At 44.9% G+C, this 72,089-nt stretch overlaps 1 protein-coding gene across 2 annotated transcripts; it reads left to right on the top strand.

Annotated features, from left to right (window-relative positions):
- Positions 1-22,632: 22,632 nt before the first annotated feature.
- On the top strand, positions 22,633-49,858 carry kbtbd8 (kelch repeat and BTB (POZ) domain containing 8). Of its 2 annotated transcripts, XM_086001476.1 has the most exons (4): positions 22,633-22,701; positions 39,878-40,085; positions 40,991-42,108; positions 44,641-49,858. In XM_086001476.1, the coding sequence occupies exons 1-4, from the start codon at positions 22,686-22,688 to the stop codon at positions 45,102-45,104; spliced, it is 1,806 nt and encodes a 601-aa protein (XP_085857602.1). In that variant the 5' UTR covers positions 22,633-22,685; the 3' UTR covers positions 45,105-49,858. The 2 variants fall into 2 exon arrangements, with proteins under 2 accessions (XP_085857602.1, XP_085857604.1); XM_086001478.1 differs by lacking the exon at positions 22,633-22,701 and having other exon boundaries at positions 39,891-39,979.
- The last annotated feature ends 22,231 nt before the right edge of the window (positions 49,859-72,089 follow it).

Genomic DNA, 72,089 nt, shown 5'->3' with positions numbered 1-72,089 from the left:
TTTATATAGTGCCTTTAATGTAATAAAATGTCCCAAGGCACTTCACAGGAGCGTTATCAGACAAAATTTGACACAAGCCACATAAGGAGATATTAGGACAAGTGACCAAAAGCTTTGTCAAAGGGGTAGGTTTTAAGAAGTGTCTTAAATGAGAGAGAGGTGGAGAGGCTTAGGGAGGGAATTCCAGAGTTTAGAGCCTAGACAACTGAAGGCACGACTACCAATGGACCGACGAAGGACATTGGGGATGCACAAGAGGCCAGAATTGGAGAAACACAAGAGTTCTCAGAGGGTTGAAGAGCTGGAGGAGGTTACAGGAATAAGGAGGGGGCAAGGCCATGGAAGGATTTGAACACAAGGATGAGAATCTTAAATGTGAGGCATTGCCGGTCCGGGAGCCAATGTAGGCCAGTGAGCACAGGGGTGATGGATGAATGAAACTTGGAGCAGCGCTTTGGATGAGCTGAAGTTTATGGAGGGTGGAAGATAGGAGGCTAGGATGGAGAGCATTGCAATAGTCGAGTCTAGAGGTAACAAAAGCATGGAAAGACCACCTACTCCCAGCTCTGTAACATTGTCCGTCTCTGCCCCTACCTCCGTACAGTACGTCTGCTGCTGAAACCCTCGTCCGTGTCTTCATTACCTCCAGACGCAATTATTCCAGCTTTCCTGGCAAGTCTCCCAATCTTCATCTTCCATAAACTTCAGCTCATCCAAAACTCTGTATCTTCTCCCGCACCACATCCTCCCTGTGCTCACTGACCTATATTGGTTCTCTGTCCCTGAACACCTCAACTTTAAAATTCTCATCCTTGTATGCACAGCCCCTCATTGCCTTATGCTTCTTTATTTCTGTAAACTTCTCCAACCCTACAACTCTGTTTTCCTCCAAGTCTAGCCTTATGTGTACCCCCCACTCCCTTCATCCCACCGTTGGCGATCTTCCCTTCAGCCGTCTAGACTATAAACTCTGGAATTCCTTCCCTAAACCACTATGCTTCTCCACCTCACTTTCTTCCTTTGACCCTGTTTAAAATCCACCTTTGACTAAGCATTTAGTCATCCCTCCTAATATCTCCTTCAATTTAGTCTGATTATGCTACTGTGAATCTTCGGAAATATCTTCTACATTAAAGGCGCTATATAAATGCACCTGTTGTTGTTGGCATCTTCTTGACTATCAGCTAGCAAGATACCCTCTAGAATATAAACTTCCAAGGTCCATCTTTTGATATCTCCTAATGTGCTCTTCTATGGGAATGTAATATCTGATGGGGTGCATCCTCTTAAACGCTGCTTGACTCTGCTTTGTTCTAACCTGTGCTGCTTTTCTACCTAGTTCATGGTAGTACCACATGCCCATATGCCCATATGCCCATATCATACCCGCTCCTGAGAAACCTTCACTGGGGGTAGGGGGTGAAAATCTGCCAATGGTCTCACTCTGTCAGAAGCAGCGAGAAGCCTGTATTGATAGAATGGCCAATAAATTGCTAGTGAAATTCTCCACACTCTCCAGTCTCAGAAACTATTCACTTTCACCTGTCTTAGCTGATTCCGGCAGCAGCTCCATTTTATAATTGTTGGTCTAGGTTACCCTGAGTGTTATAGCAGGAAATTTGGAGCTGCAGAGTCAACGGCCCTCATTATAATATATTTCATGTATTTAAATGAGGGCACTTGCGCCTCAGCGGGTGGATTGTGGGAAAGGCCAAAAAGCACAAGAGAATTCAGGGGGAGCGATGTTATGGTGGAAAACCAGCACAAACTGCTGCCGGACCATTTTTTTGCCACAAAAAAGTTACTTCTTCAATTTATGCACCGGAAATACACTGAAAACACCGAGAAATTCACCCCCAGAGAATATACGGTTCCAGTGTATAGTGAACATATTTCATTATAAAAAACTGAGAATGAATACCTGATCAAATGTCACTGTAACCCTGTTAGTGGTCATACAAGATAAAGAGGAATGGACAGTTCTGTGGTCTGTGAGTAGGAGAAATTGTGACAGGAGTCTTAATAAATAACTGCTGCAACAGCTTTGAATCATTTGGTCTATTCGCAACTCTTCTTAATGTCGATGGTCATGTCTCTGCTGAATACCTCATACCTGAGATTCTAGTGAAAACAGCTCGGAGGGAAACAACAACAACAGTGAATTGTGACTGAAACCCTTTGCAGTTCTCTAGAAAGACAGAATAGTTGTAGGAACCACTCAGGAATATCGGCAAAACATTTAAAAAAATGAGATTTAGAAGAGAAACCATGAAGAGAGTACAAGGAAAAAAGGGGCAAGATTGCCTGTTTAGGCGTGCGGGGGTGGGGGAATCAATAAAATGATTTTGCCACAATTAAGCCAGAGATGCATGGAAAAGTAATGGCTGAAGAAAGGGAAATTGACCTAACTGAGTATAACTAAGATTTTAGTAAACTGACATTTGTTTAAAATAAAGTGTTTTACACTAGATATATCACTGACCACTCCCGTAAACAGATCTCACATCCTCTACAATTCAGTATGTGCATTTACCTACCCAGTAAAACAATAGCAAGACCCAGGGATAAGAAAGAGAACCCTTGTGACTTACTGGTATTTTTTTTAACTTGTTCATGGAATGTGGGCATTGCTGACAAAATCAGCATTTATTGCCGATCTCTAATTGACCTTGAGTAAGTGGTGGTGAGCTGCCTTCTTGAACTACTGCAGTCCATGTGGTGAAGGTACTCCCACAGTGCAGTTAGGGAGGGAGTTCCAGGATTTTGACCCAGCGACGATGAAGGAACGGCGATATATTTCTTCCTAGGTGATAGAAGTTGCAGGTTTGGGAGGTGCTGTTGACGAAGCCTTGGTGAGTTGCTGCCGTGCATCTTGTAGATGGTACACACTGCAGCCACGGTACACCGGAGGGAAGAAATGTTTAAGGTGGTGGATGGGGTGCCAATCAAGCAGGCTGCTTTGTCCTGGATGGTGTCGAGCTTCTTGAGTGTTGTTGGAGCTGCACTCATCCAGGCAACTGGAGAGTATTCCCTCACACTCCTGACTTGTGCCTTGTAGATGGTGGAAAGGCTTTGGGGAGTCAGGAGGTGAGACACTCACCACAGAATATCTAGCCTCTGACCTGCTCTTGTAGCCACTATAGTAATCTGGGATGTAATGTTTAAGTTATCCACCAGATGGAGCCAAATATTAAGGGTTCACATTCACCAGTATTTAAGGTAATGAAGAATGTATTCAATGTCCTGGTACACCAGTTAACACGGTAATGTGGCATTGCATTATGGGTATGACTCAGAGGTTCATCCTCCATCTTGGCTCGTGCAGTAAGAATTGTGTGCCTGGCTTCCAGCTGGTAAGAGCTATGTCTCTCTGCTACACTGTGTAAATAAACAGTTGGGTTTTGTTCCTAAGATCTCGCTTCTCTCAGTTTCTGACCTTACCACTCGGATATCACATATTGGTGACGAGGATCAACAGATCACATCTTGACGAAGAAAAAAAAAGAAAAGGAAAACTGAATAACGATTTTGCTCACTTCCGTGGGAAGTCAGACGCATAGTTTAATGAGAAACTTATGCAGTCCTGCAAAGCCTGGAGATAGATCATTTGCTGACTTAGTGGCTTTGCTAAAGGACCATTTCAATCCCAGACCGAGTGAGATTGTACAGCGTTTCAAATTTAATTCACGGAACAGAAAACCGGGAGAGACTGTATTGGATTATGTAGCGGTATTGAGGAAATTGGTGCACGATTGCAATTACGGCAACAACCTGAAAGACATGCTGAGAGATAAGCTAGTTTGCGGGATAATGGATGATCGAATGCAGCGGAGATTATTGTCCGAGACTGGGCTTACGTATGAAAAAGCGTTGGAACTTGCTCAAGCCTTAGAGACAGTGAACCGAGATGTAAAAGAAATACAAGGTTCAGACTGGGCTACTACAAAGCAAGTTGGAGGTCAGGTTATTGTACACAAGTTAAATATGCGTCAGAAACCACAACGTGAGCATGTGAAGGCATGTTATAGATGCAATGGCAATCACCTGACGAGGGAATGCAGGTTTCTGGAGGAAAAGTGCCACAAGTGTGGGAAAAAAGGACACATAAAATGTGCATGCAGGGCAAAAGCAACTGTGGAGGAATACAAACCAAAAGGGGGAGGAAAGCAAAACCTAGGAAGAGAAGTGAAAAAACAGGGAGCACATCACATCAGCGGAGAAGCTGAGAAAGAAGACGACATGTTCATAATGCATAGTATGGTAGAGAACATTCCAAAAGTGGATCCTATCACTTTGCAACTGACAGTAAATGACTCTAAGGTCAACTTTGAAGTGGATACAGGATGCGGGGTAACCATAATGAACAGGGAGGAGTACTCAAAATTGTGGAACCGTGCAAAAGTTCCAGAGTTAAAGTTTTGCTCTATGCAGCTTTAAACATATACCGGTGAACGAGTGGTGACATTGGGTACAGCTACTGTAACTGTGCAACACAGGGACACAGTGGAACAGCTACCTGTAGTTGTAGTATCGGGTTCCGGACCAAACCTGTTAGGTCGGGGCTGGATACAAGAACTTAAATTAGATTGGTGTGGAGATGCCAGAGTTGGACTGGGGTGGACAAATGTAAAAAGTCACACAACACCAGGTTATAGTCCAACAGCTTTATTTGAAATCACAAGCTTTCGGAGCGCTGCTCCTTCTTCAGGTGAAGTGGAGAAATGCATAAAGACACAGCTTATATAGTCAGAGAATCATGTCAGATGTTTACAGGTAACCTTTCCAACTGCCATTAATCACACCTCGGCAGAGAGATAATCACAGCAGTCAAAGGTGTGAATTGTGTCCAAACAGGTCAGTCAGGGAAACATTACATCAAAGAACAATGAGTTGGGGTCACAAGGGGTCAAATATTGCAGATGCTGGGGTCTGTATGAAAAACAAAAAAACAGACAAAAAACATTTTTTTTTTTTTTTTTGGCTGGAAATCACAGCAGGTCCGGCCGCATCCGTGTAGAGAGAACAGGCCAATGTCGACTCGAGTCTGGATGACCCTGCATCAGGTGGGGTTACATGTAGCGTGACATGAACCCAAGATCTCTGTTGAGGCCGTCCTCATGGGTGCGGAACTTGGCTATCAGTTTCTGCTCGACGATTTTGCGTTGTCGTGTGTCTCGAAGGCCACCTTGGAGAATGCTTACCCGAAGATCGGAGGCTGAATGTCCTTGACTGCTGAAGTGTTCCCCGACTGGGAGGGAACACTCCTGCCTGGTGATTGTTGCGCGGTGTCCGTTCATCCGTTGTCGCAGTGTCTGCATGGTCTCGCCGATGTACCATGCTCCGGGGCATCCTTTCCTGCAACGTATGAGGTAGACAACGTTGGCCGAGTCACATGAGTATGTACCATGTACCTGGTGGGTGGTGTCCTCACGTGTGATGATGGTATCTGTGTTGATGATCTGGCATGTCTTGCAGAGGTTGCTGTGGCAGGGTTGTGTGGTGTCGTGGTCGCTGTTCTCCTGAAAGCTGGGTAATTTGCTGCGAACGATGGTCTGTTTGAGGTTAGGCGGCTGTTTGAAAGCGAGTAGTGGAGGCGTGGGGATGGCCTTAGCGAGGTGTTCGTCGTCATCGATGACATGTTGAAGACTGCGAAGAACATGGCGTAGTTTCTCCGCTCCGGGGAAGTACTGGACGACGAAGGGTACTCTGTTGGTTGTGTCCCGTGTTTGTCTTCTGAGGAGGCCTATGCGATTTTTCGCTGTGGCCCGTCGGAACTGTCGATCGACGAGTCGAGCGTCATATCCCGTTCTTACAAGGGCGTCTTTCAGTGTCTGTAGGTGTCCATCGCGTTCCTCCTCGTCTGAGCAGATCCTGTGTATTCGCAGGGCTTGTCCATAGGGGATGGCTTCTTTAACGTGGTTAGGGTGGAAGCTGGAGCAGTGAAGCATCGTGAGGTTGTCCGTGGGCTTGCGGTAGAGTGAAGTGCTGAGGTGTCCGTCTTTGATGGAGATTCGTGTGTCCAGGAATGAGACTGATTCTGAGGAGTAGTCCATGGTGAGTTTGATGGTGGGATGGAACTTGTTGATGTTATCGTGTAGTCTTTTCAGTGATTCTTCGCCGTGGGTCCATAGGAAGAAAATGTCATCGATGTATCTGGTGTATAGCGTTGGTTGGAGATCCTGTGCAGCGAAGAAGTCTTGCTCGAACTTGTGCATGAAGATGTTTGCGTATTGGGGTGCGAATTTGGTCCCCATGGCTGTTCCGTGTGTTTGGGTAAAGAACTGGTTGTCGAAGGTGAAGACATTGTGGTCAAGGATGAAGCGGATGAGTTGTAGGATGGCGTCTGGAGATTGGCTGTTGTTGGTGTTGAGTACTGAGGCTGTCGCAGCGATGCCGTCATCGTGGGGGATACTGGTGTAGAGTGCCGAGACGTCCATCGTGGCGAGGAGTGTTCCTGGTTCAACTGGTCCATGGGTGCTGAGCTTCTGTAAGAAGTCTGTAGTGTCGCGACAGAAGCTGGGGGTTCCCTGTATGATGGGTTTCAGGATGCCCTCGACATATCCAGAGAGGTTCTCACACAGGGTTCCGTTGCCTGATGCGATAGGACGTCCAGGTGTGTTGGCTTTGTGTATCTTTGGGAGGCAGTAGAAGTCTCCCACGCGGGGAGTATGTGGGATGAGGGCATGTAGGATGCTTTGAAGGTCTGGATCGAAGGTTTTGATCAGTCTGTTGAGTTGGCGGGTGTGTTCTTTGGTCGGATCTGCGGGTAACTGTCTGTAGTGTTCCTGGTTGCCCTGGTTTTCATACAGACCCCAGCATCTGCAATATTTGACCCCTTGTGACCCCACCTCATTGTTCTTTGATGTAATGTTTCCCTGACTGACCTGTTTGGACACCATTCACACCTTTGACTGCTGTGATTATCTCTCTGCCGAGGTGTGATTAATGGCAGTTGGAAAGGTTACCTGTAAACATCTGACATGATTCTCTGACTATATAAGCTGTGTCTTTATGCATTTCTCCACTTCACCTGAAGAAGGAGCAGCGCTCCGAAAGCTTGTGATTTCAAATAAAGCTGTTGGACTATAACCTGGTGTTGTGTGACTTTTTACATTAAATTAGATTGGGGAGCAATAAATCAAATAGAGGGAGGCAAACAGTTGTCTTTGCAAGAAGTGTTGATTGAACATGAGAACGTGTTCAAGGAAGAACTTGGCACATTTAATGGCCCCCCAGCTAAGATTTATGTAGACAAGGAGGCACTGCCAAGGTTTTTTAAACAACGACCTGTGCCGTATGCCATGAAACCGAAGGTAGAGGCTGAGCTTGACCGACTTTTGAGAGAGAACATACTGGAACCCGTGAAATGTTCAGAATGGGCAGCTCCCATTGTACCTGTTTTAAAACTGGACAATTTGGTAAGACTCTGTGGAGATTATAAATTGACAGTAAATAGGGTGTCCAAACTAGAACAGCATCCTATTCCCAAAACAGAGGATGTCCTTGCGAACCTGGCTGGAGGGAAGAAATTTATGAAGCTGGATATGAGTCATGCATACTTGCAGATTACACTAGATGAGGAATCCAAGAAGTATGTAACCATAAATACACACAAGGGTTTGTTTACCTATAACCGCTTACCATTCGGTGTCTCATCTAGTCCAGCTATTTTCCAGAGGACTATCGAGGGTGTACTGCAAGGGATCCCACATGTTTCAATCTATCTGGATGACATTCTGGTGACGGGAAGAACCGACCAGGAGCATCTGAGCACTCTGAGAGAGGTACTACAATGATTGGATAAGGCTGGGTTACGGCTCAAGAGGAGTAAGTGCACTTTCCTGGGGAATGAGGCCATGTTCCTGGGACACACAGTGGATGCCACCGGGCTCCATCCAATCAAGGAGAAGGTACAAGCACTGCAGGAGGCCCCAGCTCCTACCAATGTGACTGAGTTAAATGCTTACCTGGGACTGCTAAACTATTATAACAGATTTTTACCAAACTTGGCAACAGTGTTAGCACCTCTTCACAAACTTCTGTGCAAGGAGACACAGTGGCAGTGGGAAGAGAAACAGAGGGTTTCATTTGAACAGTCCAAGAAACTGATGCTGCCCTCGGATGTGTTGGTTCACTACAATGCAGAGAAAGCCATCATTCTCTCTTGTGATGCTTCACCTTACGGGGTGGGGGCGGTTCTTTCACACAGCTTGAAAGATGGAACAGAAAGACCAATAGGGTTTATGTCTCGAACTCTGACACCGGCGGAAAAAAACTATTCCCAGTTAATTAAAGAGGGGTTAGCAGTAATGTTTGGGTTACGGAGGTTTCACAAGTACATATATGGCAGGAAATTCACCATATGCACCGATCATAAACCTTCTCTATCTCTTTTTAATGAAATGAAAGCAGTACCACAGATGGTGTCACCCCGGATCCAGAGGTGGGCAGTGACGTTGAGGGCATATGAGTATGTCATCGTTTACAAGGTGGGCAAGTACCATGGGAACACAGATGCCTTGAGCCGTCTTCCACTGCCAGGTACTCCTATCCGTGCAGCTCCAGAGGACAGAGTTTTGATGTTGGAGGACACGGACACGGCAATTGTGACCGCTGAACAAGTAAGGACATGGACCGGTAAAGATCCAGTACTGTCTAGAGTCCGAGAATATGTGATGAGGGGTTGGCCACAGCATCTAGAAGGGACTGATTTCACACCTTACAGTGTCAGGAAAACAGAGCTGGGTGTGCAGGATGGTTGCGTGTTGTGGGGAGCATGAGTGATTATTCCACAGCCAGCACGACAGTCTATCCTAGGGCAACTACATCAGTGTCATCCTGGAGTTTCGTGTATGAGAGCATTGGCAAGGAGTTACTTGTGGTGGCCAAAGCTAGATGAGGAGATAGAAAATCTAGTCAAGACATGCAGCACTTGTCAAGTACACAGGAAGGCACCAGCAGCGCTCCTCTCCACCCCTGGGAGTGGCCGGATAAACCATGGAGAAGATTACATGTAGATTATGCGGGTCCATTCATGGGAGAGATGTTCCTCATAATCATTGATGCCATTCCAAATGGATGGATGTTTATCTTGTAAATTCTGCTTCACCTACTGTTACTATAGACTGCCTGCGTAGGAGTTTTAGTAATCAAGGGCTACTGGAGATCGTAGTAAGTGACAATGCCACGTGTTTTGTGAGTACAGAAACAAAAGAGTTCATGAGAAACAATGGCATAGTGAACGTGACCTCAGCTCCATATCATCCGTCTTCAAATGGACTTGCGGAGAGAGCCGTACAAACATTTAAGGAGATGATGAAAAAAAGTGCGGAAGGGAGTTTGGCAGCCAAGGTGTCATGAGTTCTGCTTAGCTACAGAATAACACCTCAATCTACCACAGGACTCTCTCCTGCTGAGCTGTTGTTAGGACGTCGACTACACTCCACTCTTGACCTGGTTCACCCAGATCTAAAAAGGAAGGTGGAAAACCAACAAATCAAACAAAAGGAGAACCATGACAGAAGGACAAAGAGCCGCAGTTTTGGAGAAGGAGATGTGGTCCTTACCAGGAATTTCAGTTATGGTCCAAAATGGATTCCTGGCGTCATAGACTCAATGACTGGTCCAGTATCATATACGGTCATGGTGGGAACTGGTCAGGTAGTACGCAGACATGTAGATCAGATACTGACCAGACAAGGGGAAATTGAAATGGAGGTTCCAGAGGAGATGTCGGAGGACAAGTTGGCCCCCAGTTATCCAAATGCATCGGTGGTACCACCACCACGAACAGAGCCAGTTCCACCTGGACCCCTTCATCAAGAGGGAGCCATCGTAGCAGAGTCAGATACTCTGAGTACTGCTCAGGAGCAGCAGGTGGCTCTACCACAACCAAACAGGGACTTGACTGTAAGACGTTCACCAAGGCCTCACAAGCCGCCAGAGAGATTGATAACGACCTGCTAGATTCGTTCAGTATGGACTATCGTTAAAGGAGTTTCCTTATGGGACTTTTTAAGAATGTTGTTAAGAAATTAATGTTCAACTTAAGAGGGGAGGGATATAGTAATCTGGGATGTAATGTTTAAGTTATCCACCAGATGGAGCAAAATATTAGGGGTTCACATTCACCGGTATTTAAGGTAATGGGTCATGTATTCAATGTCCTGGTACACCAGTTAACACGGTAATGTGGCATTGCATTATGGGTATGACTCAGAGGTTCATCCTCCATCTTGGCTCGTGCAGTAAGAATTGTGTGCCTGGCTTCCAGCTGGTAAGAGCTATGACTCTCTGCTACACCATGTAAATAAACAGTTGGGTTTTGTTCTTAAGATCTTGCTTCTCTCAGTTTCTGACCTTACCACTCGGATATCACAGCCACAGTATTTATTTGGCTGATCCAGTTAAGTTTCTGGTCAATGGTGACCCCAAGGATGTTGATGGTGGGGGATTTGGTGATGATAATGCCATTGATTCTCAAGGGGCGGTGGTTAGACTCACTCTTGTTGGAGATAGTCATTGCCTAGCACTTGTGTGGCGCGAATGTTACTTGCGACTTATCAGCCCAAGCTTGAATGTCATCTAGGTCTTGCTGCATGTGGGCACAGACTGCTTCATTATCTGAGGAGTTGCGAATGGAACTGACCACAATGTTCAGTTCCATATGTAACATATGTCGTCAGATATCTCTCTTCAGCTTCAGTAGGAGGATTGAATATACATTTTATTAGAGCAAAACTCATGCTATAAATCAATAGACTACAGGGATGAAATTCCTCTAGAGGGCCATTTGGGGCGCTAACTGCAAAAAGTTTGGAAAGTTAGGGCCCGGCACTAATGATTCTGAGCCTCAGCTAAATTCCCTGACATCACCCTCGGAAGGGAGAGGGGTGCTAAATCAAGCGCTAATGTCCTCAGTGGGGCACTACAGGGGCACTAATACCAGAGAGCTGCTGAATTTCAGGTGAGTTCTAAACAGATTTGATCACTCACACTCCTTCTTTCCAGCTCTTAAAGGAGAGGTTCGATCATTCACCAGATGCTCATTTGCAGCTTTGCTTGTTTCGAGGAGAACAGACACAGACGGCGGACCCTTTTCATTGCTCTGAGAAGAACTGCCTAATAACCAACACCATCTAAGACTCAAGCCACAGATATAGAGAGAGCTACTCATTTTACCAACGTTGCGATGGAAACGTTGGTTGCTGGCATCCAATCTCAGACTGTCCTCATGCACTCTCAGCTGGATACCACGCAAGCTCTGACTGCTGCCATCATAACTGGGTCCACCACAGTCCACCCGGCATCTCACAATGTTGCAGCAGCCCACCAATCAGTGCTCCAGCGGATTGGTGGAGATCCTGAGCTGCTGCCCCGGAAGAATGCCAGTGGGTCAGTGGAGCAGGAAGCTGCTGTCCTCTCTCAGGATGTCAACATTCTTGATCCCACCACTGCCACTCTGCCATTGCACGTGGCGATGCCTGTCATCCAGCCAGCCCTGACTGCCGCCACCCAGCCTGAGCTTTCCATGCTCACAGCTGGTGTAGGACATCCAGCACGGCCATCTGTAGTATCTGCCACCAACACTCACCAGCCATTCTGCAGCCATGGGGGAGACACTATGTAGGATACTAGACTAGTTAAAGGGACTGTAAAGAGGGGAGGTAAGGGTTTGCACAAGGGTCAGTGGTGAGGATGTATGTATGTGTAGATGGGATTATGATAAATTTGTTATTGTATTGCATTGTGGTGCAGTTTCTCATTTCAGTTTTGGGGTCAGCAATGGATTGGCAAATTGCTGGCATGATGGCAACGTGCTCAGCAACCGGCAAGATGACAAAATCACTGGAAGCGATCTCCAATAAGTCGGTCACGGACCTCCCTTCCAGATGGAGGATGGAGTACGTGTCTCCTCCATCCACACTGCTGCTCCTCCTGGTCCTCCTCTCCCTCTTCCTCCTCCTGAGTGGCAAGGCCTGCGTCCTCATGATCGCCAGGTTGTTCAGCATGCAGCAGACGACGACGAAAAGTGACACCCGCTCAGTTGAGTACTGGAGGGCTCCTCCCGAGTGGTCAAGGCACCGGAACCGTTGCTTCAGCACTCCGATGGTCTGCTCAATGATGTTCCTGGTGGCAGCATGGCTCTCATTATATGAGTGCTGGGCAGGAGTGTTGGAATGTGGGTGCAGTCAATGGCACCCTGTACCATAGGGAAGCCCGCTATCCTGGCAAAGCCACATGCATGCTCCAGCTGTTTCTCTCTGCTCATGGGGAACGATATGTATTCCCTTCTCCTTCTGTATAGGGCATCTGTTACCTGGCGGATGAAGCAATGGATGGCAAACTGAGATGTTGGCGATGTCGCCTGTGGAAGACTGGAATGATCCACTGGCGTAGAAGTTTAGCTCTCTGGTGACCTTCACTGCCACTGAGAGAGCCATGCTGACACTGCTGTGAGGCTGGAGGTCTGGCTGCAGGAGGTTGCAGATCTCTGTGACCACGTTCTTACTGAAGCGCAGCCTTCTAAGACACTGCTCCTCACTGAAGTTCAAGTGTTAGAATTGCTGCCGGTACACTCTGGGTTGGTAAGGCCTCCTGATGACAGCCCTGTTGGCCCTCCTAACTCTGGCCACATTTTGTACTCTCTCTGTGCCTCAGATGCCTCCTACGGTGATGCCGGAGGGCAAGGTCCAGAGCCAGTACAGCCCCCTTCAAAATGATTGAAATATATAAATCTCAAATCACATTGGAGGCGCAAACTAGGGGAATTTTGCCCTCTACATATTTAACAAAGGACATGTAAATGAACAATACTCAGAGCAAAAACAGAAAATGCTGGAAATACTCAGCAGGTCAGGCAGCATCTGTAGAGAGAGAAACAGAGTTAATGTTTTAGGTCGATCACCCTTCATCAGAACTGGAAATGAAGATTCCTTATTCAGTAACAAACTCTGAAATCTTTTTTCCAGTTCTGATGAAGGGTCATCGACCTGAAACGTTACGGGCCAGAAATTCGGGTTGGAGGCTTCCCGTGGATGCAAGCCCCCGACCTGCACTTACCTAGCGCACCTGCCGTTGTGTTGTGGGCCCGCGTGGGATTCCGATCCTGGGCCTCCTCCAGCTGCCGGCGTGCAGTGCTTGCGTATCCCAGGGGCACAGTTAGTTCGAAGCATCCCCTGGGATCACGTGGGTCATGGAGAGCCAACCGTAGCAGGGAATCTCCATTCATAAATTTGACAGGAAGACCTGTCAAATCTATGAATAGAGATCGGCCCCAAAACCTAACTAAAACTTCAAATATTTTTTTTTTTAAATCACATTTTTAAAATAACTATAAATTACATAAATTAACTACTTTAAACAAAAATTTAAATTTTTGAAAAAATTTATTAAAGTTTTTAACGGGGCTAAAAATAAACTTATGTTCCTTTAAAGTATTTTAAAATGATAAACCTGTGGAAAAAAGTTTTAATTTTACTTAATTAACCTCTTACCTTGTTAAAAGCAGGCCTTGCAACTGCTTTTTTAATGCGCAGCTGCTAGGGCTTACCCGCACGGAGAAACCTGTAAAAAAATCGGAAGTTCCAGGTGTACGCGCTGCCTCTCTGGCGCACGAGTTTGACCTCCGAACTCCTTCCTTCAAGGGAACGGAAGTTCCGGTTTCCAGCGCATGCGCAGTACGTGCACGAAACCGGCACTTTCGTTGGCCCTACACGTGAGTACACAGCGCATACTCACCCGTGGGGACCTGAATTTCTGGCCCGTTAACTCTGTTTCTCTCTCTACAGATGCTGCCTGACCTGCTGAGTATTTCCAGCATTTTCTGTTTTTATTTCAGATTTCCAGCATCCACAGTATTTTGCTTTTGTCATACTCAGAACAAAATGTGTTTACAGTATTTTAAAAAAATGGCTTCTTTAATTACACAGGTTGGCTGTCACTTCACATTATTCAAATGTCGACAATGCTGTGGAGCACAGCCAGAGCTCTCTTGAGATAGTCAATTCAAAATGTATGATTTGGGCCATTTGAATAATTAACATATTAAACTTATCCATCAGGAACCAGCTATAGCATTATTAATTTACACCTGATAGCCCACTGATGCCTATACATCTAATTTGTCTAGGTGACGGTGTTGTACATTGAAACTGCCTAATCAGTTTCTGTGTAAGTGTTAAACTCCCTTGTGATGTTACTAGTAAAATAAAATATTCAACTCCATAATCTAATGCACAAATGCTTCATTTTTTGTCAGAGACTTCATATAAATGTAAATTGTTTATTGAGGTCATAAAAGGTTCTTCCTTATTGTAAAATTTTCAGACAACCACTTGGAGAAATTTAATTTTTACTAGGTTTTAAGTAAAGCGTAATGAAAGGAAAAGAAGTCTTGCATTTATATAGCACCTTTCATGACCTCAGGACTTCTCAAAGCACTTTACAGTACTGTTGAAGTGTAGACACTGTTGTAATGTAGGAAACAGTTGATAAATGGTTGATAACAGAAACTAGATTATTCGAAAATTGAACTGTCCATCCATTGGCCTAGAAATTTGTTCGCATCTGCCTCAATGTGTACACCTGAGGTGCAGCTGATATTGGGCCTCGTTTAAATGAGATTGGTGAGCTATGGACACCTGTTGGCCATCCCCAGGCAGCTTACAGGCGAGGAGACTTGGGCCGTGATTTCGTCAACTGGGGTCGGTGTCACTGTCCCAGCCTGCAGCCTGCTCCAGCCTGCTCTCTCCAAGTGATTTTATATTGATTGGGCTTGATAAGCCTGCCCAGCAAGTTTCCCAGCCAATTAAAATGAAGTGGGTCTGATGACATAATTTGATGACGTGTCATCAGCCAGTTTCCTTAAAGGGGCCATGTCCAAATAGATTTTGACAGTTCTGCTATCGGTGTTCTACAGCATTGAGGTGCTGCAAACACTGAGAAGCACTGCACAAAGGTGCACGGCTGCACCCAGGCTCTCCCATTACTCCCTCCATATGCTTATGGAAGGAGTCACAGCACGCAGGGAGGTTCTCTTCCCTTCCCATGGGCAGAAGAGACCTCCCCAGGAGACCAACGCAGCCTGATTGCACATTGCACAGGAGGACACAAGCAGGGATGTCATAAGGAGGACCAAGCTGCAGTGGCGCAAACCTTTCAATGATCTCAGTAGATCACGAAATGTTACTGCAAAGCCACACTCAACCTCATCCTGCTGTGCTACTCATCACATCCCCATCACTCTGCCTTCCATACCCTACTCCTGCACATCTTTACTCACACCAACTTACCTTACACCTCCACCCAACCCTCTCTATCTACATTATCACTTCCCCATCTCACTAGCCACCCCTCACACTCACCCTCATCCTACTGCAAGCATACCAACTAACAACACACAAGAGTAGGCACTTGGGTGGTTTAACCAATGTTAATGTGAAGTTTCTGGTAATGTGCTGTCAAATATTGAAACCTTTATTTTCAACACTTTGCATTCTTGGACAGATTTGTGTGCACCTTTGGAAGTGACTTAGTGAGTTGCAGTGAATGGTGAGACATAAGGGTACCCCTCCCCCCCCCTGCAATTGTGATGAGTGTGAAAGGAATGGCTTGGACATTGTAGGGATGCTTTATGGTGTTGGTGTGGGGTGGGGCCAACCTGGCGCATCATGTGGCAGCCAGGGTGTACAGCGTCAAGTGAAGTAAATCTGGCCATGGTGAGGCCATCCCTGGCCTCCTGGGCAGCAATGTGCTGAGGTGCTGATGCCCTGTGTCCTGTGCAGCATCAGGTGATTGCGGAGAAGGTTGGTGTTGATGTTGGTGCTGCTGGTTTGCCTGGTGCTGCTGGTGTTGGGGCTGATCATGGTGGGATTTTGAGGACCAAGGTGAGATTTTTTCAAGGGCAACGATGCTGATGGAATAGATGGCATGTGAGGTTGAGATGACAGAAGCGATCTGGCAATGGTGAGAGAGGTTGTTCCAATGAGGTGACACTGGATAGAGAGTTTGCTCCAAACACTTGCTAGCTGCATAAAACTCAATCTGTCTTCCAAATGTAGTAAGCAACAGCTTCTAACCTTGGAAAGTAAAGACCTATGAAATGGGAGCTTTTATAGACCATTGACAGCTGTCCAGTTAGTAAATCATCCCATGCTGACACAACATCCGACCTCCTTACCTAACGTGATTCCCGAGCAGTGGGGAAGCCATTGGCAAACTCTAATAATCTAAAGGTAAGCTTAAAATAAGACTTAATTGCCTCGTAACAATGCATTTAATGATCTAAATTGTCTCCCCTGCCACTTGGTGTCTGGTCTGTTCAGCGCTGACAGACCCAACACCTGGGAGAATCGCGTGGAGGCGGCTTGACAGCGGGTTCTCAGCCCGCTGTCAATCTTTTCTATTTTGATAGCTGACCCACCTCCGATCCTGCCCTCTCAGCGCCGGTAAAACTCTGGCCTTGGAATGTCAGGCATTCAGGTAAGTGCTTAAAGGGGTAAGGGAAGCGATTGGAAGGAGGAGTGATTGGAAAGAAGGTGATTGGGAAGGCAGGCAATCGGGAGGGGAGCAATCGGGAATGAAGGCAATCGAGGGGGGAGGGGGCGTGACCAGAGAACCGCCAATGGTCTGAGGGCCTGCAGTGGAGTTGGGAGAAGCGCTCCTACACCTTCCAGATTCAGATAAGTATTTTTATCAAACTTGATGGGGGTCTCCAGTGGTCCCTTTAAGAACCGCAGGTTAGGTTGAATGTAGACCAGGTTTTCCTGAATGCAACCGGCTCATGTTGGTTGCATTCAGAGCAACCCAATTTTGCACAGGGAGCCTCAAACAGGTATAAGACCCCTTATTTGCATCTGCAAAGGGTCTATTGCCCTTTTCAGCCACAGATCCTTAACCCTATATTTTTGCCTATATTCGTAATCAGTGTGCGTTTCCCGCCTACCATATTAGAGGTTTAGGTTTAGCACCTGAAGCTAGCCCACAGAAGCTGAGCCCAATTTTGCGCGGTCAGCTCAGTATTGGCCTTGCACTGGCAGTTAGTTTAACGGAGGAATATGCAAATTTTGGCCAACAGCTCAAATGTGTAGGCCAGACCAGAAAGGAATGCCAGGTTCATAAGGGAACCAGTTGGGTTTTTAACAACAATCTAGCAGCTTTCCTAATCAGTTTCTGGCACCACCGGAGGTTTATGCTGGTATTCAGTGCAGTCTCCAAAAAGATGACTTGTTTCTTCACCACAAAATATGGCCTTCTGTAAATTGGTGTTGGGGAATTCCAGGCACTGACACAACGATGATGAAGGAATAACGATATAATTCAAAGTTAGGATACTGCGTGCCATGGAGGGGAATTTAGAGGTGAAAATGTTCTAATGACGTTGCAGCTCTTTTCCTTCTTAGTTGTAGAGGTCACAAGGAAGGGAGATGCTATTGAAGTAATTATGGTGAGTTGCTGCAATGCATTGTGTAGATCAGAAATATTGCAGCCACAGTACGCTGGTGATGGAGGAAATGGATATTGAGTCCCGCGGCAGTGATCAAGCAAAGTGCTCTGTCCTAGATGGTGTCAAGCTTCTTGATAATTGTTATGGCAAGTGATGAATATTCCATCACAATCCTGACAAGCCGTGAAGAAACTTTGAGTTCAGGAGGTGAGCCATTCCACAGATCACCCCAGCCTCTGCTGTAAGACGTTTAAATTCTGCGTACGTCAAAATGGTCTAGGTAGCACGCAAAATTCGTGTTCAGTCCTCATTAACATGATTATCGTCATTATCTCAGCGCTAAAACCGCTGCTCATTGGCTTACCGCTCAACGGGTGGGCCAATATCGGGTCCAGTCTAATTCCCAGTCATGATTGGCACAGGCTTTATTCAGTATTTAAAGGGGCGGTGCATTGATGCTACAGCACCTCATTGTCAAGCCTGTTCCAAATTTACTTGGAAGCAGACGGCAGTGGAATCAGATGGCTGAGCCACAGCACAGGGAGAGAGTCTGCAGATTTTTAGATGCAGCTCTTGAGGCACTGGTGGTGGCCATGGTGAGGAGGTGGGCTGTCCTATACCTGCAGACTGGTAGAAAGCCCTTGCCACATACATCTTGAAGGCTCTGGCAGGAAATAGCCGCCTATGTGACAGCCAGTACTGTGGTCCCCAGGTCAACGATCCAGTGCCGCAAGAAGATTAATGACCTCACACGGCAGGTCAAGGTGCGTGAAGGCTTCAGCAAATGCCATATCCCACCATCTGCACCACAAGCCTCCCACACTGCTCAATGCGCCACACCACCAGCACTCACCTACCAACAATCTCTACCTATCACCACTCAGACCTCACAATCATAGCTTCACTTCATCTTCACAACCTTACCACTGCTGCGACACTCACACCTCACACCTTGCACACACTGATTGCTATTCAACTATGGCAAGCACATCACCTAAACACATTGCACCACACTTACTCACAAACTTCACTTTCTCTTACAGGCCAAGGTTGCGCATAACAGGAGGGAGCAGTGGCAGACAGGCAGGGGGTAAGCTGAAATCCAGGACCTCAGCCAACTGGTGGAGCAAGTGTGGAGATCATTAGGCGGCAGATCATGGAGGCCGTGGCAACCGGCGAGGTTGAAGCCCTTGGAGACAACAATGGTACGCTCATTCCTAATCTTTCTTCTCATATCCCATTTCCTCCTCATTCCACAATCTCTTCTCACTTTCAAGCTGCTGTATGCATGCATATCTTGCTTTCCCCACCTAACCTCACTATAAATCGACTCTTGTGCTTTTCTGCTTTCAGCTAATCTAGAACAAGCACCAGACCAGCCTGTCCCCGAGGCGATGCAGGTGAGCGAGGGGGGAGAAGAGGAAGAAGACACTGTGACACTGCATCTATCACTCGCAGACACCAGCTCAGAAACTGGCATTGTTTACTTTAGAGGCTAGTGTAGATGTGGGATCTGCACAGGGTGAGGCACCGGGCACGAGTGGGCTGCAGCAAGGCAGGGGAAAAGGGTAGCTCGGGGGCCAGCTCCCTGGAGGGCAGGTTCGGGCGCGAGTTCTGTTGCACAGGACACAGATGAGGACCTCGATGGGGAGGACTTCAGAAGAAGGGTCATGGGCATGCACACCGAATTGCTAGGTGCAATGCCAAGCCCGCCAGAGAGCCTCTTGGCAATGTCAAGGGACATGTAGGAGGCTGCCTCCAACATTACACAGGGTTTTGCGCAGGGCTTGGAGCCCAGGATTTCCAGGCTGGAAATAATGGGAAACTCCCGAAGAGACCGTGTCGACCCAGACCTGATGCTGCGTGTGATGGGCGATGTCGCGGCTGCCATTGCAGCACAGGCGGAAGCGACCCAACATCTTAGTGTGGCAGCGGAAGCACAGACCGCTCTCAAGCAATCTCAGCTTGCTGCCATCCACGCTCAGACTGCTGCCATCGTGGCTGGGTTTACCAGTGCCAACCAGGGCTTGCAGGGTCTCACAGCAGCCCAGCAATCTGTGCTGCAATAGATTGCTAGGAATGCTGAGATGCCACCCCGGGGAATGGCAGTGGCTCAATGGAACAGGACCCTGCTGTCCTTTGACAGCATTTTTGTTCCCACCACTGCCACTCCGCCATTGCCCTTGCCTCTGCCTTTCAGCTAGCCAGCCCAGACTGCTTCCACCCATGCCAAGGTAGTGTAGTCTAGGACCCGTCTAGGTCTAGAGCTGCTCGAGGTCATCCTGCAAGGCCATCTGAGATCTCCCCCATGAAAACTCAGCAGCCTTCCACCAGCCATGCTGCAGCCATTGGGGGAACACTTCGTAGGAGCACTAGATCGGGAAAAGAAACCCGAACGACAGGCATTAAGGGATTGCACAAGGGTGATTAGTTCATATCGTATGTGTAAATTAATTTTTGATAAATTTATTAATTTTGTTTGGAATCTTGTTTGGCATCTGATGAGGCGTTCATGGACAGCCCATCCGGAAGGGGGATTGGTTGCCTGCCTCCTCGTCCTCTTGCTCATCTTCCTCTTCTTCCTCCTCCTCCTCTCCCTCATCCTTCTCCTGAGGTGGTCCCACAATCCATGGTGGCAAGGGCTGCGCCATCATGATGGCCAAGTTGTAAAGCATGCAGCAGAGCACCATGAAATGGGACACCCGTTCCTACGAGTACTGGAAGACTCCTCCCGAGCATTCAAGGTAGTGGAACCGTTGCTTCAATAGCCCGATGGTCTGCTCGATGATGTTCCTGGTGGAAGCATGGCTCTCATTATATGAGTGTTGAGTATGAGTGGTGGGGTTGCGGAGGGGAATCATGAGCAGAGCGGATGGCCCTTGTCTCCGAGCAGCCACCCTCAAGTTTGCTGTGGTGGCTGGAAGATTGCCGGCACACCGGACTGACGCAGGATGAAGGCATCATGACTGCTGCCAGGATAGCAGGCATTGACCCTCAGGAATCACTGGGCATGGTCGCACACCAACTGTTAAGTGAGTGGTAGCCTTTGTGGTTACAGAAGATCTCAGGACTGTTATGCGGTGCTCACAAAGCCACATGGGTGCAGTCGATTGTGCCTTCCAACATGGGGAAGCCACATATGCACTTGGCTGGCTTCTCACTGCTCAGAGAGAAGAAAACATAGTCCTTTCTCCTGGTGTAGAGAGCCTCAGTTACCTCCCGAATGCAGCGATGGACGGCGAACTGTGAGATGTTAGCTATGTCTCCTGCTGCAGACTGGAAGGATTCGCTGTCGATGAAATTGGGGGCCACGATTACCTTGCCTGCCACTGGGAGAGCCGTGGTCGCACTGCTCTCAGGCTGCAGGTTTAGTTGCAGGAGGTGGCAGAGTTCTGTGACCACCGCCTGGGTGAAGCGGAGCCTCCTAATACACTGCTCCTCGCTTAAGTGTATATAAGAGAAGTGCTCTCGGAAGACTCTAGGTGGGTAAGGCCTCCTGTTGAGAGCCCTCCTCCTACTTCCTCTGCGCGCATCTTCTCTCTTCTTCGTTGCCTCTGCTCCCTCTCCCTAAGATACTCGAGTATGAGGGGGACTGCCAGTGGAGTCCCCATGAGTGTGAGCAAATGCTGTGAGCAAAAGTCTTTAAATTAGAATGAAGGCGTTTTCCACTTGCAACAACATTCCCTGTTACCGCAGAACCTTGAAGACATTAATAAAGCTGCTGGAGTTGCAGAAAGTTGCACAAACTGTAGAAACATGTCAGGTGCAAGTTGCTGCTGATGAGCCCTTTAAATACTGCTGCTGGTGCCTTCTTAATGCTTGCTCAGCTCGTTGCACTTAAAGCATGCCAGTAAGTGAAGCGGCGAAGTCGAAACTCACAGATCGGGCGTCCAGTGCACGGTGCACACTCACTGATGTCATGATCTGCACCATCTACATAATTTTAGTAACAAGTTTATTATGTGGTACTTTATCAACCACCTTTTGAAAGTCCATATACACATCAACCGCAGTACCCTCATCAACTCTCTTGGTTACTTCATCAAATAGCTCAATCTAGTTAGTAAACACGATTTTTCTTTAACAAATGCATTTGGCTTTCATTTATTAACCTATATTTTTCCAAGTGGCAATTACTTTAGTCCCAGTTTGTCTCCAAAAGTTTCTCCATCACCACTGCCAGGCTGACTGGCCTGTAGTTGCCGGGTTTATCCCTCTCCCCTGTTTTGAACAGGGGTGCAATATTTGCAATCCTCCAGTCCTTTGGCACCACTCCCATATCTAAGGAGGATTAGAAGATTGTGGCCAGAACCTCTTACAATTTCCACCCTTACTTCCCTCAGCAACCTAGAATGCATCCCACCCAGACTGGGTGACTTTTCTACTTTGAACGCTGCCAACCTTTTAAGTACCTCTTCTTTATCGATTTTTATCCTATCCAAATTTTCTACCTCCTCGTTTACTGTGACATTGGCAGCATCCTCTTCTTTAGTGAAGACAGATGCAAAGTATTCATTTAGTACCTCAACCATGCCCTCTGCCTCCACAAGAAGATCTCTGTCTTGCATGCACTTCATGTCAACTTTTTCAGTTATAAATTCTTATATCCACATTTATAATGGAAACTATCATGCTGTAATTACATCCTTCCCTGCAGTAGAGGCACTGCAGTACCACCACTGGTGGGAGGGTGTGATTACAGTGTAACAAGTTTACATAGGAAGTTTCAGTTATAAACATGGGCATAGGAATTAAAGTGGAAAACTAATAGTAATGACTGAATGTAGGAACTAAATGATCCTCCACCCGCTAACCCCACTTCATCTGAAGACTACACTTGGTCTTGACTGCCCTTGTGCAACGTCACCTAGCTGTTGACAGTGCTGGCTATTGACAGTTTCACTTCTCCTTTTTCGGCACAAAAAGGACAGCTGAGATGCTAAACTGTCAGCTTTTAAATTTACCCTAAAGTGAGCAGGGATGTTGCGCTGAGCCACCGCTGCTGGGTTTCCCAGGCGACCACAAGACTCTGGCACCGGGCGAAGTGTCCCACCAACCGCGGGACGGAGTGGTCAATCCCAGAACGCACCGCACGGGCGGGGGCAGAGGCGGAGTCGGGGGTCGCGCACGCAGACGCGCGCGTGCACGCGGGACGGCCACCTGCGATTGGCTGTTGCCCCAGCAGGCAGCGCTGCAAAGGGTGAAGGGGTGGTCGTTTCCCGTCATTCGACGCGGTAGAATGGCTGCAGCAGCGGGTCAGTACTGGCGCTCTGACACTTATTGTTTAAGATGCACAGAAGGGAACAATGGCCGGTGCCGGCAATACTGTGCCCTTATATTCCGGGCTAGTGGCCGCCGTGAGCTGGTGCCGGAATGCAGTCTTGTATGTGTTTGGAGCTGCCCTGGAAACAATGGGGCGGGTTAGGCAGGGGAGTAGTTTAGGGTTAGGGTGGGTATTTTAATGGGCCCCGTGCCTGGAGAACTGGCTTGTGCTGATGTGGCTTCTGAGCAACTTCTGCTTTTTATACTCTCTCTCTCTCTCTCTTTTGAGGAAAGTAGCGTTTATATGTTTTGCTTTCTGTTCCTTCACCTCTTTCCAACCCCCCTCCCCTCGAGGTTTAGGTGCGGGTTTCTTTTGTTATGGTCTAAACAATTGGTGATTGGGTTTTAAAAGTCGAGCATTTATTTAATTCCTGAAAAATTTCTTACTGGACCACAATAGCATTACACTGTTTTGTTATGCCTTTTGAGATGGGGAGGTATATGTTAATTTAATTGAGACTGCTTGGGTTCCTATATGAATAAGAACAAAGGCTTTGGTATGGGTATTGTGATAATCAGATGTGCTTTACTACCTCGAGGTAAATTGAGTACTTTAAATGGAATGGTAGCCCCTTTTACTTACACCCCCCCCCCCCCCCCCCAAAACCTGATTTTCTTAGTTCCTGCACTCTACATCTCTAAATGTTGTTTAGATGTGAAGTTAAACATTGAGAAAAAACTTCATTGAATATTAATTACATGCACATTGGATACTTTGGAAGACCATGGAGTAATTTGAAAGGATCATTTGTAAGAAATTTGGGTAGTTGGTTGTAGCTTTACAGAAGACTGGATTATTGGCTTTTGAGATCCATTTTAACTGATTTTGGAAGAGCTGACTGAATTTAGGATGTGTACTGTAGCTCCAAGATCTGAGTTGGCTAGATGAGAGATGAGCATTTCATCAGCTTTTTCTCTTTAAAAATATTTGCCCATCTTTGCCTTTTTATCAGTTATGTGTTGGATAGCAGTGTGTGGGGTATCCCTGCCTGCCTTTAATTTGTTGGAGGACTTGTCTGCAGCTCTAGTGCTTTCTATTTGCTGTCATCAATAATTGGCTAACTAGTGGGAATTACAACACTTGAGATAAGCTGTTTGACCCAACAGTTAGTGTTGGTTTATATCTCCTTCAACCACCTATCATCTATTCTTAAATGTTGAAATAGTCTGCTTCAGTTGCTAACTCAGTACTGCATTCCACAGCTTTCACAAGTCTGACAACAAAGTTCTTGTATTTCTCAATTCTAGACCCCTTGACCACTGGCAATTGTCTATTTTATCTATGCTGTCCCATCTCTTCATAATTCTAAACACTTCTATTAGATCCCCTCATGATCTTTGTAATAAATAGTCCCATTTTTTCATATTTTCTGTACTGTACCATGTCTATTGCCTCAACATACTTGCTGCAGATGTGAGATCCATTCAGTGCCCAATTGAGGAATTCTGTCTTTGATACACTCCAGAGTATCGGTTGAAAGATAAAAGGCAATGGCCCAGAAATTCGGGTCGAGGGCTTCCCATGGGTGTAAGCCCCTGACCTGCATTTACCTTGTGCGCCGGCCGTTGAGCTGTGGGCCTCCGTGGAATTGCGATCCTGGGCCGCCTCCAACTGCCGGCGCGCAGTGCTTGCGTATCCCAGGGCCGCAGTTGGTTCGATGCGTCCCCTGGGATCACATGGGCCATAGGGAGCCAATTGGAGCAGGGAATGCTTCATTCATAAGTTTGACAGGAAGGGCTGTCAAACTTATAAATACTATAAGCCCCAAAACCCCTCTAAATCTTCAAATAAATTAAAAAAAAAAAAACCTTTTTTAAACTATAAATTACATGAAATAACTATTTTAAACAAATTTAAATTTGAGAAATTATTTTCTAACGGGGCTGAAAAATAAACTTGCCTTTCTTTAAAGTATTTAAAAATAATAAACCTGTGGAAAAAATGTTTTAATTTTAATTAATTCACCACTTAGCTCGTAAAAAGCAGGCCTTGCGACTGCTTTTTATATGTCTAACTTCTGGAGACTTACATTTTTTTTTGCAGGTTTTCTCGGGAGGGTAAGTTCGATGCACATGTGCAGCCTCTCCTGCGCACGTGTTCGACCTCTGAACCCCTTTCAGGGGAACAGAAGTGCCGGTTTCCCACGCATGCAGGAAACCAGCACTTCCAATGGGCTTATGGGTGAGGTACTCTGTGCGTACTCACCTGTGGAGACCTGAATTTCTGGGCCATTGTATCAATTGCTTTATATCAATACCTGGGAGTTCTGGTTATGATGCCAACATTAGTTTGGGCACAGTTGTTCAGGACTATGTGGAGGTGAAAAGGGTGCTTCAACTTTTCTCATTGACAGCAACGTTCCAATGCAGGTCAAGTGCATTGGCATGCTAGATGTGTGGTTTACAGCTTGAAACCACTAAGTATGCAATAGAAGGGCTTCATTTAGCTCATGCAAGATCCAGGACCAAATTGTGAGGTGGATTTTTACCAGTAGAGGGCTTATCTCTTTCTGAGCACCCAGTGGGGGAGTTGACCTCATGGTTGGCACCTCTTTGCCAAAGCCCCTTGCATAAGCAGTTGGTAATAAGCAAGCTAGTATTCAGCATTGCACTTATGTCTAGAATATCATAAAATTGCATAGAGTATACAGCACAGAAACAGGCCATTTGGCCCAACTAGCCCATGCTGGTGTTTATGCTCCACTTGAGTCTCCTGTCTTCCCTCCCTATCTATCAGCATAACCCTCTATTCCCTTCTCCCTCACATGTTTATCTAGTCTCCCCTTAAATGCATCTGCTATTCCCCTCAATCACTCGCTGTAGTTGCGATTTCCACATTCTCGCCACTGTCTGGGTAAAGAAGTTTCTTCTGAATTCCCTATTTGATTTCTTAGTGACTATCTTCTATTAATGGCCACTTTAGATTAAGGATAGGAAGGGGTGAGGCCATGGAGGTGCACTGATTTCTCTTTTTCCCCCCCCCCCCCTGATTATAATTGCTCAACCTTTGGTGGCTGTGCCTTCTGTTGCCTAGGCCCCAAGCTCTGAAATTCCCTGCCTAAACCTGTCCACCTCTCTACCTCTTTCCTCCTTAAGACACACCTAATTTACTACCTCTTTGACCAAGCTTTTGGTCACCTGCCCTAATTTATCCTTGTGTGGATCGGTGTCAAATTTTATCTTAAAATACTCCTGTGCAGCGCCATGGGACTTTTACTATGTTAAAGGCACTATATAACTACAAGTTGTTGTTTTTCACCTATGTAGACAGGTGCAACAATACTCAGACCAGGTTACAGTGCCTCATGAAGATCCAATGCTTTTGGGGACTGGACTAGAGAGAAGGCTGACCCAAGGTCTTAATGGAAGGTTTTGACAGAGTGTTTCCACTTGTGGGGAAGAGCAAAATGATGGCCACAAACATGGTCCTTGTGGGGGAAAATGGACTGAATCACAGCATGCAAGTTCCCAAAGTCCAATTTTAAAAAAAATTCTGGAATCTGAGTAATAGAAATGGAATTTGACTTCAGTTATTGTGAACCAGTGACTCTACTTGTGATGTATGACATCATGGGCAGGTCTTCAAAATTTGCAGTGTGAAAGGGGATGGCTGAACAATAGAGGGTGACCAACTTTTCTGTTGGAATATTTGGAGGATGACTGGTTCAGGGGAGAGTGGGGAAAAAAAAACACTACAAATAATTGATTTTTTTCCCCTACTCTTACAGCATTTGTCTTTTTAATGATTTATGGAAAAATTTGTGCAGTATGTTTTCCCCATGGCAAAAACACCAGATCCTGAAACTCTGCTTGGGTCACTTAGCTAAATAGTTAAACATCTGAATGTTTTTCAAATTGTTAAATGTCCAACTTCCTGAATTCAGTAAGCTTTTTAAAAAATAAAAAAAATACTATGATTATGGTACAGTACAATAAGGCAAACTAAATTTTGAACTGAAGTGGATTGAAACTCAACTTGGGATAAGGAAATGGTATAAAACACAATTGTGAGTTTCTCTGATTTTAAGTGCACTTGATTGATGTTTAATTACAGATGCAAAGCACCTGCAGGTAAAAGGTTCTATTCTAACTGGAACCTTCGATTGACCTGTTAATCCTAGAAAGCTCTGATTTCAGTCTAATAAAAGAGCCCCGTGTCCTACTTTAGATAGCGAGCAGAAATGAATAAGTATTTGGAATAACATTAACAATATCTTAACTTGGTGTAATTGGGTATGGATGTATTTGTTACACTTTAAATTGGAATCTGAACTTGTCAGAACATGAGGCGATGGCAGGGAAGATTACTCCTAGGTAGGTTGTAGGAACTGCATGTAGCAATAGTGGCAAGTTGAGGGTGTGCTACTGCAGATCAGGGATCACAAGAGTATTGGGTGATTTTTTTTGTGATCTAGGATTTGGAAGCACTTGAAAGGGTGGTTGTGTTGGGAGTGCTAGGAAGGGAATTGTTGTGGTATGGGCGCATAGTGCTAGAGTTCTGGGAAATTAATGGGTGTGGGAGCATAAGTGGGTGACACTAAAGAACAGCAGCACCACTTTGGTATGTCTTGAGAGTACTCAACTACACTTAACTGGAGGACTCAAGTACTGTAAAATTAATGGGTATGTTTATAAAGTTTAATGTTTCATCTGACTAACATCAAGGCACATTCTGCAAAAACAAACTTAGTTCCTGCAGTAATGTTTGTTGTATACTACTTAGGGTTGCAAAATTCTGGGAATTTTTAAAAGAGGAAACTTTCCATGGGAATTTATAGTTTTTTTGCACACTGATGGTTTTTGTCTCTGACCCTTATATTATCTTTGTTGTCAAAAAAGACATACTGTTCCATACAAATAAAAACAGGCTTTCAAAACTTTATTTAGGTTATAATTTTGAACTTTATTGAACCCCACAAAAAAGACCCATCTAAAATAAAATAAAAAGAGCGTCAGCTTATTTAGCCTGTATTTTGTCCCTTTTGAGTCTTCTGAGTCTTCTACTCCTCATTGCTCCTCCTGATTCTCTGACTCTGGCTCTGACATGTCCATTTCCTCCTCTTAGTGTCTAGCTGTGTGGTGGACACTTCTGTATCTGGCTCAATAAGTTTGTAGGTTCGCCTGGATAGCCACCAGTTTCTCCACTCTCGTTAGTCAGCCTGCTGCGCACCTTTGTATGCGTATTCCCAAAAAGTGACCAGTTTCGTTCAGAGGCCGCTGATGGTGGGATTTGGAGTATCACCGATGCAATAGGTGACAGGGCCTCAGATGCACAAAGTCCCTTCCACCAGGTATGTGCACTGATATGCTTGCATGATTCCCATATCCCATCCCCATTCCAAAGACCTTGCTTGGTAGAGAACTTTGCCAACATCCAGATTGAGATGGTGAGAGGGTAGAAATCACATTGTAAGCACTGTTGATCTGTTCTCCAGAAAGTATTGGTCTCCCAACATGCTTTGGGTCCAGCATGTATGCTGCAGCATGAATCGGCTTGACACAAAATTCTTGACGCGTCTGTATGAATTGAACAATTGCCTTCTCTGCTTTGAGCAGCAGGGATGTGGGTAGGGCAATGCTGATTTGTTCTTTTAAATCAGTAAAAAGCCTGAACATCTGACAAGACAGCGTCATCTCCTTCAATCTGAGCAATTGCAGATGCTACTGGTGAGAGTAGTTTAAGGCTGCTAACCACTCTCTCCCAAAACACATCATCCAGCAGTATTTTCTTGATGGTGGCTTCCTATCCCCAGACTGGGATATTGCCATTTCTTGCAGTGACTCCTTACCCTCCAGAAGGCTGTTGTACATTATGACAACACCACCCCATCTAGTGTTGTTGGGCAGCTTCAGTGTGGTGTTCTTGTTCTTTGTCATTTGCTTGGAGTTGTAGGTTGCTGCAACTACCTGTTTTCCTCTGACATACTTAACAACTTGCTTGGCTCTCTTGTACAGTGCTTCCATGGTTCTCAAACCAATGATGTCCTTGAGCAGGTTAAGCCCATGAGCTGCGCACCCAATAGACGTAATATGAGTGAAGTTGTTGCATTTGGATAAATTCTGCTGCATCTTTGTGGCATTCTTTACATATGGCTTTCTACAGTGTTTGCACATGTACACAGTCTTTCCATCTTTAATGCCTGGGGTAAAATGCTTCCACACATCCGACAGTAAACGTGGCATTGTTCTATGCAGAGAAATAAAGGACATTCATCTCTGTGTCGAACTGCGGTCGATCAGCACGATTGCAACAGGGTGAGTACATTTTTGCTGATGCTCCATGTGATGGAAGCATGACCTGTACACACACGATGCTACATCACCAATAGTGTGTTATTTTGTATATTTTAAATTGAAGGACAACAGAGTTCAACAAGTAACTGGTTTATTTGGTATAAAGTCTGATTTACTTACTGCATCATCACAACATCAGAAAACAAAATGACTTCCCTCAGGACCCCTAACCTGGATCTTAAAAAAAAAAAAAAAAAACTATAGCAGTCTTACAGATACCTACAGGCCAATCTTAATTCGATATGCAAATATTACAAATAGAGGGAGCTAATCGCTCATCCACTCATCCAACCAATCAGAACACATTTGTTCACAGTCACACACAAAAAACTTGTAATTATTAAAACAAGCCAAGTAAGAAGATAAACATATATTGATTAAGAAATTCCTTAATAATTTAAGATTCCATCTCTGTTAATTTTAAGAGAGGACCTGTTGGGGGGGGGGGGGGGGGGGGAAGAAAGCAATACAAAAAAAAAATATTATGCTAGCATATGCTTTTTTGGGCAAAACTCCCAAGCTAAACTTCCTGTGGAAAATTTCCAGAAATTTGCCGGAAACTTTCCACCCCTTTGCAACCCTAATACTGCTGTGTGCCTATGCCACCTAGCTCTTATCTCACCACCTTGCTCGACCCATCCACTACCTCGTGTGTTTTCAGCCATCTAGTCAAGGACGAGCTGTAATTTCTTCTAATTAAACATCGGGAAAACCAAAGCCATTGTCTTCAGCCCTCATCACCAATTCCACCCCCTTGGTCACTATCTCAGACTGAACCAGACTGCTGACAACCTCAGCGACCTATTTGACACCAAACTGAATTTCTGACCCCATATCCTCTCCATCAGACTTCCTGCCTCAGCCTGTCTGCTGCTGACACGCTCGGCCATGCTTTTGTTACCTCTAATTAATCAACTATGCTAATATCCTCATTAAGCCTTATCTTCCACCCTCCATAAACTTGAGCTCATCCAAAACGCTGCCTGTATCCTAACCTGCAATGTCACTCACTCATCCTTCTGTGCTTGCTGACCAATGCCTCAAATTAAAAATTCTCATGTTTGTATTTAAATCCTTCCTGCAGCCTTCCTAACTCTGCCTTTCTCCAACTCTGGCCTACTGTGCTTCTCCCACTCCTTTTGACCAACTGTTGCCTTCAGCTTGAATTCCTCCCTAACCTTCTCTGCTTATCTCCTTGAAGGCCCTCCATAAAATCTACCTCTTTGATGAAGCTTTTAGTCACCTGTCATAATAAAGACTTGCACTTATATAAGCACCTTTCACAACATGATGTCCCTTTTACAGCCAGGAAATACTTTGGCTGCTGTGTTTTACATTACAACAATTTGCACACGGCAGACGCTCCACAAACAGCAATGTGATAATGACCAGATAATCTGTTTTTAGTGATTTTATTTTTTGAGGGATAAATATTGGCCAGGACACCAGGGATAACTCCCCTGCTTTTTTGAAATAGTGCCATAGGATCAGATGGGCGGAACAGTGGCAAATGGAATTTAACCCGGAAAAGTGCGAGGTGATGCACTTTGGGGGGACTAACAAGGCAAGGGAATACACAATGAATGGAAAGACCCTAGGCAAGACTGAGGGTCAGAGGGATCTGGGTGTGCAAGTACACAGATCCCTGAAGGCGGCGGAACAGGTGGATAAGGTGGTAAAAAAGGCATATGGGATACTTGCCTTCATTAGCCGAGGCATTGAATATAAGAGCAAGGAGGTTATGATGGAGCTGTATAAAACACTGGTTAGGCCACAGCTGGAATACTGTGTGCAGTTCTGGTCGCCACACTACAGGAAGGATGTGATCGCGCTAGAGAGTGCAGAGGAGGTTCACTAGGATGTTACCAGGGCTGGAGCGCTTCAGCTATGAAGAGAGACTGGGCAGATTGGGTTTGTTTTCCTTGGAGCAGAGGAGGCTGAGGGGGGACATGATTGAGGTGTACAAAATTATGAGGGGCATAGATAGGATGGATGCTGAGGAGCTTTTTCCCTTAGTAGAGGGGTCAATAACTAGGGCATAGATTCAAGGTAAAGGGCAGGAGGTTTAGAGGGGATTTGAGAGAACTTTTTCACCCAGAGGGTGGTTGGAGTCTGGAACTCACTGCCTGAAAGGGTTGTGGAGGCAGGAACCCTCACAACATTTAAGAAGCATTTGGATGAGCACTTGAAATGCCATAGCATACAAGGCTACGGACCAAATGCTGGAATATGGGATTAGATTAGACAGGGCTTGATGGCTGGCGCGGACACGATGGGCCGAAGGGCCTCTATCCATGCTGTATTACTCTATGACCTCAGAGCAAATGGGGCCTCTGTTTAATGTCTCATCTGAAAGATGGCACCTCCTACAGTGCAGCACTCTCAGCACTGCACTGGAGTGTTAACCTAGATTTTTTTTTTTTTTCTTTTGTGCTTAAATCCCTGGAGTGAGACTTAAACCCACAATCTTCTGACTCGAGGCGAGGGTGCTCCCAATTGAGCTACGGCTGACCCGTGGTCAGCCTGATAGCTCCTTTGACTATCAATTTTTGTCTGATTATGCACCTATGAAGCACCTTGGTGTTTGCTATATAAATGCAAGTTTTTGCAGCGTAAACAGGAAGCATGATTGCTACCTACTATGTTGCTATCTAAACTGAAAATGGCTATGGTTGCATTTCTATAATTTGAATCTGATTAGGTTGATGTGGAGCTAGATTGCAAGTCACAAACTTTAATAATTAGATTTTTTTCTCTTGCACTGATACCCCAATACAACTCTTCACTTAATGAGCATATGTTGTGTAACTTTTTTTGTGATCACACTGAATTATCAACAAGGAACTTTGGTCTGATTTGGTGTGACAATTAGTTGAATTGTCTAATTTGCTCTGCATACCATTTCCTCCTTTTTTAGTTTGAACTTTTTTTTTGTAAATGTTGTTTAAGAAACTGAGTTTCATTTTATACATGAAAATAAATTGGAGTTTGTTGGCCTGCTTGTGGTTTTTTTTGCCCAATAATAGACCAGTATTTAATTCAAGTAAGAGAACCTGACAAGGATGTTGGTTTTCATTTGCAACATTTATTAAAAAAAAACAAAAAAAACCCACTAGGTACAGATGTTTGCTTACTCCCAGTATTATTGCAGTTAAGTTTTTGCAAATACCCATTCATTTGCTCAATGAGTAATCAAAGCTTTTTACTTCTGCAGATTAAGGATTTGTCAAATGAACAAGAGGGTTGATGAGGGTAGTGCAGTCGTATGTATGGACTTTCAAAAGGTGTTTGACAAAGTAGCACATAAGAATTAACAAAATTAAAGCCCATAGGATTAAAGGGACAGTGGCAGCATTGATACAAAATTGGCTAAAGGGCAAAAAGCAGTAGTGGTGAATGGTTGATTGTTTCAACTATAGGGCAGTATAAAGGGGTCAATATAGGACTATTTTTGAATTATATTAATTTGGAATTGGGTATAGAGGGCATAATTTCAAAGTTTGCAGATGAGGCAAAACTCTAATGTAGTAAAGTGAGGAGGATAATAACAGACTTCAGAAGGGCATAGACAGACTGGTGAAATGGCAGATTAAATTTAACACTGAAGTGATGCATTTTGGTAGAATGAATGAGGAGATGCAATATGAACTAAATGGTACAATTTTAAAGGGGGTGCAGGAACAAGAGACCTGGGGATGCATGTACAAATATTTGAAGGTGGCAGGACCAGTTGAAGGGATCCTTGGCTTAAACAAGGAAGTTATGCTAAACCTTTATGAAATAGTGGTTAGGTTGAAGCTGGAATCATGGGCCATCCTTTGTGTGTGAGGGGTGTACATGTCTGGAGGGGCTGTGCAAGTTCTGGGTTTAGGCATGTGAAGTGCATGTTCTAAAACCAAGAACTTTTGATCTGTCAAAGTTTCTTGACTGATCCTCCACATCCCTGGGAGAAGGGCCTCTGTGGGTGGAGAGTTGCGCTATTTGTGCAACTTCTGTCCACTGCCCATGAAATTCTTACACCTGGTAAAAGTGGGCGTAAGGCCTGCTTTTACCAGCATAAGTTTGATGATTTTATTCTCTTTTTTAAAACTCTTATACATTAAAAACCCTGTCCAATAAGGTAAGTTTATTTTTAGCCCTGTTAACAATTTTTTTTAAATTTGTTTAAAATATTTAAATGGCATTTTAATTTTATAACTTTTTGTTGTGATTCCCCCATTCATACTTGTGGCTCTAAGTATGAATGGGGATTCCCTCCTTTTATTGGTTGGGCCGGCCCAAGTGATCCCAGTGGCTAGCTCTGCCAAGAGCACGATGGGCTGAATGACTGCCTCCTGTAATTTTCCACATAAAATTTGGTGGCTGTATATTTTAATATAACAAACTTTGGTGCCAGCATTGAGCACCTGTCATTTCTAAATGAATAAATGTATTTATTTATTTTGTGCAAATTACACTTGTGTATCCATATGCAGTAAAGCTCTTTAGTACCAAAAAAGATATTGATAAAAATGAGGTGGGCAAGCTGGAACAGATTTGATTCAAGCTAGGAAGTAACTTGAATATTGGTGAGTTGGCCTGCAGTCAGTTGCATTTGGTCTGATTTCCCTGAGCCCTGTTTCTTTACTGGCAAATTAAACAAGCTGTGAATAATTTAAGCAACAACAAACTTAGTCAATGTTGCAATGTACTTGTTGCAACTATACTTCTGTTTGGCCTGCTAATCTAAGTGTGAATGAGACTTCTTAACACAAGATGCTGATATATTGGGATCAAATTCAATGACTAATGTGAAAATTAAATGAGTGGCCTTGCTACCTCTGCATAGGGAATGCTGCCAGCAAAAACCCTAGTGGCTAAGTTATTAAAACCCTCTGGCTGCTGGCTATTCTGAATATCTGCTATGAAAAAGCAAGCTACCATTCTACATGTTTAATGATTGACTCTGTGTGTCTGCTGACATCTTTAGCTAAAGTTGGTATCCAATTATCTAGTTCTGTTCATGTACTTATTTTGCCAGCACATCTATTTTGAAAGACTACCATACAGGAACGGTAGCATAGTGGTTGTTACTGGACTAGTAATCCAGAAGCCTGGACTAATGATCCAGAGATGTGAGTTCAAATCCCACCATGGCAGCTGGGGAATTTAAATTAATTTAAATAAATCGGGAATAAAAAGCTAGTATCAGTAATGGTGACCATGAAACTATCATTGTTGTAAAAACTTATCTGGCTCACTAATGTCCTTTTTTAGGGAAGGAAATCTTCTGTCCTTACCTGGTCTGGCCTATATGTGACTCCAGACCCACAGCAATATGATTGACTCTTAACTGTCCTCTGAAATGGCCTAGCAAGCCACTCAGTTGTAAAAACAATAATAAAACCAGATGGACCACCTGGCATCAACCTTTGCACTGGCTACAGACATGACAACAGCATACCCAGCCCAGTCAACCCTGCAAAGTCTTCCTCACCAACATCTGGGGACTTGTGCCAAAATTGGGAGAGCTGTCCCACAGACTAGTCAAGCAACAGCCTGACCTAGTCATACTCCCAGAATCATACCTTTCAGCCAATGTCCCAAACTCCTCCATCACCATCCCTGGGTATGTCCTGTCCCACCGGCAGGACAGACTCACCAGGGGTGGCAACACAGTGGTATACAGTCGGGAAGGAGTGACCCTGGGAGCCCTCAACATTGACTCTGGACCCCATGAAGTTTCAGGTCAAACATGGGCAAGGAAACCTCCTGCTAATTATCACCTACCGTCCTCCCTCAGCTGATGAATTGGTACTCCGCCATGTCAAACACCACTTGGAAGAAGCACAGAGTAGCAAGGACACAATGTACTCTAGGTGGGGGACTTTAATGTCCCGCACCAAGAGTGTCTCGGTAGCACCACTACTGACCGAGCTAGCCGAGTCCTGAAGGACATAGCTGCCAGTCTGGGCCTGTGACAGGTGGTGAGCACCAACATGAGGGAAAAACTTACTTGACCTTGTCCTCCCCAATCTTCCTGTCACAGATGCATCTGTCCATGACCACATTGGTAGTGGTGACCACCGCAGTGTCATTGTGGAGATGAAGTCCTGATTTCACACTGAGGACACCTTCCATTGTGTTGTATGGCACTACCATCATGCTAAATAGGACAGATTCAGAGCAGATCTAGCAGCTCAAAACTGGGCATCCAAGAGGTGCTGTGGGCCATCAGCAGCAGAATTGTATTCCACCACAATTTGTAACCTCATGGCCTGGCATTTACCTTGCTGTACTATTACCACCAAGCTAGGGGCCCAACCTTGATTCAACAAGGAGTGTAGAAGAGCATGCCAGGAGCAGCACCAGGTGTCTCTTAAAAATGCAGTGCCAACCTGGGGAAGCTGCAACACAGGACTACATGCATGCTCAGAAGCAGCATGTTATAGACAGAGCTAAGCAATTCCCCAATCAACAGATCAGATCAAAGCTCTGCAGTCCTGCCACATCAGTTATGAATGGTGGTGGACCATTAAACAACTAACTGAGGGAGGACGAGGCTCCATGGATATCCCCATCCTCAATAATGGTGGAGCCCAGCACATGAGTGCAAAAGGCAAAGCTGAAGTGCTTGCAACCATCTTCAGCCAGATGTGCGAAGTGGATGATCCATATTAGCCTCCTCCTGAGGTCCCCACCACCACAAGCCAGTCTTCAGCCAATTTGATTCACTCTGTGATATCAAGAAATGGCTGAGCACACTGGATATAGCAAAGGCCATGGGCCCAGACAACATCCCGGCTGTCATGCTGAAGACTTGTGCTCCAGAACTAGCCGTGCCTCTAACCAAGCTGTTCCAGTACAGCTACAACACTGGCATCTATCTGACAATGTGGAAAACTGCCCAGGTATGTCCTGTCCACAAAGCAGGACAAATCCAACCTGGCCAATTACTGCCCATCAATCTACACTCAATCATCAGCAAAGTGATGGAAGGTGTCGTCAACAGTGCTATCAAGCAGCACTTATTCACCAATAACCTGCTCACTGAGGCCCAGTTTGGGTTCCTCCAGACCTCATTACAGCCTTGGTCCAAACATGGGCAAAAGAGCTGAATTCCAGAAGTGAGGTCAGTGACTGCCCTTGACATCAAGGCAGCATTTGACAGTGTGGCTTCAAGGAGCCTTAGTGAAATTGAAGTCAATGGGAATTGGGGTGGTGGGAGAGGGGGGTAAACTCTCCACTGGTTGGAGTCCTACCTAGCACAAAGGAATGCAGTTGGCGGTCAATCATCACAGCCCCAGGGCATTGCTGCAGGAGTTCCTCAGGGCAGTGTTCTAGGCCCAACCATCTTCAGCTGTTTTTCAATGACCTTCCCTCCAACATAAGGTCACAAGTGGGGATGTTTGCTGATGACTGCAGTGTTCAGTGCCATTCGCAACTCCTCAGATAATGCAGTCCATGCCCACATGCAGCAAAATCTGGACAACATTTGGGCTTGGGCTGATAAGTAGCAGGTAACATTCACGCCACAAGTGCTGGGCAAAGACTTTCTCCAACAAGCGAGTGTCTAACCACTGCCCCTTGACATTAAACTGCATTACCATCGCCAAATCCCCCACCATCCAATATCCTGGGGGTCACCATTGACCAGAAACTTCACTGGACCAACCACACACATACTGTGGCAACAAGAGCAGGTCAGAGGCTGAGTACTCTGGAGTGTCTCACCTGACTCCCCAAAGCCTTTCCACCATCTACAAGGCACAAGTCAGGAGTGTGATGGAATACTGTTACTTGCCTGGATGAGTGCAGCTCCAACAACAGTCAAAGCTCCACACCATCCAAGACAGCAGCCCACTTGATTGGCACCCCATCCACCACCTTAAACATTCACTCCCTCTGCCACCATGGCTTGTGTGCATCATCTCTACAAGATGCACTGCAGCAACTCTCCAAGACTGCTTCAGCAGCACCTCTCAAATCCACAGCCTCTACCACCTAGAAGGACAAGGTGTTCCCATGTGTCTGCTTCCCAAGTTATACCATCCTGATTTGGAAGTATATTGCTGATCCTTCATCGTCGCTGGGTCAAAATCCTGGAACTCCCTAACAGCACTAGGAGTGCCTTCACCACACTGACTACATCGGTTCAAGAAGGTGGCTCACCACCACCTTCTCGAGGGCAACTAGAGATGGGCAATAAATGTTGGCCTTGCCAGTGACACCCAGATCCCATGAACGAATATTTTATAAAAAAAAAAAAAAAAAATTGAATGCCTACCAGAGAGCCTTTTAATTCACCAGGAGTGGCATTTGGTTGTAGAAAAATCTTAAATAAAACCATTTTGCTCCAGGGCATCATGTGATGGTTCCTCATGTGCAGCTCCACTGAGTCCAGTAAGTTCATCCATGGCTGTAAATAACTCAAACCATTTGCTCTCCTTTGTCTTGCCCCTTGCCCTTTTCTTTTCACTGTTCCCCCTTTTTCCCCATTTGCATCTTTTTTTGGCACTGGCTGCTTTTTGTAGCTCCGACATGCTGGTCACTTTTAAAATAAAAAGCACTCAACAGTTAATATATTGGAAATTTTTACTCAACATATGCAAGTGCTTTGAGCAGCTGATTTTCCCACCAGCAAAGAGCAATCAACAAGCCCAAGAGTGGCAGAGATGAGACGGGTGGTGTTGGCAATATCAGTGCTTTGGTATCAAAAGGTGATGAGGGAAACAGGTGGCTACTGCTTCCATCTTGCTTCATCCTTCCACACTACTGCTCTGGATATTCTCCTCTCACTGTTAGCCTGTCTCTCCAACTCTGTCTGAACTTATTTGTGTTTGAATTCATTAAGGCTCTCAGCTAGAGTAGTTGTTCTGTTCTGCTACTGGTGGATTTAAACTTTGCTTCCCCCTTTAGCATTCTCTCAACAATAGAGGAACACAAATTTGCATGTCCAATCCTGATTCATTCTGCTTGCTTTCTTGACCTTTCTCTTGTGCAGCACATGAGGGTCAACAACTGACTAATCTTTCTGCTTGCTCACTTCTAAAAATTTGTGTTCAGTTTGATTTTGAAATGCCTTAATGCTCCTAGCTTCATGTTTCTAATGAAATTATCAGGCACCTATAGCCTCTTCCAAAGATGAAATTCAGTAACTTGTGCAGTTACTATTGAAAGTTTTAAATCTTCCCTACACCACCACAGAAGGATGAATGAGTCTGATCCCTGTGCCATGTGGAGAGTTGGAAATAATTTGTGGAAGGATGAAGCGAGGCTAGTGCAAGTTCAGGAGGTTTGAAGCCAGAGTGCAGTAATCGGGCAAGGTGGAATTAGAAGCATGTTCTTGAGGGCAGGGACATAACGGCTGAAAGTTTATCATCCAATGACTAGGCAGAAATGGCAAACAAGCCTCAATCTAGACTCTGGAGTACAGGGTTTGGGTTGACCGATGTCCAGAGAAGATTTCCGCTTTGTGCCACTATTGGTCCTCTGTGAAGATTGCAGGTTGGAGCCTATCTTCAACACATGAACCGGCTAACACCAGTGCAGTATTGAGGAAATGGTGCATTGCCAGATGAGATGTTAAATTTGTGGCCTTGTTCTGTTGTGGGTGGGGGGGGGGGGTCAGTTATACAAAGGAGTTCTCTTTGCCCTTGTTCTAGTCTGGATTTCAGAGTAATTTGTTGGATGTAAAGCTCTTGTAATGTCTTGATGTGGTAATGTACTATATAAATGCAAATCTCCTTCCCAGTTGTGAAAGATTTAATTCAGTAATAAAATCTCTTCCTTCGGTTACTTCAGTGCTGCAATATTTTGGGCCACTATTTGGGTGAAATATGAATTGTAAATGATTTTGAGCATATTATTGTAGACTGTTTTCATTAGCATTGTTGGACTTTGCTAGTTATTTCTTGTGTTTGGCTCCAAAGACCCCTCAGTAGCAAGACCTCACTCCCCTACAAAGTGAGTGTCCTTAAATTCACAATATCTGGAGTCGTTGCCAATGATTTAACAGAAAACCCTTTATTTAAAAAAAAATAAAAAAAAATAAAAAAATCTTGTACGTCAAACGAGGCAGATTCTGGATTTAACATGACTCCTTGTAAGTATGGTATTTACAAATTAAGCTTAATATAGGAGTAGTATCAGTAAGGGGAGCTGCTTTAATGCTTATTAATTCTGTACTTGGTGAAACTCTGGATGGAGTGTGGACCCACCACATCTACAATGTGGGCCTTGTCACTGAAGCACCCTGAAATGTGGTATAGCTGTTACTGCATTGCTGTAAAGACTTAGATGAATCCTTTCACCTCTGAGCATTGCTTGCACACTGACCTGTCATACTGGTGTAGTACTATCCTAGTGGTCTCTATTGTGTAGTTTTGAGTTGCTGACCTGCAGCTGCTGGGGCTGGGTTGAAACTGACTAAACCTGTTACTTGGGCTGAGTATGTTCCCCTCTGCTGTACAAGTCTTGGTCTGGAATTGAATTAATTTTTATGTCCTCGGACTGGGGGAAATGTGCTATCCCTGTGTTCCACCTTGTTCTCTTGGGGGTCCTGATATTTGTGCTACTGGAATAAAAATAAAAACTGCCTGAAATAGACATCTAAACTCTATCAGCATCTGAAAGGACAGGTTAATATTTCAGGTAGACCTCACCAGAACTGAGCTACTTCTGCCAAACCAGCCTTGACGTTACAGACCCCTCTTGTTGGGTGTGTTAATATTTTGAACTAAATTTTCTTTGAGGTCTGAAGCTGCCTGTGTGAATATATTTGTATGACTATTGTTTTTTTGTCTGATGTAATACTAGCATCCTGTTTTTCCACAGAGTTGAATAAGTTTTTACTGGGACACAATGGAGTTTCAAGTACAAGCCAGAATGTTGGGATGGACCCTGCACATGCATGTAGCATTCTGCAGCAGCTTAAATGTATGTACGATGAACAGCAGCTGACAGACATTGTGGTGGAGGTAGACCATGGAAAAACGTTTTCCTGTCACCGAAATGTACTCGCTGCAATTAGTCCTTACTTTAGGTACGCTTTTGCTGTTTTGGTAGCTAGTCGCATACTAATATTACAAACCAGCTTATGGCGTATCAAAGCGGTGGGAATGGGGGAAATACATGTGAACTGAAATAACCATTTTATCTTTGAATCTAAACTAACTTGTGAAGGATTTGAAGTTCTAGTTCTTTGTAACTAACCAACAATGCACAAATGATGTGGAATTCAATGAATAACCTAATTTCTGCTTTAACTAAGGAAATCCCAGATAGGGTTTAAGACTCTAGAACATAATTCCTGAGCATCATTATAGCCTTGCTCTGTGCCAGTAAGCCACAGTAAAATAAGTTTAAAATGTTTTTCATTTGCTTCTGTAGAAAATAAATCTCATGAAAAACTATTTCTTTAGTCCTTTGTGGATTATAGCAGTTATTCATTGTTTAATTCTTCCGTGTACTCAATGTTAGTGTAGTTTCACACAGCTTTTGAGTAAAATAGTTAAAGGTTGGAGAATTTAGGAAATTTTTTTTTTTCAGTTCATCAATTGGTAGCATTTCCTCTAAACTGGAAGGTTAGGAGTTCAAACCCTATTCCAAGGCATGAATGCATAATTTAGGTTGTCCCAGTGTGGTACCAAGGGAACTGTTTCAGATGAGGTCGCAGCTGCTTGTTCCAATAGTTCATAAACATTAAAGATCAATGGGTTTATTCACATAATGGAGTTGTCCTAGCCAATATTCCAATCAAATAAATTGATCAGTCATTCATCCCATTGCTGTTTGGTTTCTTCTGTGCAAAAGTAGCTGTCATGTTTGCTCATCACTACATTGCAAAGTAATTAATTGTATGCTAACATGCTTTCGTGATGCATTGCTATATGGATGAAAATCTTATTCCAGAATGGGTTCAGTTCATTGAAGCTTTTTGTTTCGTAGGTCGATGTTCACAAGTGGCCTTACAGAGAGCACGCAGAAAAAAGTGCGAATTGTGGGAGTGGAAGAAGATGCAATGTGGCTTGTGTTGGACTATGCATATACATCCAGAATATCACTGACCGAGGTCAATGTGCAGGCTCTTTTCACAGCTGCTAGTCTCTTCCAGATTCCATCCTTGCAGGACCAGTGTGCCCAGTATATGATCAGCCGACTAGATCCTCAGAACTCCATTGGGGTTTTCATGTTTGCTGATGCTTATGGACACCAGGAATTGAAGGAGAAATCGCAAGATTATATTAGAAAGAAAATTTTGTGTGTTGCCAAAGAGCAGGAGTTCCTCCATTTGACTAAAGATCAGCTCACAAGCATTCTAAATAGTGATGACCTAAATGTGGAAAAGGAAGAGTGTGTTTATGAAAGCATAATTCAGTGGCTTGAGCATAACCGAGACAAAAGGGAGCCGCATCTTGCAGACATTTTTGCCAAATGTATACGTGTACCTCTGATGGAAGAGACCTTTTTACAGAAAATCCCTTGCACTTTTGCACAGGCTATGGCTAGAAACTCCTTAGAAGATAGAAACAATGAAGGGGCTGATGGCTGTAGGCCAAGGCTTGGTATGACTGCTTCGCAGATGATTATCTGCTTTGAGGCTGCCAACAAACACTCAGGAAAGAAACAAACTGTGCCTTGTTTAGATACCGTCACAGGAGAAGTCTTCAAATTATGCAAGCCTCCCAACGATTTAAGGGAGGTGGGAATCCTGGTGTCCCCTGATAATGACATTTATATTGCAGGAGGTTACAGGCCAAGTAACAGCGATGTATCTATAGATCACAAAGCAGAGAGTGATTTCTGGATGCATGACCACGCAACAAACAGGTGGCTGCCCAGAGCTCCATTGCTGAGGGCACGAATAGGGTGTAAACTACTTTTTTGTTGTAGCAAAATTTATGCAATTGGAGGTCGGGTGTATGAAGGCGATGGGCGGAATGCACTAAAATCAGTGGAGTGCTATGATGGCAGGGACAATTGCTGGATAGCTGTCTGTCCGATGCCTGTTGCTATGGAGTTTCACACTGCTGTGGAGTATCAAGATAGTATCTATGTGTTACAAGGTAAGGGTGTGGGTGCCCAGTGTACCCATTGTTGTATTACATTAATTTTAACCCTTTGGTAAGCAATCTAAATTGCCATTCAGTAATTCTGAGTCGGTTTGACTTACTGTATTCACTGCCCTGACTAGTTTGTTGCCAGCTGATGGTAGAAGTACATCTCCTAAGACTTGAGCTAATTTCAGTGCCAAATTCATAGTATGCGATTGCTGAGCTAACTCCTAAATGCTCTTTAGTAACACTATGCTAGCTTTGGTATGAATGTTGGAGCTAGTACTAGTAAGTAGGTGTGAGTGTTCATTGGTATATTTCTGTTTTTTAAAAACCCCTTTTTTTTAATTGGGGTACTTGCTTGGCAAGAGTACTATTTATTCCTGTATTTGTATGGCTATATTGATTCAGCTCTAACTAACTGCTTTTAATTCAGGGTGTGAGATAATTGTCAGAACTTTGGCTCGAACATGGACAAAACTAAAAGCCGTCCTAAAGCTGATGTTCTGACCTGAATTGAAAAATCACAGTTGCGCACTTTTTATTGTGGAATCTAAAGTCTTGCCCTGCAAAAAGTTATCGTGGCTCTTGCCTGCTGCGTGGATCTAAATCTATTGTGGGATACGGAATTCTCATCCCAGAGCTGCAGCATCTGTTGGGAGCCAGGAGCGCTGGTGGTGGTGAGGTGCTGCTTCTCTAGTATATAGTTGTGCATTTACAACTTATTTATTTTTACACTGCAGCTTGAAGCATAGCACTAGAGGTATCTTCATGCCATTTTCATAGATTCCTAAACCTTTTATTTTGTATTTGAATTAGAAAAATATATTTGCAGTAGCTTCTGAAGGTCACTGGTTAAATATTAAAATCTATTTGGTTGGAATGGTTGTGTCCTCATTACAGCAAGTGCCAAAAATAAATCTCCATGCAGTGTACAAGTTGGCAGTATGCATGTCTCCACTGTCTAGATGGAACTTAGCCAGTCATCAGTAGGTTTGTAGCTTATTAAATTTTTGCTACATTGCACTCCATTGCAATATGGTTTTTAAAACTAGCTAATGAGGAACAGGAGACTGAACCACCAAATATTGTGCTGGCAGATTATAATACTAAAAGCTTATTGCTGATGCATTACCACATGGTGCTAATACAGCAGTGAATTATTCTATTGAGAATATTCTGACAATGGTGTCCCATGAAATAGCACTTGTTTCAGGTTTTATCTATTGTGATTTGATTAAGAAATGGGAAATTCTGCAAGTTCTAATGTAATCTTGATGTACTTTTATGCTTGTGTAATGTGCACTCATTGCAGAGACTAGCACTTACATTTGTGCAACAGATTCTTAACCATCAATGGGAAGCTGGTCATTACTGTCTTGTGATTATGAAATGAGATACAGGTAGACTATCCTTTATCCGAACTTCCAAAAACCTCTGAAAACCGAAAGTTTTTTCGTTCGGCGTAAGTCGTGCGCACGACAGGACAGGAGTGGTCCTCCGGGGCCCACAACAAGACCTCCTGCAGATTGTCGACACGCCGGCTTTCGCTCTCTAAGTGTGAGAGAGCTCTGCCTTTCCCTGTGAGCAGGGCAGAGGGTCAGAGTTCCCTCCTGGGTAGGAGATTGCAGGTCGAGCCAGGCAGTGTGAAGGAGGTACAGGGAGAGTGAACCCAACAATACAGCGGTCTGTCCGATAGCTGCAGCGGCCCGTCCGATATGCTGCCGTTCTATCCAAACTTCCGGATAGACCAGCGCTAATGTTGTCAGATACGAAGGTTTTCATCTCCGTATCTGACAACAAACACTTGCAACAGCTTGTAAACACTCGGCCCGTGGCTTGGAAGCGTCTCTGAAGCTGTTGCTAAGCTACAGAGACGCTTTCCAGAGCCTGCCTGTGAAAAGAATGCTAGGAGTTTCCCAGTCTGAAATAATACCTTCTGAAATCTGAAAATTTCCAAAAACCAAAACACAGCTGGTCCCAAGGTTTTCGGATAAGGGATAGTCAACCTGTACTACAGGTTAAATGCTAAGCCATATGTCCATACATTTAACAATTGGGTGCTTAAACCCCCCCCCCCCCCCCCCCAAGCTGAAACACTAAGCTTCTCCTTTGTTGCATTTTTGTCATACAAATGAATCCACTTGGTGAACAGGATTTAAAAAAAAAAAATCATGTGGAATAATTTGAGTTACAAAGATTTTTTTTTTATCACTACCTCCCCTACCATGCATCAACTGGGGCCAGATAGGTGACCAGTTCCCACACCTTGTCAAGTGTTCTGAAACAGGCATGAGGGAATGGCTAGGGATGCTCTGATCCCACAGTGTTGTAGTTGAAATCAGGAACTCTGCATTACAGCAATTGTGTGTAAACTCCTCCATCACTAGTGCAGTTGGTTGATGGTCCAATACACTGTGCCATGCTAAACCCTATTGGTAAACTAATTATCTTGCTTTAACACCTAGGTTAATGAGTTGGATAACAACTCCAGCTTCAATCATGAGTTGGGCAACAAGTCTAAATTGCCTTTCTTTTGTTTAGGTGAATTTTTCCTGTGCTACAACCCTCATAAAGACTACTGGGGCTGTCTGACACCAATGAACGTGCCTAGATCCCAGGGACTATCGGCTGTCTGCAAAGATTCTGTCTACTATGTAGCTGGAATTTGTAAAGCACATCAACGGATGCTTACAGTAGAGACTTATGACATCCAACTTAATAAATGGCTGCGGAAGAAAGACCTTCCACTAGATCAGTCCACAAATCCCTACATTAAACTCTTCTTGCTCCTGAACAAACTGCACCTTTTTGTGCGAGCAACGCAAGTGGTGGTGGAGGAACACGTTTTCCGTACCAGCCGTAAAAATTCTTTGTACCAGTATGATGAAGAATCTGATCAATGGAAGAAAGTGTACGAGTCACCAGACAAGCTATGGGACCTTGGTCGCCATTTTGAATGTGTTGTTGCCAAACTTTATCCACAATGTCTTCAGAAAGTGTTTTGATTTTTCTTCTGGCAACTTGCATGAACTAATGGTGTGACATGGGTTAACAGTATTTTGTGTAATCAAAATGGCTATTTTAAAAGCACTAATGAAACCAGATGGGTGCTTTTGAAAGTAGCAGTGTTTTTGAACTGGTTCAGAAGTTTAGTTTTGTAATCAAATTTTGCTAACTTTTCACTGGTGCTGGGGAATATAAAAGTGCAATTACTTACATGGATTACAGCTTATTTTATTTTTAGCTGGCTCATTCAATGGCATTTCTTGACTTGTATAGCAGTTGTCCATTGCCTGGCAATCTTAACTATGCAGACTAGCAGGCAAAATTCAGCTTGGCAGTAAGAAGTTGCTTTGCCCAATGGTATGGAAAAACTAAAGCCTTTAATGAGACATACGGGTATAAATTTGTTAATTGATACAGATGCTGCTAATTTTGAAGTGTCTGTATTTCAGAATTGACCACTTTACATTTAGTTACCTGACTCAAATGTGAAGGTATTTTTAATGGCTAGATCTTAATGGGAAGCAAGAGTTGAATAGTTTCTACATCACCTGGGATAGCCAGTTGTCCTGGGATCAAGCCTTGGAATTAGCACACTGCATAGAATAGCAGTTACCTAAGTTATTTCATTCTGTCCCTTCATTGTTTAAGAACTTGAATAAATCTTTCAGTTTTAACTACACAGCTTTGAAAGACTGAAAATATGCAATTAACAAGTGACAACCCTTTAGCTAGTTAATGAAGTGGATATGATAACCACTTGGTGCATCTACCTACTGTGATAACCAGGTATATAGATTTGGGGTGGAGCAGAGAGCTTTGATAAACACTGATTTATGCCCTTTGCAAACTAAATTAATCTTTGAGAAATGGCTTCAGTAAGCATTGTGGTCAGCTCTTGGTGCTGCAGTAAAACCAGAACTTTACTAGTCAACTTTGCAGAATTCAATGTCTTGAGTCCCCTGTTAATTTGAACAGACTAGAATTGCTGTGATGAATCTTGCATTTTGTAACTTGAGAATGAAGCAGGTAATTGAATATTTTTCCTCTTGAGTACATCTCTAACTACTGCAGAAGCTGAAAACCATGAATGATTGCTGCCTTTCCATGGAGCAATTTTTTGTGCATTTTACATGCAGTAAATCTTGTCCAGTGTATAATCAACCTTTTGAATGTGCAGCATAATTCACCTAAGGTGATGAATGGTACAGATGTAAACTATTCTTATCTCGAGTCTGATTTCACATTGTACCAATTTTCCTAATGTTGGTGTAACCTACAAACATACAAGTATTGATTGCCCTATTTTAATTATATGCCCTCTACATTATGCATATCCTGCATTAATTAAAAAAATATCCTTGTCTTGCCAAGTACAGTTGAAGCAAACTAACCTACCCACATTATAGCATTTGGAAATATATCAACAAATCGGACAAACTTGATCATCAAAGTGAGTTGGAGGCTAAACTTTCATCCTGTGATGGCCCCTTATCTCCTTGTGACACTTCACAGGTGGATTGGTGCAAAATGTAAGTTTGCTGGGTGGGGGATGCTTTTTGGACCTCGCTATTCCCGGGCAAAACAAAAGCTAAAATATTTGTTTGTACAAACCTGGTACATGGCACCAAACCATAATTAGCCTGGTATTAATCTGATAATCACGTTGGATCCCTTGACCAGACTTGTGCCATTTAAAATGTACTGATGGGAATAAAAGGCTAATTTATTTAGCGGAACTGTTTCCTATGCACTTGAGGTCACAATTCTGGCCACTACTACCCAATGTTTGTCATCTGTTCTGTTTTGATGCAGTTCACTCTTAAAAGCTGAGTTTTAAATCTTACCTGTATTTTAAAACCATTCCTTGGTGCACAAAATAACATTAGACCAGTTATACAGTTCTGACAAGCTGTGCATATAAGTGAGTTATTAAAGCTGCATTTCCTTTGATTTTAAAATCACTAACTTGCTTACCTTGTACAGTCTAAAACCATGGGCTTTGAAGTTCAGTGCTCATATAATGGATATTTTAGGTGGTACACAGTTAACAAGCTCATTAAAATTGAATGGAAATAACCATGTGGTACCTAATGCAGCAAATGGCTTGCATGCACTAGATGGCACTAAATCATCTTTGCATTAGCATGTAAAATCTTCTGGGAAAGGTTGAATTGTACAAGCAGTAAAATTGCATCTGTGGGAAACTTTTATCTACAAGTGCTGCACTGCCTTGTGATTCCAATGTCATCCTTGCCCATTAACCTTAGTTGGAAAGGCAATCGTTTCCTCTTGGAATAGTTTGAAGTAAACTGCACTGATTTGAACTTTCCGAGGGCTGCAACCAGTAGATTTGATTGTATTTTACAACTTATTAGTCATATAAATGTTTCAATTGTAGTTTCACGTCATTTCTAATACTGGACACCTTGGCAGAAAGTTTGTGTGTTACCTTGATTGTAGAAATTGCAACATCCAATCCATGACATCTTTTTTGCATTTCATTCAAGTGAGGATGAATTTTAAATTCCTAGTGTCCATAATGCAATACCAGAATCATCTGACAAATTACCTAATGGATTGACTGTCTAAAAGGACCAGATAAGACTATGTAATCTAGGCCAAGCTAGTCAGTCAAACTATGTGAAAAGTAAATCCCTATATTGATGGATATCTAGTAGTTCCACCCCACTTAAATCTTGGCGTGAAAATAATTTCACAACTTTGCTGCATTATTTTTCATCCAGTTGAGCAGTGGGCATCACTGATTCTCTAAGCATGGTGTTCTCCACACTTGCAAGTAGCTCAAACAATGCAATCAGTTGTAATTACATGGTTTTTAACTCGATTCAGGAGCTGGACATTTTTAGTGAGTATTGCTTTATTGAAATAGATGTATGGGGAGTATGATTGTTGCCTTTAGGGACTTGGTGGTGCAGTGGGTTTGTATACACTTGGCTATAGACCTGAACACTCAATTGCCATTGATGGGAACTTTCTTTGGCTATAATAAGGATACTATATAAAATGACTGACTGACTGGTACGTGCACTAGTGTCATGGGAGTATGTGTCTAAATACCAGATTAAACTGCTATGGCCAGAATGCCCTATGAGTGCTATACCTGAACAGGATGTTTGATACTGATTTTTCAATTGGCTGCATGTTCCATCTACTTAAAACCCTTGCATAGAATTTGTTGCTCCACTCACCAAAAAAAAACCCTCTGGTTTTCCTGTATCTGGTGTTTACAGCTTTCCCAGAGCTCTGCACTACCTTGGTCTTGCCACTTGTGGCAAAAGGTCCGATATAACTAAATCTCAGAAGCCCTATAATTTGTAGTACACATGGCAACATTCTGGTGAGTGTCCACAGTAGGTGCAGGTTATATTAGCTACCGTAAGTGAACTGGTAAGCAAGCCACTAGCTAATAGAGTAGACTTGGTTTCTTTCCACTTTTGGTTGTTTCTTCAAACTAAGAACCCCAACTATAGTACATGCCTAGTTGCAACGTAGGTAGTTTTTAATGTCAAAGATGGTGCATTGTAATAGGTTAAATGCTTTTGTTCTAGCTGGTATTCTACATTATTCCAATTTAACAATTTTTATATACTTCAAGCATCTATAGGAGGAAAAAAAGATGTTATTTAAAACCTCTTTTGTAGGGAGAGTTCTGTCCATAAACTTAACTTGCATTTTATTGCCCACACCATAATGGGAATGGAAGAAATCTGGAATAAACATTCACTAGTTTCTGCCTGCAGAAATGTTAATATGGCAGCTATATTTTATGAAATCAAAATGGCAAAACTTAATTTTTCCTTGAATGCTGAATGTGGGGAATATATGGTGTGCTGAGTTTTACATTAGGTTAAAAGCAATAATGAAGGTTCAGAAATGTTCTGGGCAGTAACATTTTGGGTATGGATGGCATTGTTTAGAAGTTGGTTATACCATCTTGATTGTTTGACTGCAACTCTCTGGCTACTTACAACAGTGCACCACAAAGAAATCCCCTAAGATCTTTCAAACTGATTTATTTTTTTGTTTTCATTGAATTTTCATTATGGAGTACTTTAGCTCCAATCTCTATTTTTAACCACTGTACAACTTTAACTGCAAACTTTTTGAAGCACCTTTCCAGATATAGTGTTTCATTAAGTAGTGTAAGAAGCTATACCATGGAAGAGTGTAATGTTTAATTTTCAGAAATCCTGTTTTCTTAATTAAACAACAATTGCTGCTGTTTAGGACAATCTTTATTTATAGAGGATATATTGAATTGGCCTGAAAAATTAATGAAATATATAATAGAATTGGTATAAGTGAACCCTCAGTGCACCGTGATATTCAACCATCTGACTCATTGTATAAATACAAAAGCTGGTTTCTGATTTGTGAAGTTGAAACTGCATTTTTGTAAGAATTTGTAGAATTTAGATATATTTGCACTGTAGATTTGCTGAATTTTTTTGTTGCTTCAGCTGTGAAAGCTGCTCATTCCATTGTGTGCAAAGACTTGGCTATAGTTGATGTGACTTGAAATGTATGTTCAGGTTTATATGTCACTTGAATTTTTTTTGAGATGTAAAATGACATCTAGCTGTACTTGCACATGAATTGAATGCTTCGGAATTGGTGTTCAGATGGGATAAGCTGGTTTACTTGATATGTGATGTAGTTTTAAAGTACTGTGTGACTTGTAATGACATGAGACTATATTCTTGAAATAAACTGATCAAAATGAGAAACCATCCATCTTTTAATTTGGTTATTCCTTTTGGATACCACAAAGTAAGCCCAATGGATATAGTGGGTAACACTTTTGGTGCACTCTGATTTCCTTATGGAATGTTTAAAGGGCACCTCCTGAGTATCAATATACCAGCTTACAAAAGCAAAATACTGCAGATGCTGGAAATACTCAGCAGCTCAGGCAGCAGCTGTGGAGAGAGAAACAGTTAACGTTTCAGGTCAATGACCCTTCGTCCGAACTGGTAAAAAGCTGGTGATCGAACAGGTTTTTAAGCAAGTGCAGGGAAAGGGGGGGGGGGAAGGAGAGAGGAGAGGAGGAAAGAACTGATGCGCTATCAATTACTCATAAAAGACTGAGTTAGAAGAGTAACCAAAGGCTTTTATTAACAGAATGGAGGTCTGCCTCGAGTGGTCGACCGGTCCAGGATACCAAGGGCTGGGGAGCAGTCACCTTTATACTAGGACCTGTGGGAGGAGTCAGCCGAGGCATGTCCAGGCATGTACACAGTGGAATACAAACAGGACAAACAAAATACAAACAGTGGTTTACCACATTCACCCCTTGTTTAAAATTGAGTCCGGCGGGGTGAAGTGTATTAAAAGTTAGTGTATTGGAGTCTCTCCGGAGGTCTTGTCTGCCGCTGTGATCGGCGTGGTGACGGCAGGGGTAGTGAAGCTTCCGGCGTCGAGTCCAGCGTAGGCTGTGGCACAGGCGTGTCGTCCTCGTAGATGTCGAGCGGGGCCCAGGCCTGCCGTCTGCTGGGGCTGGATATCGGATCGTGGGGGGGGGTGGTAGTGGGTAGTGGGTTACTGTGGTCCCCGAGGGTGCAAGGTCTCTTATGGAGACTGTGTCCTCCCGCCCGTCCGGGTATGCGATGTAAGCATACTGGGGGTTGGCGTGGAGGAGGTCGACCCTCTCGACCAGGGGGTCCGTTTTATGGGTCCTCACGTGTCTTCTCAGTAGGACCGGCCCTGGGGACGTCAGCCATGGCGGTAGCGATGTCCCTGATGTGGACTTCCTTGAAGACGAACATTTTCTCATGAGGGGTGGCGTTAGTGGCAGTGCAGAGCAGTGACCGAATAGAGTGGAGCGCATCGGGGAGCACATCCTGCCAGCGGGAGGTTGGAAGGCCCCTAGACTTTAAGGCTAGCAGGACGGCCTTCCAAACTGTCGCATTTTCTCTTTCCACCTGTCCGTTCCCCCGGGGGTTGTAACTGGTGGTCCTGCTTGTGGCAATACCCCTAGTTAGCAGGTACTGACGGAGTTCGTCGCTCATAAACGATGAGCCCCGGTCGCTATGGATATAGCTGGGGAAGCCGAACAGGGTGAAGAGGTTGTTCAGACATTTAATGACCGTGGCACTGGTCATGTCCGGGCAGGGGAAGGTGAACGGGAAACGGGAGTACTCATCAATAATATTGAGGAAGTGCACATTGCGGTCGGAGGAGGGGAGAGGCCCTTTAAAATCGACGCTAAGGGGCGAGTGGCTTTTATCAGGTGGGCCCTGTCTGGTCTATAAAAGTGCGGTTTGCACTCAGCGCAGACTTGGCAGTTCCTGGTCATGGTCCTGACCTCAATAGAGTAAGGCAGGTTGCGGGCCTTGAGGTGGAAGAACCTGGTGACCCCCGGGTGGCAGAGGTCATTGTGGAGGACCCGTAGTCTATCGATCTGCGCGCTGGCGCAGGTGCCACGCGATAGCGCATCCGGGGGTTCATTTAGCTTCCCGGGCCGGTACAAGATCTCGTAGTTGTAGGTGGAAAGTTCGATTCTCCACCTCAAGATCTTGTCATTTTTGATTTTGCCCCTCTGCTTGTTGTTAAACATAAAAGCAACTGAACGCTGGTCAGTGAGCAGGGTAAATCGTTTTCCGGCCAGGTAGTGCCTCCAATGACGCACAGCCTCCACAATCGCCTGGGCCTCCTTCTCAACAGCGGAGTGTCTGGTCTCCGGGCCTTGGAGGGTTCGTGAAAAGAAGGCCACGGGTCTCCCCGCCTGATTGAGGGTAGCGGCCAGGGCAAAGTCGGACGCGTCGCTTTCCACCTGGAAGGGGATGGATTCGTCCACTGCGTGCATGGTGGCTTTGGCAATGTCCTCCTTGATACGGTGGAAGGCTAAGCGGGCCTCTGCCGTCAAGGGAAAAGAGGTGGACTTGATCAGCGGACGGGCCTTGTCCGCATAGTAGGGGACCCACTGGGCGTAATAGGAGAAAAACCCTAGGCACCTCTTCAGGCCCTTGAGGCAGTGGGGCAGTGGAAGTTCCATAAGGGGACGCATCCGGTCGGGGTCGGGGCCGATGACTCCGTGTTCCACAACACAGCCAAGGATGGCGAGGCGGTTTGTGCGGAATATGCACTTCTCCTTGTTATATGTCAGCTTTAGGAGTTGGGCGGTGCGGAGGAATTTTTCGAGGTTTGCGTCATGGTCCTGCAAGTCACGGCCGCAGATGGTCACATTGTCCAGATATGGGAAAGTGGCCTGCAACGCATTTTGATCTACCATCCGGTCCATCTCCCTTTGGAAGATGGAGACCCTGTTGGTGACGCCAAAGGGAACCCTAAGGAAGTGATAGAGGCGGCCGTTTGCCTCAAAGGCAGTGTACTGGCGGTCCTCAGGGCGGATGGGGAGCTGGTGGTACGCTGATTTCAGGTCAATGGTCGAGAAGACGCGGTACTGCGCGATCTGGTTGACCATATCAGCTATACGGGGGAGTGGGTAGGCGTCCAGCAGGGTGTAGCGATTTATTGTCTGGCTGTAGTCGATGACTAGGCGCTGCTTCTCGCTGGTCTTAACGACCACAACCTGGGCTCGCCAGGGGCTGGTGCTGCCCTCAATAATCCCTTCTTTCAGGAGCCGCTCCACTTCGGTTTTAATGAAAACCCTGTCCCCGGCACTGTATCGCCTGCTCTTTGTGGCGATGGGCTTACAGTCGGGGGTGAGGTTAGCAAACAGTGGTGGGGGGGTGACTGAGTGTGGAGAGGTTGCACCTGGTGCGCGGCGGGCAATTTGGAAGCTGCTGGCTGCGGACTGTGAGTGGGGGTAGGGGTCCACCGTACGCCATCGTAACACTTTTAAGGTGGCACTGAAAATCTAACCCCAGCAGGACGGCAGCGCAGAGGTCAGGCAGGACCAGAAGTTTAAAATGATCGTACACGGTCCCGTCTACTACGAGTGTCACCACGCAGTAGCCGCCGATGTCCGCCGACTGGGACTCGGAGGCCATAGAAATCCGCTGTTGCGCAGGCAGGACTGGGAGAGAGCAACGCCGCACCGTGTCGGGGTGGATGAAGCTCTCCGTGCTCCCAGAGTCAAAAAGGCAGATTGTATCGTGACCATTTACCTTAATGTCCATTGTGGAACTGGCCAGTTGGTGCGGTCTCGCTTGGTCCAGTGTAACGGATGCCAGCGTAGGGGTCGATGTGTCGCTGCGGGTATCAGATGAGGCGGTGTCGGGGGCCTGCTGCGTCCCGGCTGTCGTCCAAGATGGCGGCGTCCATGATCCCCATGTGGCTGGAGGCGTCCAAAATGGCTGCTGTACCGGTGATTCGCACACGGCCGGGGAGGTCCAAAATGGCGGCCCGCATGGCCCACACGCGGCGCTGCTGGGGTTCGGGGTGGCTTTGGCCCTGCAGACGCTAGCGTAGTGTCCCTTCTTCCCGCAGCCCGAGCAGATCGTGTTTTTCGCCGGGCAGCGCGCTCTGGGGTGTTTTGCCTGGCCACAGAAGTAGCATTTCTGGCCTTGGGGCACTGCTGTCTGGCCTTGGGACACTGCTGCGGTAGTTGGGCTGTTGTTGGGGTGTGGCTGGGGTGGCACGGCGCTATGAGGCGGTCCTACCGTGTCCCAGGCTGTCATTCCCCGCGGCGTCCACGGTGCAGAGGAGTAGGCATCCATGCCCCTGGTAGGCTGCATCCAATGATAGTGCGAGTTCAGAGGCCTTGTTGAGGTCGAGGTTACTCTGCTCCAACAGTCGCTGTCGTGTGTAATTGGATCTGTGGCCCGCTACAAAAGCGTCCCGGATAAGTTCCTCTGTGTACAAGGCGGCCTTTACATCCTTACAACCACAGGCCCGGCCAAGCACAGACAGTGCCTGAAGGTATTCCACGGTCGATTCCCCAGGTTGTTGTTTACGGCTCCCCAGGAGGTGCCTGGCGTACACTTCGTTCACTGGGCGCGTGTACTGGTCCTTGAGCTTGATAGCATCCGCGTACGAGGTCGCGTCTTGGATGACCGAGTACACTCGGTGGTTCACTTTGGAGGTCAGGACATCCAGTTTGTCCTCGTCCGATTTGATTGCTTCGGAGGCGGTCAGGAATTTTTCGAAACACTTAAGCCAGTGAGTAAACTTGGTGGATGAGTCCGCCTCCCGATGATCTAAGTCCAGGCATGCTGGTGTGAGGATCTTCTCCATTATAAAAATGTTGTTAATAAAATTGATGCGCTATCAATTACTCATAAAAGACTGAGAGTTAGAAGAGTAACCAAAGGCTTTTATTAACAACAGAATGGAGGTCTGCCTCAAGTCGTCGACCGGTCCAGGATACCAAGGGCTGGGGAGCAGTCACCTTTATACTAGGACCTGTGGGAGGAGTCAGCCGAGGCATGTCCAGGCATGTACACAGTGGAATACAAACAGGACAAACAGGAATACAAACAGTGGTTTACCACAAGAACAAAAGGAAGGTCTGATATACCAGCTGCTTCTGCTTTTGTAGCTTGTGTATTGGGCAAAAGTAGCTTGCCTAATTAGTTTTAAGCTTTTGACAATTATGGTGTCCTAGCATGGCCACCTGGCTTTTCTGCTTCAGGGATCGACTTCATTTGCCAATGAATAAATTGTAAATTGACACCTAGCTTTACGTTGCATTGAATGACTCAATCTTGAAATCGCAGGGTAATAATCCTACAGAAGGTTTTTAGATTACATAACTCCATCCCTTGTGATTTTTAGATCTATTAGCCAGGTCCAATGTGGAGAAACTGACAGTTTTGGTGCACCTTGGGCATTTGTCACTTTTTAGCTGAAGACTTTTTTAAAGAGCTGGTGACTTCATGTTCCAATTTCAGCAAATACATGACCTATAAACCAGGCCCTCTTAACTGCCTGTGTGCATTTGCTGGCTGGGAACTCGCCTAAAATATTTAGACGAGGCCCAACTGTCATTAGGCCACTCGCAAAATTAATCAGGCTTGGGTAGCCAACTGCCCAATGTGCACTTTGGTTGAAAATCACTTCTCCACAACTTCAATTTTAATTGTCTCCATTGAGACATTAATGAAGATGTGATACTGAAATGGGGCTAAGCATATCTCTGGAGCAATTTGTCTTTGCCTGATTGGGTCTCTTCTAGGAAAATGCATATCTAGTTTAGTTTTGGAGGCCAACTTCTCAATTAGGTCAGGATATCATCCTTGTAAGACTTCTGTACTTTTTGTCTTAATCAATAGAATTAATCCATTTTGGACCAGGCAATTGAGTCAAAAATTAACCAGTTTGCTCAGAAGTCATTAATTGTGATGCAGTAGCTTTTCATTCAGTGGTTTCCATGGTGCTTTACATGAATTGGAGTAAGGATACTGTACTGATATATTTTTTGATCCTTTGTAGATGGGTATTGGCTACTGGTTTCTATCCCAAACAAGATTTAGTTGAAATAGAATTTCCATAGAGATAAGTGTGAGGTGGTGCATTTGGTAGAATGAGTCCACAATGTCCTTGGAAAATAAGAGCCTTAATGGGACAGGAGAAAAGGAAAACAAATTAAAGTAGTGACGCAGGCTAATGAGGCCACTTATATATTTAAAAAAACACTGCTTTTCAATTTTATCCCTCGAAATGAACCAGAAGTTGTTAAACTTGTTAGACCAGAGTACTGTGCATTTCTGGTGTCTATTCTAAAGATAGGGGCACTGGAGAAGGTGCAAAAATGATTTGCAAGGATGATACCAGAATTGAGCAATTACTTATCAGGAAAGATTGAACAAGCTAAGGCTCTTTTTCTCGAGGCTGAGGGGTGACCTGGTGAGAGGCCTTTAAGATTATTAAAGGGCTTGGTAGGATAGATGTAGATATTGCCACTTGTGGGGGGAGACCCTGTTTGTTACGTCAAAGAATTCGAGCAAATTTGTCAAACATGACTTCCCCTTCATAAAACCATGCTGACTCTGTCTGATTAAATGATGCTTCTCCAAATGTCCTGTTACTGCTTCCTTAATAATGGACTCCAACATTTTACCAACCACAGATGTTAGGCTAACTGGCCTATAGTTTCCAGCCTTTTGTCTACTTTCCTTTTTAAATAAGGGTGTTACATTAGTAGTTTTCCAATCTGCTGGGACCTTTCCTGAATCCAGGGAGTTTTGGAAAATTACCACTAATGCATCCACAATCACTACCGCTACTTCTCTCAAGACCTTAGGATGTAAGCCATCAGGTCCAGGGGATTTATCCGCCTTTAGTCCCATTCTTACCGAGTACCACCTCCTTAGTGATTTTAATCATGTTTAGCTCCTTTTTCTTCCCCCCCATAGCCCCCTGTATGTCCAGTGTTGGGATATTTTTAGTGTCCTCTACTGTAAAGACTGATACAAAATATTTGTTCAGCATTTTTGCCATCTTCATGTTCCCCACCACTAATTTCCTGGTCTCGTCCTCTAAGGGACCAGCATTCACTTTAGCCACCCTTTTTTTTCTTTTTATATAGCTGTAGAAACTCTTGCTATCTGTTTTTATATTTTTTGCTAGTTTACTTTCATAATCTATCTTCCCTTTCTTAATTAATCTTTTATTGTTTGCTGGCTTTTAAATGCTTCCCAATCTTCTATCCTCCCACTAGATTTGGCTACTTTATATGCCCTTGTTTTCAGTCGGATACTATCCTTTATTACTTAGCCACGGATAGCTGTCTTTTCTTTTACGCCCCTTTTTCCTCAGTGGAATCTATTTTTCTTAAGTTGTGAAATATCTCCTTGAATGTACACCACTGCTCATGTACCGTCTTACACTTTAATCTATTTTCCCAGTCCACTTTAGTCAACTCTGCTCTCATACCTTCATAGTCTCCTTTATTTAAGCTCAGTATGCTGGTTTGAGATCCAACTCTCACCTTCCAACTGAATTTGGAATTTAACCATGTTATGGTCACTCATTCCAAGGGGATCCTTTACTAGGACATTTTTTATTAATCTTGTCTCATTACACAGGACCAGATCTAAGATTGCCTGCCCCCTGGTTGGTTCAATAACATACTGCTCAAGGAACCCGTCCCTAATGCACTCTATGAACTCTTCCTCAAGGCTGCCCTACTCAATTTGATTTGTCCAGTCAATATGAAAGTTAAAATCCCCCATGATTTATAGCTGTTCCCTTATTACAAGCCCCAACTATTTCCTGATTACACCGACCAACAGAGTTGCAACTGTTAGGAGGCCTATAGACTACACCCACTCGTGACTTTTTCCCCTTATTATTCCTTATCTCCACCCAAACTGTTTCACTATCCTGATCCTTTGACCCAATATCATTTCTCACTATTGCAGTGATTCCATCTTTTATTAACATTGCCACCCCACCTCCCTTTCCTTCCTGTCTGTCCTTCCTAATTGTCAAATACCCCTAGATGTTTAGTTCCCAGTCATGGTCACTTTGCAGCCATGTTTCTGTAATGGCCACCAGATCATACCCATGTGTAGTTATTTGTACCATCAACTCGTCTATTTTGTTACGAATGCTGCGTGCATTCAGATAAAGAACTTTTAATATATTTTGTGACAATTTATTCCTGCTTTTACCCCCTTTACTACTTTTATCTTTATACATTCTGTCCCTTCCTGACACGCTCTGGTTTTTAATTCCCCCACTGCTACCTTGCTCTATTGCCTTCTCCGCTGACTCTCTTTTGCTCTCTTGAAACCTCACTGGTGCTAGCTTTTTTTATTCCAGATTTATTTAATTAACTGAATTTAAATTTTCGCACCTGCTGTGGTGCTATTTGAACTCATGTCGCCAGATCATTAGTCCAGGCCTTTGGATTACTATTCCAGTAAAATAACCACTATGCGACTGTTACCTTGATGGGATAATTACTAGTCCTAGCCCTTTTCGGGCTACCCCAGATCAGGCGTATTCCCCAGACGTTCACCTTCAACTATAGTTAAAGATAGCTGAATTCTATAAGACGCTTAATTGTGTCTAAAGGTTCAGACTATCTCTCTCTAAAGGAAAGGAACGTCTTGAAGATGTTACTGTCCTCCGGATAGCTCTTTTAATAAGTTTAACTAGACTGTAAACTTCCAGATATTATGAGGGTCTGAAATACCCCCCAGAATTCTGCAACTCCTCACAAGAGTGTGCAGAAATTGAGTTCACGAGATTGATACAGAAATACTACTCGAGACAATTCTAAAAATATATACATTTATTTAAGAGCCGGCATACAGTTAACAGCTGTTGATTCAATCGCAACTTTTACAGTTCAAAATACAATTAGCTTACACAATCTTATGCTCAGATCCTTATTCTCAAATCTTAACTTTGTTACATTTCCACTTTTCTACTTATTATTCATCCAGAATATCCACCAAAATCAAATACCTTGATTACCCAAGACTCAAAGTTTAAAAACTTACAGAGCATGCCTGTGAAGTTGAGAAACGCTTGCCCTTCCAGCGACTTCTGTCTGTCTATCTGAAAAGCTCTTATTTTGATACCTTTTTTTAGTGGTCTATCCTTTGAAGTGTTCTGCTGATGTAAACTAATTGGGGGTGAAATTGGGTATAGCCCCGCTTGGCGCTAGAATTGGCGGTGCGCAACTTATCGCCACTTCGAGCGATGTTGGGTTGCATCGCCCCTAAAGCGGATTGCAGCGTAAAATCAGGTGCTGCACGGGACTCCTAAGGCGCTAACCTGGCGGCGCTACTCAGTATCTGGGCGGCCGGGCGCAGTGCAGGTGCTGTCAATAATTGATGACCACGAGACATGCTGGCGCCGGCCAGCTCTTAAAGGGGCGGGTCATTTAGGATCAGCAGCGCCACACATCGCCCTGTAGGCCTCAAAATTGGCGCTGTGCATTCTGTGGCATTACAAACTTTGACCAGATGGAGAGGGTGAGGCAGAGAGCGGAGCGCTTTACCGATGGGGCATTGGATGCTTTGGTTGGCGCAGTGGAGCGCTGGCGAGCAGTGCTGTACCCTGACAATGGCAAGAGGCCTCATCAGAACGAGTACCGCAGAGCTTGGAGGGAAGTTTCGCAAATAGTCAAATCCAGCAGCGTGGCACCCAGGACTCCTGTGCAATGCAGGAAGAAGTTCAACGATCTCACTCGGGTGAGTGGCTTTTTGGCAATCTTCTTCATCCCTCCATCTGCACCTGACTTTATGGCCAGAGGGTGCGCGATGCCCCAATGGCCATCTGTCAGCCAGCACCCATGGCCCTTTCTGGGAACGCACACGCACATTCAACTCGGGGCATATTGTAAGGGCTGTTCCACCATGGGGGGCATGAGATGACAACTCAGGGCATACTGTAAGGGCTGTTCCACCATGGGGGGCATAAGATGACAACTCGGTAGCATGTTTCATCACTTCCCGTCCTTTCTCTGCAGGCCAAGCTGGCCAGGAACCGGAGGAGGCCCTCCTCAGCTGCAGACACTGACGGACCTGGAGGAAAGAGTCCACCAGATTGTTGGAGGCCGGATGAGTGGTCCTGTCATCACTGGAGCTGCTGACCCCATTGTGCACAGTGATGGTAAGGTAATCACCTTTTTGAACTGTCTCCTTCCACTTGTTCCCCCCACCAGCATGCTTTTCCACTCTGGACCCATGTCAGAGCATTGCAGCACTCTTGCATCCCTTGCTGCCACCCTGTCCTTTCGCTAAAGCCACTCTTCAACCTCCCTGCTTTCAGATGCTGCATCACCAGCTCGGGAGCCGGGCCATCAAGCTGCCAGGGACACTGACTCCGGAGGCGACGAGCAGGAGGAAGCCGGACCATCCGTACCACCCTCAGGCGAGCCAGCCCATCTGCAGAATGGGGATAGTGCTTCCCTGGAGGGGAGCGGGGGGGGATGGCTCGGAGAAGGAACCAGTTGCAGGAACCAGCGGGCTCCAGCAACGCAAGGCGGGTAGGGAAGCTCGGGAGCCGTCTCCCCGGAGGGCGAGTCAGGCCACGATGACTGCTGCACAGAGCGCAGAAGAGGTGTGTTCCCTCACAGAAATGAGCGCCCAGGCTTGGCTCATGCACACTGAGCTGATGGCTGCAGTGGCAAGGATGCCTGAATCCATCGAGACACTGGCAAGGAGTGTGCAAGACTTCGGGGCAGCACAGGATAGGAGTGCCCAGGGCTTCGGGGCAGCACAGAAAGGATTGTCCAGGGCTTCGGTACATCACTGGAAAGGACTGTCCAGGGCGTCACGACATCACTGGAAAGGACTGTCCAGGGCTTCGGTACATCGCTGGAAAGGACTGTCCAGGGCTTGACCGAAGCACTGGCACCTGCCACACAAGTGCTGAGTGCTGCCACGCAGTCACTCACTGGCCTCATGCAGAGGCAGATTGAGGCCACGCAAGCACTGACTGCTGCCACCCTCGATGGACCAGGCAGGATTACCCGGGGCCCTTGCAGCACCACAGCAGGCCAGCAATCTGTGGACCAGCCAATTGGTTCGCATGTTGCGGTGCTGCCCCGTCACAGTGCCAGTGTGTCTGTCGACCACGGAGCAGGTGTCCGCTCTCAGGATGTCAGCATTCCTGATGCCATCGCTGGCATGTCTCCACTGCAGCTACCATCACCTGCAGGACAGACTGCTTCCACCCATGCCCAGTTGGAGCAGTCAGCCTCTGGGCCCTCCAAGCCCAGAGTCCGTCCAGGCTGTCCCTCGGGCATCTGCACTTTCGGACAGTCAGCAGGCGTCCCCCAGCCTTCATGCAGCCACTGGGGTCCCATTACGGAGGAGCTGCAGGGAGGGAAGGGGCCGTTCTCGCAAGAGAAGTAGATCACCATCAAAGGGGAAAGAGTAGAAGGTGCAGCTGAGACGTCTTATTTCTAGCGATCAAGGCCGTGGATGCTGGTCTGAATGTTAGTAATGTTTTGGATAGTCTCCCGGGTGTGCAAGTCACTTGGTCTGAATGTTAGTAATGTTTTGGATACACTCCCGGGTGTGCGAGGCACTTATGTGCTAGTTTGTTAGTTAAGCTTTCTGGTGCCATTGCTTTGTCATGTTGGAAGGAAGCACAGTTTTCAAAATAAACAAATAATTTTATTGACATTGGCCATGTCTGCTATTTACATTCATACTGGCCTTCATAGGCTTTGGGTTATCCGAATGGTTCCATTCCTGGTCTTCGATTGGCACCAAGCATTCCGTGAGAGGGGCCTAGAACCGACTCCTTATCAGCCTCTGACGGACGGCCCTTCCAGTTTCTGGGACCCTCCCGTCTTGGTCCTCCCCCTCCTCCTCCTCCTCCTCTGCTGGTCCTTCAATGTCTGCTGGCATTGGCTGGGTGCGCAGGGTGGCCAGGTTATGGAGCATGCAGCAGACAACGATGAAGTGGGAGACTCGCTCTGGTGAGTACTGCAAGGCGCCTCCCGAATGGTCCAAACAGCGGAACCGCTGCTTCAGCACGCCGATTGTGTGCTCCACAATGTTCCTCGTCGCCTGATGGCTGACGTTGTAGTGCTCTTCTGCAGGGGTGCTGGGCGAACAGAGCGGGGTCATCAGCCATGGGCACAGAGGATAGCCCTTATCACCGAGAAGCCAGCCTTCTGGGTGAGCCGGGGCCTCAAAGGTCTGCTACTGAAGTCGGGCACAGGATGAATGTGTCGCGGCTGCTGCCTGGGAACTGAGCATTGACCACGAGGATCAGCTGCCGGTGGTCACAGACCAGCTGCACTTTCAAGGAGTGGAACCCCTTGCGGTTGTGGAAGTCCTCAGGATTCAAAACAGGCGCCCGCAAAGTCACGTGCGTGCAGTCAATGGTGCCCTGCACCATGGGGAAGTCCGCTATTGCCGCGAAGCCCTCTGCGCGCTCCCGCTGCTTCACTGGTGTCGCAGTGAAGGAGATGTACTGCTGCCGCCTTTTAAACAGGGCATCTGTTACTTGCTGGATGCAGCTATGCACCGCAAACTGGGAGATGTTGGCAATGTCCCCAGTTGCTGCCTGAAAGGAGCCGGTCGCATAGAAATTCAGTGCTACTGTAATCTTGACAGCCACCGACAGAGAGGTCCTGCACCTTATCTGCGGCTGAAGATCTGCCTGAAGCAGGTGGCACAGCTCAGTCACCACCTCCTTTCTGAATCGCAGCCTCCTAAGACACTGCGCCTCCGACATGTTGAGGTAAGAGAACTGCTGCCTGAATACCCTGGCAGCGTAAGGTCTGGTGTGGCGACGTCTGTTGGCCCTCCTCCGTCTGGCCATTCCTGGCCCTCTCTCCCTCCGTCTCTGTGCCCTTTCCAGATGGTTGAGCAGCAGGACGTTCCCCTCCAAAGCAGCCCCCATAATAATAGGTAACAAGAAATTATACAGGGTATAAACGCTCACCAGCAGCAGGGTGATGGGTGCAAAGAGACCTGGGTGTTCTTGTACACCAGTCGCTGAAGGTAAGCATGCAGGTGCAGCAGGCGGTTAAGAAGGCAAATGGTATGTTGGCCTTCGTAGCAAGAGGGTTCGAGTACAAGAACAAGGATGTCTTGCTGCAGTTGTACAGGGCCTTGGTGAGACCACACCTTGAGTACTGTGTGCAGTTTTGGTCGCCTTACCTGAGGAAGGACGTTCTTGCCATGGAAGGAGTGCAGCGAAGATTCACCAGGCTGATACCTGGGATGGCAGGAATGACGTATGAGGAGAGATTGTGTCGATTGGGCTTATACTCACTGGAGTTTAGAAGATTGAGAGGGGATCTCATCGAAACCTATAAAATTCTGTCAGGCCTGGACAGACTAGATGCAGGAAGGATGTTTCTGATGGCCGGGGAGTCCAGAACCAGGGGTCATAGTCTAAGGATAAGGGGTAAGCCATTTAGGACTGAAATGAGGAGGAATTTCTTCACCCAGAGAGTGGTGAACCTGTGGAATTCTCTGCCACAGGGGGTGGTGGAGGCCAGTTCATTAAGTATATTCAAGAAAGAGTTGGATATATTTCTTAAGGCTAAAGTGATCAAGGGATATGGGGAGAAGGCAGGGACCGGGTACTGAATTTGGATGATCAGCCATGATCTCATTGAATGGCGGAGCAGGCTCGAAGGGCCGAATGACCTGCTCCTGCTCCTATCTTCTATGTTTCTATGAAGGCTGAAGGTCCTCTGGCAGCGCTGGGTCACTAGTGATATGGCTCTCAGAGTGCAACTCTGTGAAAATCTCAAAGAAGTTCTGCTCCCAAAATGGCTGCCGCTTTTATACCAGTGCAGTCCCCTTTAAAGAGTGCCCCCCTAAGCCCTAGAGCGACTGGGGAATGTTCCAGTAAGCTGTTCTTATTAGCGCCAGGCGGAACGAAGGGGCACACCACTGAATTTCCGGTCCGGGGCGCCAAAAAGGCGTTGCACACTGAAATGACGTCATGATCTGCCTGCGCCCGCGAGCGGGCGCTAATATTTAGCACTGGCGCTAAATCCCACTCAATATGGCAGGAGGCGCTGGGTTCACTGCGCCCGGCCGAAAATTGGCTAACGCCCCACTTCTCGGCGCTACCAACCGAATTTCTCCCCCATTATCTTTAGTAATATCTCTGTTGAATTTTTTCTATTCTTACTGTCAATTTATCTGCTGCATGCATAATTATTATGCCTCTACCTTTAGGTGTTCCAAAAACTTAGTAAAGCATGGCTACAACAGATTTATCTCTTTGATGCCATTCTTATTGAAGGTTTTCCATTCAATTCTTAATATTGGCTTAACTGTTTATTAGCACACATCATGACTCCGTGGTGTTCCAAGTTCAATAGAAAAACCATGTGATTGTTTGGTGCATCTATTGAAGTCATATCTTCAAAGTGTTCTGTTGATATATTTACTACATGTAAATTAGAGACACTTCAACTAGGGTGGTTACTTGTTTTCTAGCTATCTCAACGGTTATATTATAGTCTTATGTCTCCTGTCTTTCAAGTTTAACATAAAAACTATTTGACCAGCAGGTGTTTCTTTTACTTGATGTCATCTTTTCAAATGCACATGCCTCTTTTAATGTTCCTGTGTTTCTGTTCAACATGTTAGTTTATAACACTTTACTTGGGTCATTCCATTGTGTTTCTCCCAAACTCCAGACCTTCTGAAAGCGCCCAACTGCTATTTCAATAGGGCCTTTGTATTAGCATTAAGAATCAATTCCCATTTTGAAAGCCTGTGGTTTTTACAGCTTGTGTTATCAAACCAACCCATCTCAGAAGCCTGTTTTGACACAGCTTGTATCGCCGAGGCTTTAGATTTTTAAACCCAGTATAACGTATTAATAAAATCAGAAATCTGTTCATATGATGGTGTATCTCTTGGAATATGGCTTATTCCATCACAACCTCACTCCAGTGCTGCCAGAACATGGGATAAAGACCTCCCCCTGCTCCCAACAGTGTCCCAGACTCTGGTGCTCCCATATTTCAGGATTCTTCTCTCGTGCTATTGGACTGTGGGACTTTTTCTTTGCAGTTTGCAGAATCGTATTGGGCAAAATGGCTGCAGTATTTGCCTAGATAATAGTCATTACACTTCAACGTAGTTCAGTCTGTGTGAAACGCTTTAAGATATTTCAATGATGTAAATGCAAACTTATCTCTTTTTTTCCCCCCACTGCAAATACTGAGCCTTTCCCTTCATTGAGAGCCTGTGGAGGGATCTTCCTTGTTGTGTGTGGAGATTGAAGAATGAGAGAATGTTTTCTGCATCTTGATGCATGTCATTTGACATCTTTCTGTTGTGCACTGCATTTTTTTTTTAGCACTTTAGGGTTTTTATTCCTCCCTTCCCAGAAAAGACTTAAATGGTAGAACTGCCACTGCTGCACTTGCCAGACTACGATTTTCCACCCACTCAGTTTAATGGAGTGAAAATCGTGGCTGGTGATTTGAGACCATTAGAAACGGTGCTTATTAGGTTCTTAAATAGAATGAGATAATATTGATTCCATTTTACATAAGGCGCTCATGAAGTTCAAGTGTCACCTACGTTAGATGATTACTGCATGTTTAAAATTAAATAAGATAAGTGGTTTGGCCCAATATTTTCCTGTGAAATAAACTTACATATAAAAGTTAAAATTTTATAACCGAATGGAAAAATACTTTTACTTTTATGATAAACTAGTTTATTGAAATGCAATCCGAGTACATCTGGGTTGGGACTGTCGCTGCAGATGGAAGTTTAAGCGGTTAGAAGTTGGGGAAATATTCCTAACCCATTTCAGATGACATGCCCTGCCTTTGTTGGCAGCAGAATGTATATCATGTAAAAGCTTTAATAGCCATTGCAAATGACTGTATATGATGTGACAAAATTTGGACTGCTCATTGCTTACACTGACAGCAAGCTGCATAGATTTGGACATACGGTCCAGTTTCATGATCTTCATAACATTGTAACATTTTGTTTGTCAAATCTGATTTGGTAAACTACAGTGGCATGAAAAGAGAAAGGGTTTGCATCGTGTAACAAGAGAAGTCTTTGAACGTCAATGCGTTCTTGATTCCATAAAAGTAAATGCACACAGGAGATAAAAGTAAGCTCACAAATCCGTGTTCAAAATATAACTAATAAAATACTGGCATGTAATAGAACAATAAACATAATGCACAATTTAGAGTGATATAAAAAGCAGACTTGCTCTTAAATTGTACCCATCAAAGATAATAACCCATTTTTGTGTTCTCGTGTACCTTGTGATACAGTGGATCAGAATGAGCTTCAACTTTGATGTATCAACGACATATTTTTCATTTTTAAATCCAACTTCTGCTTAATACTTGGGCTCACAGCAGCAGCTTAAATCAAACCTGTTTACAAATCAAGGAATGTCACCTGAATTTGACATTGGAGGAATCTCTTTTGCACTGTTTCAGAGGTGTCTGTCATGGGAAAGGTGGGGTGTTAAGGATCCAGAATAATATCAAACACAAGCAATGTAATGGTTTTGTGACAGAATAGCATGTTTCATGCAATTGATGTCGTTGTGCCATGTGTCTGACAAACTGTTTTAATGCCAATTGCATCCCTTTAAATTGGAAAACAAAGGTTAGATTTTAACGGAAATTTACATTTTAGAGAGACTTGTGACAATTGAAAGACAGTATAAGCAACCAAACTATGATATCAATAGCTCTACGTACTGGAATTCACATTTTGATCTTTAAAAGATTCATTTACTTCAACGTCACATCACAGATGAGATTTTTTTTCAGGTATTACTTTGATGCTGCAACCTTTGGGCTAATTTTTTGCATGGTCAGGCCCGAACACTTCATAGCTGTGCCGCTGCGCAACCAGCACCCTATTTTCAGGTCCTCTGTAATTCAACTTATCGCTGGTGGTGAATTAAATAATGCAATCAGATTTTAGTTGAAATTATTCAAATTTACAGATTTAATGAGCAGAATGGGGATAACGATATGCAGATGATAGTGTCTTGAGACCAAATGGAGGAGACACACAAGAACAGGTTTCAATGAGAGTTATTTGTAATTATCAGTACAAAAAAAAATGAGGCATGTTTTTCTGGGAAAGCAAACTAACATTGCCTACTCAGGGGGGTCTGTCTGCACTTAGAAATTCCCCTTCTGCAATCACCAGCCGCAATTTTCACTCCATTAAACTGAGTGGGTGGAAAATCGTAGTCTGGCGAGTGCAGCAGTGGCAGTTCTACCACTTAAGTCTTTCCTGGGAAGGGAGCAATAAAAACCCTAAAGTGCGAAAAAAAAAATGCAGTGTGCAACAGAAAGATGTCAAATGACATGCGTCAAGATGCAGGAAACATTCTCTCATTCTTCAATCTCCACACACAACTAGGATGATCCCTCCACAGGCTCTCAATGAAGGGAAAGGCTCAGTATTTTCAGTGGGGGGGAAAAAAGAGAAAAGTTTGCACTTACATCACCAAAATATCTTAAAGCATTTCACACAGACTGAACTACGTTGAAGTGTAATGACTAATTTCTAGGCAAATACAGCAGCCATTTTGCCCAATACGATTCCACAAACTGCAAAGAAAAAGTCCCACAGACAATAGCACGAGAGAAGAATCCTGATATATGGGAGCACCAGAGTCTGGGGCACTGTTGGGAGCGGGGGGGGGGGGGGTGTTATGTTCATTAATAACTAGTCATTTTCATTATGAACAGCTAGCTTCTAGCTAGTCACTTTATTCATGCCATGTGGACTTCTGTACAGCATCCATCTTGACTACTGCCTTCTGGGTAGCCTAGTGCATCATGGGTAGCCCACTCTTATATATACAGCTACATACAGCTCCACCTGGTGTACCATTCTAAAATGACAGGTTACTGATCATTACATCCCCCTTTGAGGTTAAACAAAATCAATATCAATCAACTTTCAAGAAACACGATAAAGATGATATCAGTAACACTTTTGTTAGTGCTCTATAAACATAAACATTTTCACAACAGTCAACACATTTTCAAAGCTTTACTTTACACTCAAAGATTAAGTCTATCAGGCTTTTTTACTTCACGTGTGGATCTTCTCAGCACAGGTAAGTCTGATGTGTTTTCATGAGAGCCTGTATGTGTGTTTGTGTTAGATTGTTCTGGTGGTGATTGACAAGATTCAGTTGCGGCATTGTCATCGATTTGCTCTTGGATAGTTTCTTGTGTTTTTAGGAGGGAACGGCGGTTCCTCCTGAGAATCTGTCCTTCCTCAGTTCTAACAGTGTATGACCTTGGTCCTACTTCCTCAAGAACTGTAGATTTCCTGTTCCATGCATCTGGATCCTCAATCCTGAAACATCATCCCTTGTCAATGGTTTCAGAGTTTTGGATGACTTGTCATAGTATGATTTCTGTTTCAGCTTTAACAGTTGAAGTCTCTGTCTCAGTTCCTTACTCTGCTTTTCTTTTGCACAGCAGGGTAGCATGGTACGCGACTTGCGACCCATTAGGAGTTCAGCAGGTGAAGAACCAGAGTCTAAAGGTGAGGCTCGGTAGCTCAGCAGGGCGAGATAAGGATCAGACTTGCTTTCTGTCGCTTTCTTCAGTAGCTGTTTGAGAACTTGAACGCCTTTCTCTGCCTTACCATTCGACTGAGCATACAAAGGACTGGATGTGATGTGCTGAAAGTCACACTCTGCTGCAAACTGTTGCCACTCCTTACAGTTGAAGCACGGACCATTGTCACTAACGGCAATCCTGGGAATCCCATGTCTGGCGAAGATGGATTTCACATGCATTATGACACTGCTTGCTGATGTGCTTGAGAGCAGCGCCATCTCAGGATAGTTAGAATAGTAGTCAATCACTATTAGATAGTCTTTACCATTCAAATGAAAAAGGTCCACACCAACCTTTTGCCATGGTGCTGTTGGTAAGTCAGCTACTATCATTGGTTCTTTTGCTTGTTTGTTTTGGTGTTTCTGACATGTCTCACATTTGCCTATCATGTTCTCAATGTCCTTATTTATGCCAGGCCAATAAACAGTGTCTCTTGCTCTCCTTTTGCATTTTTCAATTCCGAGGTGTCCCTCATGAATCCTTTTGAGCATGTCTTAACGTAGAGCCTGTGGAATGACTATTCTGTTCTGTTTTAGTAATACTCCACTTGCGACACTCAACTCTGACCTGATGTGAAAGTATTTTGGACAGGAACCTTTTGGCCAACCATGATGAATGTTCTCTATTACTGTTTGTAACACTGTATCTTTTACTGTTTCTTCTGCTATTTGCTTTGATTTTGTGTCTGACACGGGCAGCGCCGCAGTGACCATACTCACATGAACATCCACGTCTTCTTCAGTGGAGCTCACATGACTCATTGTAGGTGCTCGGGATAGTGCATCTGCTAGCACTATGTATTTGCCTGGTGTGTAGATCAGTTCAAAGTCATATCTTTGCAGCTTCATCATGAGTCATTGAATCCTTGGAGACATCTCATTCAGGTTTTTTTTTATGATGGCAACCAGTGGGCAGTGGGCTGTCTCAACTGTGAAGGTGGGAAGTCCATATATGTAGCCGTGGAACTTTTCTAGTCCAACTACAAAGCCTAGACATTCCTTTTCAATTTGGGCGTATCGACACTCAGAATCAGTCATAGACCTGGAGGCATAGGCAACAGGCTTCCAATCTTCACCCTCTGCTTGTAGCAAGACCACACCTAGGCCATCTTTTGATGCATCCGTTGACACTTTGATTCTCTTTGTTGGGTCAAAGAAGGTGAGTACAGGTGTGGTTGTCAGCACTGTTTTGAGGTTCATCCACTCTTGTTCATGTCTTTCTGTCCATGCGAACTCATTTGTTTTACGTAGCAGGTCTCGCAGACAGGCTGTCTTGGCTGACAAGTTGGGAATGAACTTACCAATGAAGTTTATCATTCCCATGATGCGTAGCACTCCTTTTTTGTCAGTGGGTCGGGGCATGTTGAGTATGGCGTTTACTTTTTCCATATCTGGCTCTATTCCTTTACCAGATAGATTATCTCCTAGGAAAGTGACTTCCTGGACGCCAAACTGACACTTGGCTTTGTTGAGCTTCAGTCCATTCTGGTGTATGCTCTGTAGCACTTTCGTCAGTCTCTCATTGTGTTCTTTCAGTGTGGAGCCACAGATGATGATGTCATCAACATAGACCCGAACTCCTTCCAGACCTTCAATTATGTGTTCCATCACTCTATGAAAGATTTCAGATGCAGATATTATCCCGAAAGGCATTCTGAGGAAACAATACCTGCCAAATGGTGTGTTGGAGGTACAGTATTTGGTGCTCTCTTCATCCAGTTTTAGTTGCCAAAATCCGTGAGGCATCGAGCTTTGTGAAGTATCTGGCACCTGATATTTCACTGGTGATTTCTTCTCGCTTGGGAATCTGGTAGTGTTCACGTTTTATGTTTGCATTTAAGTCCTTTGGATCCATGCATATTCTTAGATCATTGTTCTTTTTCTTTACACACACCATGGAGTTAACCCAGTCTGTTGGCTCTTTGACTTTCCTGATGACTCCTAGTGTGGTCATTTTGTCCAGTTCTTTTTTGAGCCGGTCACGCAGGGGTGCTGGAACTCTCCGTGGAGCATGTGCCACTGGCTGAGCATCCTCCTTTAGCTGGATCTTGTAAGTGAATGGTAGAACTCCAAATCCTTTGAACACACCCTGGAAATTACTCACTACAGAATCCACCGAGTCATCTGGTCTGCTTATGGCACAGTTTATATGGTAGACTCTCTTGACCAGTTCTAAGTCCTCACAAGCTTTTTCACCTAGTAGTGAATCAAGTCCTTCAGCCACAACAGAAAACATGAGATGATGCACTTTGTCTTTGACTGTCACTTTAAGTCTGCATACAGCTAAGCTATCTATTTTCTGTCCATTATACACCTTCAGTAGTACTGACTTTTTCTGTATTTTGGGCTTTTCTTTCATATTTTTAATGTCACTCATACTGATTAAGTTTGCTTTTGCCCCAGTGTCTAGTTTCAAGGTAACTAATGCACCATTTACCTGCAGTGGGATCATCCATTTGTCCTCTTTTACTGCATTAACTTTATGTTCAGCATTGTCCATTCCTGAGGGCTGCACATTTTCTGTACCCTTTTTGATATTTGTTAGATCCGTGGTTCAGTGGATAAATAATTACACGGATGCTGTACATAAACAAATAACAGGTCTTTACTGGAGGAGGGTAATCTCTAGACTGGGGTACAGAGGCATGCGCACAGCTTATATACCGGTGTGGTCACTGCCGGTACTACAGTATACAGGAGCTGGAAAAAGTAGTTCTGACTTAAAGCACATACACTACAATGCCTCCCTTTTTAGATTAATAATACCCCCTTAATATTCAAATAACAATTACATTTTTACATGTACATTCAATAACAAAAGTCCATTTATAGATTCAGTCTTTGGGGTGGCTTCCTGACCCTTTCGGGATAGCGCCTTTCCGGCGGTTCTTGTTCTTGGTGCAGAGGCGATTCTGACCCCCTTTCATCGGGTAGTTCATCGGGTTCCACTGCTACTGGGTCTGAAGTAGATACTACCGGTATGTCAGGTTCATCCCCAGGTACTCGAGACATGGGGTTGACGCATTCCTGTGATGCTAAGATCTGATCGACGTGGCGTCTCACAATGTTCTCCCCGACATCCACTGTGTACATTAATGGCCCCTGCCTTGTACATATTGTTCCGGGTTGCCACTTCTCTGTTCGATAGTCCCGGGCCAAGACTGGTTGCCCTACATTGAAGCTCCTTGTTGGCTTCTCGTTGATGTGCTGGAATTGTTTGTCCTCAACATTTCTTCACACATTTGGTCTGAGCAAGTCCAGACGAGATCTCAACCTTCGGTTAAAGAACATCATGGCCGGGGTCTGGTTGGTAACTGCATGTGTCGCGTTTCGGTAGGCTAATAAGAAATTGTCCATCTTATGCTGTAGTGGAATTTCCTCATCGCACATGGCCTTTATCGCCTTCTTAAAGGTTTGTACGAACCTCTCAGCCAATCCATTGGTGGCTGGATGATACGGGGCGGATGTGTAATGCCTTACTCCATTCCTTTTCATGAATTTTTGGAACTCGTCGGACATAAACTGTGGTCCATTATCAGAGCAGATCTGCTCTGGCAACCCGTTTCTGGCAAATATGGTCCGTAGGACTGCAATCGTTTTCTCTGTAGTGGTTGAAGACATCTTTATCACCTCAGGCCACTTTGAATGAGCATCCACTGCTACTAAGAACATTGAGTCCATGAATGGACCAGCGAAATCAATGTGCACCCATTGCCATGGAGAGGAGGGCCACTCCCATGGGTGTAGAGGGGCATGTGGTGGTGCATTTTGGACCTTCTGGCATCCTAAGCGGCTCTTAGTTAGGTCTTCGATTTGTTGATCAATTCCCGGCCACCACACATAAGCCCTAGCTAGGATTTTCATTTTCACTCCCCCCAGATGACCTTCATGTAGCTCATTTAGCACTCTCTCCCTTAACTTGGGTGGAATCACCACTCTGGATCCACATATCACTGTCCCCTGGCATACTGACAGCTGTTCTCTTCTGGATGAGAATGCTGGCAACAGTGAGTCGCCATGTGTTGGCCATC

Source organism: Somniosus microcephalus, chromosome 11 (genome assembly GCF_052327205.1).
Source record: "Somniosus microcephalus isolate GS21.2 chromosome 11, FLI_Smic_1.0, whole genome shotgun sequence".
Taxonomy (NCBI): Eukaryota; Metazoa; Chordata; class Chondrichthyes; order Squaliformes; family Somniosidae; genus Somniosus; species Somniosus microcephalus.
Note: the sequence above shows the minus strand (reverse complement) of the source record. Positions and strands in the feature narration are given on the sequence as shown.

What these genes read in the sequence shown, in the direction of transcription:
- kbtbd8 (XM_086001476.1), top strand. An exon ending in GCAATTAGTCCTTACTTTAG is followed by an intron (nt 40,086 to 40,990) that starts GTACGCTTTTGC and finishes TTTGTTTCGTAG; the next exon opens with GTCGATGTTCACAAGTGGCC. An exon ending in TAGTATCTATGTGTTACAAG is followed by an intron (nt 42,109 to 44,640) that starts GTAAGGGTGTGG and finishes TCTTTTGTTTAG; the next exon opens with GTGAATTTTTCCTGTGCTAC.